Source organism: Vigna unguiculata, chromosome 3 (assembly GCF_037176805.1).
Source record: "Vigna unguiculata cultivar grain cowpea cultivar isolate G323 ecotype 2 chromosome 3, ASM3717680v1, whole genome shotgun sequence".
NCBI lineage: Eukaryota > Viridiplantae > Streptophyta > Magnoliopsida > Fabales > Fabaceae > Vigna > Vigna unguiculata.
The window spans coordinates 26,500,622-26,572,710 of record NC_140794.1 but is presented as its reverse complement, the minus strand read 5'-3'; the positions used below and the strand labels follow the sequence as shown (position 1 = coordinate 26,572,710).

Here is a 72,089-nt window from a genome sequence, read left to right as displayed (position 1 = left end):
ACCGGCGACATCTACTTTGCAACATGGTGGTTCGTCGGGGCGGCCTGGTTTCGCAATGCAGACAACCTCTGGTTTGGGTTTTGCAGGTCTCGCTTTGTGTTACAGCTTCTGATTCTAGTTTCATCTACAGGTAAAGGATTCGTAGCGGTGGTTGCATCTTCTCGTGACGGTGGAAGCGACAGTGGCTCAGGCGCGATGTGTAGTGTTCTTCACACGAGAGTTTCACACCTACATTTCGCTGGTTTTGGTTTTCTGCAGGTGGTGCACATTGTTCCTGACGATTTTGGTTGTGTGTTTACGGTGGTCGCCAATATGGTTGCCACTGATTTCGACGGTGGTGTCACAGTGACGAAAGGAACAGGTGGGACTATGTTGCTCTATGGCTTCGGTTCTAGAGACCCGAGGTAGAAAAATGAATCTATGGCTTCAGTTCTAGAGACTCAAGGCCAAAAGCCACCCCTTTTGGCCTCGCCCCAATATGCCTTGGTTTTGGAACTGAGGTAGAATACAAAAAACAACCAGAGCTAAAAACCCTTATTGCACTAGTGCTAATGTTTAAGGGTTGCCCCAATCTAACGGGCCTAATGGTTGGCCCATAAGGCGTACAAGGCCCATAAGGCAGCCAAACCCCTTCCATTCTTGTCATTCTTGCAAAACAGTGCTTGCTTACTCCTCTTTTCTCTCCACAGAGGTTCTGCTAGGGTTTAGTCCTTAGTCCAACTCAAGCCAGCTCAACCCCTACTCTACTTCACGTAAGTTAACTCTCAGCTCATTCTAGTTCCTTTCTAAATCCCCTTTTCGTACTTCCGCTAGAGGTCCACTGTGGTAACCTCGTTTTCTATGTGCCATTGTTCTAGTTCGTAAAATCTGCTCCTGGAGCTACTAGGTTCATTGGCGTAAGGCTCAAAGTCTGGTATTAGCCCCTTTCCAAGTAAAGGAAGTTAGGGTTTCGTGTTTTAAATCATGTTTAGCTTGTTCTTGTTGTTTTTTGTGTTTTAACATGCTTGGGTGAAGTTCTGATGGTATGAATGTGAATTGTGTGATTAATATGATTAAATGGCTGAACTGAGCATGCGCGAATAGTGGAGGGTTTTGGTCTTCTCGCCCAAGCGAGCGTGTCTCGCCTAGGCGAGATTAATAGTGACTCGCCCAAGATGTTTGCGCGAGCTGTTACTCAAGCGAGTAGCTCCTGTTTTAAGCAAGAGTCCATCTCGCTCAGGCGAGGAGGTCTCGCCTAAGCGAGAGAACGCGGAGGCTATTGTTCCCCTCTTTTAAGCCCTCACCTAGGCAAAAGGGGCTCGCTTGAGCGAGAGAAGCCTCTCGCCTGAGCGAGACCTCTCGGCCTGAGCGAGAGTTAGGCGAGATAGTCCTTGGGTCTTGTTTCTTTCTTTGTTTTTGGGTGTTTGATACATGTTTGGTTGGATTGCTATGTTAAAGCATGAGATGAATGAATATGCATGAGTAAGAGGATTTGTGAGTTGTGGATGATGAGCATGGCATGATCTTGGCATGTAATGAGTATGAAATGGTTAGTTATAAAAGTGACATGGAATTGGTATGAGCATGAATGTGATACTGATTAATGGATTATGTTATTGGTATGGTTAGGACGTAATTCCACGACGGTGTCGTAGTGGTGCCTCATTGGTTAGGGCGTAATTCCATGAGCCTCTAGGTGAGACTTCATGGTGGTGCCTCAGTTGGTCGGGATGTAATTCCATGACCCTTGTTAGTGGGAGTTCATGGTGGTGCCCCATCTATATAATTTAGTAAGGATTCAAGGTAAGGTTGCATCCTAACACTCTAAAGAGTCAGTTAGTCTCACATAAAGCGTACTGACTCTAGTGGTGAGAGTAGCATGAGGCCTGAAACTCATTAAGGGCTAACCTTATGTGTGGGGGATGAAACATTATAACACTTATCTCGGTAGAGCAGGGAAGTCCACCACAAGTGCAAGCATCCGTTGAATCCGACTAATTATATGTATCTAGATGAGTCGTGTTTGAGTCTTAGTGTATTGTTTGCAAGTCATAACATGATTAGTTGGCTTATGCATCTTGAACTATAAAATTGTATGTAACTGTATGATAAATCACTTTCTGCTCTAACTTACCCTTTTGTTTGTTGTATGTTCTGTCTGGTGTGGTTTTCCCTCTTTGTGATGATCATCAATTTATTGATGTGAGCAGATGCGGAACTCCCCGAGTCAACAGGAAAACGATGATTCCGCTCCTTAGCATCTCTGGGATGGACTCCAGTTTTCTTTTAGGGCTAAGGCCCATGTATTGTCTTACCTTGGGATTTATTTGATTTACTGCCAATCTCCTATTTCACTTTGTATCTAGCATCGTGGTGTGCCTTAAATCTTTTCTTGAATTTCTTTAGATATTAGTAATGAGTAAAGTTATACTCCATGACTTGTTTCTCGTTCTATCTGTGTAACATTTCATTTGAATTAAAGTTATTATTTAAATGGGGTGTTACATTATCTGATTTACAATGTAAGAAAACTTGGTATAATCTCTTAGTAAAAAAATTATGAATCCATTAAATAATTTGTAAATCTCATTCACGCTATAAGATATTTAAGAAATTTTACTTTAAAATTGAGTAAGAATGAATTGGTGAGCATTATATATAAAAAATATTACAAAATCTATTATTTTAAATTTTGGGTTAGAAATGATGCTAGATTTTTATTCTTTTTATGAATTCACTCATAACTTATTGTTATCAAATATTTATAATAGATATCCTTAAAAGATTGAATAATAATATTAGAGTTTTTAATTCTTCACCATAACCGATTTGAAAGAATAGATAATAAACTCTACTCTTATCTCATATGACATAAACCTAATAAAATATAATAACCAAAACTTCACTTATCTCATATGCAAATTTGTTCACAAGAAAATTCACTTTTTTAAATTATAAATTGCCGAGGGTTTGTGAGCACAACAATTTCATAAATATAATATGAACCAATAGGCATGAAAGAAAAATATAAAAGATAAACAAAATGAAGGAGTTTGTGTTCGACTATTTATTTGTGAACTAATAATATTAATACATTATTTAAAATAAATTCTTTAAAATCCACTATGAAGGTTCCAATCAATCGTAACACTTAACTAATTGACGGAATTAAAACTGAAGTTCTATTTCTTTTGGTTTAATTAATCGTATAGTACCCAATTTGGAGCTAGTGTGTCAAATAGGTACCCGGTTTTAAAAAAGTGTCAATTACATCCCAACTTTTGAAAATTGCTTCAATTAGGTCCCTTTCAGACAGAGTTGACTAACCGTTAGTCAACGTGCCACGTGTCAATCTGTGATTTTTTTGATTTTTTTTAAAAAAATTTTTTTTTTTTTTAATTTTAATTTTTTTAAAATTTTTTTAAAAAAAAATAAAAATGCCACGTGTCAAGTCCTTGTGTGTGACACGTGGCATTGTCAGTGTCATGTGGCATTGTAATGCCACGTGTCAGTGTCACTATCAGATGTCATTGTGTTGATTTCGATTTAGTCTCCATATATGTCTTTTTGTTTCAATTTAGTACCTAAGTAGGTGTATTTGATTCAATTTTATCCCATTTTTTTTTTAATAATTAAAATATTTTTGTAATCCATTTTTTATAAGATTAAAATTAATTAAGTATAAATATTTTTACAAAACTAAGTACTAATATTTATAATGTTTCTCTCAATTTCAGACCAAATTTATTATTTGTATAAATGTTATACTAATATTTTTTTATTAAAAACGACTTTTTAACATATTACTTTATTAATTACTTTTTTATTAAGTACTCATGTTTTGTTAATTTTTATTTTTTTTTTCAAAATAGAACAATATTGTCTCTTACTAATTTTAAATCAAAATTTTTATTGGTATGAATGTTATACTAATTTTTTTTTATTAAAAATGACTTAATAAAATGACTTTTACCACTAAATTTTAATATAAATATCAAATACTTAATTTTTGTAAAACTTTTATACTTAATTACTTTTAATTTTATAAAAAAATATTTTAATTATTAAAAATTATTAGGTCAAAATTGAATCAAATACACATAAGTAGGTACTAAATTGAAACGAAAAAACATAGATGGGGATTAAATCGAAATCAACACAATAACATCTGATAGTGACACTGACACATGGCATTACAATGCCACGTGGCACTGACAATACCACGTGGCACACACAGGGACTTGACACATAGCATTTTTAATTTTTTTTTTAAAAAAAATTTTAAAAAAAATTTTAAAATTTAAAAAAAATTAAAATTTTTTTTAAAAAAAATCAAAAAAACCACAGATTGACACGTGGCACGTTGACTAACGGCGTTAGTGAACTCTGTCTGAAAGGGATCTAATTGAAGCAATTTTCAAAAGTTGGGATGTAATTGACATTTTTTTAAAACCGGATACCTATTTGACACACTAGTACCAAACTGGGTATTATAAGATCGTTGTAAGTTGATTATCAAAAAGAGGGTAATCATTAACATATTGTTATTAGTTTCATCCGTACTTCTTAATGAATATTGAACAAAAATTATATCTTATCTATGTTATTTAGGTATACATTATACGCTCTTAACTTATCTTTCATTTATGACTATATAGATTGTGTTATATATATTTTATTTTTTACATACATTTTGATTCCTATATCCCCCATCCCATCCAAACACATTGAAGACTATTAGGATTAGGAAAAAGAATATAAATTTATGAATTAAACTTTAATCGTAGGTAGTAATATTTTATATTGAAGCATTTTAACCTTAAAATATGGTATGAGAAGTTCTTACTTCACACAAATGTTCTAATGTCAACTCAAATAGCACTGGTTGCAAAATCATTGTTTCAGTGGCTTTCTTTGTGGCTGTAAATTGAGAAGGTGGTTGGTGGTTGATGGTAACATATATAATATATCAAAAGTCGCATCTCATTGTTTACTTTTGAAAAAGCTTGGAGAAAAAAAATTATGTATGCCCTCTTTGGTTGAATTAAGTACCTTTGTTCGATTTTTCTTAATATATAATAATGTCACGCTCTTAAGAAGTGTATATACATATAATAAGAAGAAAGAGACCACTAGAAAAAGAAAGAAATGTGGACAAGGAAAATGAAAATAGGTATTGTGAAGTCTAATATTGCGTTGATATGTCACTGTCATTTTTAATGTTTAGCCAAATAAAATTAAGCAAATTTTAATTAGTGTTAGTTAAGAAATTGAAAGTAGAAACACTTTATTAAAAATATTTTTAACATTTTCAGACCCTGCTTAAGACTTATAAGAACTAATTGGAAAAACTACTTAAAATCTTAAAAATAGTAGATAATTTTTAAGATAATTTATTAAAGTGTAAGTATTTATTAAAATTATTTGGCAAGGTAATTAATAAAACATAAAATAAAATAAAAATTCAATATGATACTTTTTTATAAATTTTTTTATTACTTTGCTGATAAAAATGTATAAAATAAGACTATTCATATTTTTAATTAGACAGCCTAATTTCATTATGTTACTTATAGTAATGAAAAATAAAGTGTAATATAAAAACAAAATCATGTCTTAATATTTTGAAATAAAATTTACAAAAATTAAATACTATTAAAAAATATTTTTCCTGAAAGATATTTGTGATAATATTAAACGCATAACACACTATAATAATTTTGTGATGACATTGTTAAATTTATAATGAAATTTAAATAATAAAAATATTTATGATGGATTTTTGAGATGAAACAAATTTGTGACAAAGATCTTTGTTAAGAAAAGGTTAATGTTGTCCATTAAAAAATTTCCCTACAAAAATAATTAACTTTTTCAACAGATAAAATTTGTATGTAATGCATTGTAAATATATATATATATATATATATATATATATATATATATATATATATATATATATATATATATATATAACCTAAAGTAAAATTAAATATTATTTTAAGTCGTGAACTTGGATAAATGAAGGTTACCTATATGTTTTATTATTATTTTATATTATTGGTACCATTTGGATGGTGTATGAATTATTGTTGAAGGAAAATTACATATCTTGAAAGTCATTACATTTTGTAATCCTTAAAAATATCTAACAATATGTTTGTTCAAAAAGTGTCTTATGTTTAGTTCTAATGAGTTGAGATCAAACCGATGTAAGAGTGTTTGTGTTTGGAAAGTCATATTTTGGTATATTTCGGGAGGTAAGGCATGGATCATAGTGAGGTCTAAAGAAGTTTTTACCAAGTAGATGAATATGTTGATAATTTAAAATAACATTCTAGACTAGGATATTCATAGGCCAAACTTGAACTATTTAATACCTGTTTAACATCGCCAATGTTAGATAGTAGGTATTTATCTCTTTAATGAGCCAATAAATGATTGATATTCTTGATAAGTAAATAAGTATGATTGTACCAATGATTTTATGAGAAACACTAAACTACGTAATCACTTTCAATAGTAACTTTGATGTTCATAATGAATCATTAGTAGTGGAATATGGATCCATATATATGATAAAATTAGATTGAGTCTTTTGGTTTTAGGTCTAATTCAAGTCCCCCTAATGTGTGTATTGCTATTTGAGTCTTGTAGTTGTAGGTCCAATTTGAGGCTTCTAGTATTTGTATTGTTTGTTGAGTTTATCAAGATTGACTTTGAGGTTTACAAAGATCTAAGTCCTTTTATTTTTTCTTTTAGATATGTCTGTCGTACAAGTAGAAGAAAAACCTGGTTAGTATGAATTGTTTAAGAATTGTTAGGAAATCTTCTTTAAATTAACATATGAAGATTTTATATTAATATCTTTACGAGATATTAGATATATAAATCATCTTCTATTCTGATGTAGAACTTTAAATATTATGTCAAAAATATTTTTTTAGTAAATATATTTTATAATATTTTGTAAACAATTACAAAGATGTAATATATATATATATATATATATATATATATATATATATATATAATGTGTTATAATTAATGTTATCTAAAAAATCTTATTGCACACAAAAATATCAATTTTAATTTCTTTTTATGAAATGATAGTAATTTATATAATAGTCAGGACTTTAGACTACATCGAAAGAAAATAACTATACAATACTAACATCAAATTATATGTTATAATTTTCTCCAGATGATATTTTATAAATAAAAAATTAATAATTATTCTAAAAAATAGTATAAATTATTTTCAGAATTTACCAAAATTTTTAAAGCTGTAAGTGATTTTCGTACTTGTAAAAAAAGATAATTTATTACATATAATTAAATAACATACTTAAACGTAGTATAGTTATGTTGAATAATATTTTCTATTTTTAATATTAAATTAATTATAGTAAATAATAAAAACAAACACTAGCGGAATATTAAAAATTTTGAAAGCAACGATCATATAATATATTAAATTAAATTATTTATATTAATTTTAAATTATGAAAAGATAAAGAAAGAGTAATTATTACTTTTATATTACATATAGTTTTAACATATTTTGATTATTAATTCTATAAATTGAAAAATATTTTATTCAGTTTATCTTTAAAATATAATACCTTGTATTAAAAATAATATTTTATAATAATTTGATATTATGATATAAACATTAATATATAAATTAAATTATAAATTCTAGTTAACATATAATTATTTTTAAGAAAATACAGTATTTAAATTAAATTATTAAATAAATATTTAAAATAACTTATATTGTTAGATTGATAGCTAATATTTGCAACGATTCGTGTTGATCGTTGATATTTTGGAAAGATTACGTGATTGATGATAGATTGAGAATTTATGTGATTGGTTGAGAATCATGTAATTCATTTATGGAGTTAATATTCTTAAGCATATTTGTAAGTAGAAATAAATGAAAAAATGCACCCAATGTACATTCATACATATGTATATATACCGGTTTGAGATGAATGAATAAGTAAGATGATTTTCTCACTTATTTCTATAATGGCATCAGAGCCATGACAAAAGAAACCCTAAGGTTTCATTGTATGTCACCATGGTAGAAGCAGGCAACAAATAGAGCGATGTGAGTTCCGTAAGAAGAATGATTTATCTGCACGATATCACCTTTAATGATAATCTATGAAATCTTATAACTTAGGTGAAGCTGAGGAGAGAAATCTATGATGAATGAGCTTGATCCATAAAAACAGTTTTGTGAGCACAAAAGAAATTTGGCTTAGTTGATGGAATATCAGTTATAGTAGAATATGGTGATCTTGAAGATTGGTGGACCATTAATTCCTTGTTGGTCTCTTGGATCATGAACATTATTAAACTTTCACTGCTAACAATTATTTCATATATAGAGGTTATACAAGATCTTTGGAAGAATATTCAATAACATTTATCCATAGTGAACGGGCCACAAATTCAACAACTCAAGGATATTGACATCCGGTATTTCAAAAAAAATAAAAATAAAAAATAATTTGATAATATAAAAATTATTAATTTGTGAATTAAATACTTACAAAATTTTTAAAAATTTAAAATTTTTAAAAATTTTGTTTAAAAGTTTTATAAATTAAATTATAAAATTAATTTGACAAAGTCATGGATAGAACTGAGATTTGTTAACGTGCTTAAAGCCAGCAGTGGACCTTAGAAGGTCCGTAGGAGGGTCGTGGCTCCCAAAGATTTTTAAAAAATTTTAAATTAACAAAAAGCTGGTTTTGTTGGTCCTTTGGAGCACACATTTCAAGGCCTTTGTGTTTTAAAATATTTTAGATTGATTTTTATTTTTTATAAAATATAATATTAATAAATAATAAAATTAAAAATTAAACATAATAAAGAATAATAAAATTTATTGATATATTTTTTTTCTCTCATTTTAAGTTTCTCACATATTATATTCATTTATTACTTTTGCACTTTTTTTTTTGTTTTAGAAGAAAAAAATAGAAAGTTAAACGTAAATTCATTTTCTCGCTTTTAATTCTCACGAGTTCTCTTTTAAGATAAAAATGTATCTATATCCTTTCTCTTGATAAGAAAATATTAGTTTGATATATAATTTTTTTTCATCTTATGAGTTTTTTTGTATATTTATTTTTTTATGAATATAAAAAGAAAAATTATGTACTATATGTTTTTTCATAACCATTTCTTAAAAGTGACTTGATTATCATTTTTTTAGTAATTATGTCTCTCAATTGTTGATTAGATTTTGATAAATTATTTTTTAGTTATTTTTTTAAATAGGTATATTGATGAAAAATAAAATAATAGATTCATTATTTTAAATTGATAAAAGGGAGGATACCTTGAAGATGAAAACAATATAAATTTACTTCTTTATCTATTTTCAAGCATGATATTTGGAGTTCAATTGTTGACTTAGAGAACCATTTCTTAATGTAAGGCCCACTTCTTTTATATGCCTTTTTATCTTAAAAGTTGCCCCAAACCGTTGGGCCTTAGGGCTGGCCCAAAAGGGGAAAACAGACCCTAAGTCTGCCCTAACCACCCTTTCCATCACTTTGCTGAAACAGATCTCCCAAACCCTTGGAGCAGCCGCAGTCACCTCCGCTAGGGTTCAATCTTTGGTCTCCGCCGGGCTTGTTCGAGCCAGTTCCGTCCCGCGTAAGTTGTTCCCACCCCATACCTCTTTTGTTTAGCACTGTTATTTCGGATTTCCAACTAGGATCGTACTAGGTAGCTTCGTTTCATAATATTCATTTGTTTCCAGCTTGCTAAACTACTCTAGGAGCTGCTGTAGTCTCTGTTCGTGCCCAAGAACCCAGCTGTTAGCCCTTTTTCCAGGTACGGGAAGTTAGGGTTTCGGGTTTAAGTTGATTTTTGGTCCATTCTTGAGTTTGCTTGATGTTGTACGGTGAAATCATTATTTTTGGTGCGTGGAATACCCTGTTTGGTTGTTTGGATCGGAATGTGCATCTGTTGCAGGAGAAACCAGGGCGAGAACTGGTAATCTCGCCCAGGCGAGCCGGATTCGCCTAGGCGAGTCTGGCGGAGGCTCGCCCAAACCGTTTTCGCAAAGAGTCACTCAGGCGACCTGCTCGTCATTTTGAGCGAGCGAATCGCTCGCCCAGGCGAGAGGGGTCTCGCCTAAGCGAGATCCCGTAGTGGTTCCTGCTTCCTATTCTTGTGCCCTCACCTAGGCGGAGGGGGAACTCCTGAGCGAGACCCCTCAGCCTGAGCGAGGTGCTGGGCGAGACAGTGCTGTGATTTGATGTTTGTTGGTTCCTGAATGATCTGTTTTGGTTGAGTATGATTGTATGATGAGTGATATGTATATAATGGAGTATGAAGTATATTTGGCATGATTCATGAATTGTAGATGATGGGTTGGTATGAGAATTGACATGTGAATTAAATGAGACGGATAATATTAAAGTGGCATGATAACATGATGAGTTGGATCTTATTTACATGGATAAACTATGAGGTGTTGAAATGAGTGGGGCCTGGATCATGAAAGACATTGGCTTCAAAGGTTGGTACGAGTGATGTATATCTATGCGTGGTAATTATTATTTTGGTTATGTGAATGAGGTCGATCTGTGTCAGTGCATAATTCCTTGGAGTCTCTAGGTGAGACTTTTAGGGTTGCGCTTCAGTGGTCGAGACGTAATTCCATGGCCCCTGTTAGTGGGTGTCCATGGTGGTGCCCCATCTGTATAACTAGGTAAGGATTCAAGTTAAGGTTGCATCCTGACACTCTAAGGAGTCAGTTAGTCTCACTTAGAGCGGACTGACTCCTGTGGTAAGAGTAGCAGGAGGCATGAAATTCATTAAGGGCTAACCTTGTGGTGAGGGAAATTTGATCCATCGTAACACTTGTAACACATAGCTCGGAGATGAGCAGCTCGGGGTTGAGCAGAGGTATCCACCACAAGTGCAAGCATCCGCTGAATCCGACTAAGTTATACGTATCGGATGAGTCGAGTCGAGTCGTAGTGTATTGACTGAAGAATCATAACATGCTTGGTTGTTATATGGGTATGGGATGATGATAATGTACTGGATTGTGTGATGAATATGTGTTGGCTCTAGCTTACCCGTTTGTTTGTATGGTTGTATTGTATGTGGTTGTTCTTCTTGCGATGATCATCAATGTGATTGATGGGAGCAGATGGGCAAAGTTCTCGTGGTCAACAAGGGAATGGCGAGTCCGCTGCTTAGCCATCTGGGCTGGAGTTATTTTATTCACAATTTCATTAGGGCTACGACCTCTGTATCGTTTTATGCTTTCCCACTCTACAGTCTTTGTTAGAATTGTATTTGGTTTATGCTGGCACCGTGGTGTGCCCAGGTTGTAGGGGTTGTGTTAAGGACCCCAAGACTACGCTGTTATACTTTTATCGCGTGACGTTTCCTTTAATTTAGTTTAATAATTAAATGGGACCTTACACTTAATATTCAAAGAATTATAAGTAGGAAATCTCATTAATTATTTTGAATTATAGGCGGAATGTTTCTTATTAATTCTTTGAAACTTATTATAAGAAAACGTTCTCAAATATGAGAATATATAGAGAAAGAGATGAAATTAGAAAAACTTATTTAAAATGAGTTTCATATCAAATACAATGTCAAAACTATATTTTTTTAAAAAAATATATATACAAGAATTCAATACTAAATTATATATACTTTTGTTATATTAGTAATAATAATTAAATATATAAGATTTGAATATATTATTTTGACCCTTCAAACTTTTTTATCAGGATCTGTCACTATTTAAAGCAATACAATCTTTGTGTCAATCACTTATTATCTGATCATCGTGGGAATATTGTTGGTAAGTGAAGTCTCTGAAACTTGATGAGGCATATGGGTCCACATTATGAGGTTCAACCAACTATGGTTGAGAGGGAAGCAATGAAACATAAGGGGGTGCCGATCATAGGTGGTGGTGCATGCGAAACACCTCTTGAATTGGATTTTGAAATTATGCAAGGTGTGGAGCATGATTCTGGACTTGTGGATTACAAAGCTAGTTTTGTTGATCCTTTGGAGCACACATTTCAAGGCCTTAGTATTATTGTGAGGAGGAGAAGAGTGAAGAAGCAACCTTAAGGCTTTGTTCACTTGGGTGGATGGGTTTGAGGGAGAGGAAGTGGATGAGTTTGAGTGGATTTGAGAGTGAAATGTGTGTTGTTTTTTTAAGGGATTTAGAGGTGATTGTGAGTGAATTTGGAAGTAAAGTTTGTGAGAGTTTGTGAATTATTTTATTAATGTGATAAATTAAAAAAAATGTTTAAATAGATATAAAAGATAGATTACCATATTGTCCTTTGTGTAATAAGTAGTATAAATTAGTATTTGTATGAGTTATAATTATTTCTTTTACTACTACAATTGAAAGAAATAAATTATAAAAATTAATAAAATAATTTAATTTTTTCATAGCATTGTAAAAAATGTTACGCACACAAGGGATAAGATCCAGGAGTAAGGAATCGAATCCCACTCTCCAAGTCGACCATATCCATTACAAATAAGAGGGGATCAGATCTACCAAGTTGGGATTGGTTCCAAGCATACATGAGATTGATCCACTACACTATGAAACTTCCCGTATCCGTTCCAAACAACCATGGGATTGGATCCAACAATCCATGGATAGATCCTTGAGTGGATTGGCACATTACCGTGAAAGTCATGAACAACACGTGGATAAATCGTGACTTAAGATAAAATTGTCTTTGCTGTAGTGATCCCTTCAAATATGTTATACTCCCACGAGATTACAAAATATATACATCCCACAAATTGCTGTTGTCACTCGCCTTTAAATCATCTTAAACAAATGCCACAATAATCTGCTAATCCATCTTTCGATTTCTTTTCAAACAGAAAATATGTTCAAACATAAAAAATTTACAAATAAATGATAAATTAAAAAACGTAAGGGAAAAACTTACATAAAACTTAACGGATGTCGAAATCCGAAAGAAATGAAATACAAAATTCGAAATTAGTTTTTAACTTAAACTGAATATGCATTTTCTGTACCGGATGTCTAAATTAGAACCCGATATCGAAATCCGATTCACTTTTTATATACCGAATATGGAAACATCATGAAGAGTGTGTTTGGGAGAGCGTTGAAAAATTAATTTTGAAAGAATCAATTATTGGACGTAGAAGCTTATAACTATTTTTTGGATGTGAATTTTTTGGTTCAAAATCAATTTTAAAATCAAACAAAAGATGATTTTGTGTTGAAAAAACACTTACACGTTTGATTGAGGTGAAACCAAACATACTAGGAGTTTGTTGCGAAAATGAATTAGGGATCCAGAGATAATCACTTTAAAAGATGAAAGTAACACCCATCTCAGTAATTAAATTAATTATTGTCACCTACTTTACTTCAGGATTATTAATGTAATTAAAATAAAAATTTGAGGGTGTAGAAGAAACAGTTAGAGGTGCAGGGAGAAACTCTCAGTAAACAATGCTCTTCTTATATCTATTTTATGGAATTTTAATTGAATGGGCTTATGTCATATAAATTGAACCTAGTATAAGATTGATTAGGATATTGTTATCCTGAATGTTAATAACGTAATTACTCTAAAAGAGGGAGGTCGTTAATAAGGATGAAGATAATATATAGCCTTAAAGGAATAATATCATCTCGGTAGTGTAGACAAGTGTTTATAATAGAAAAAAAAAATAGAGATCAAACAAATCATTTTTCAATATAAAATTAAAAATATCAACTTTTCTATATTTTCTCAACAAATATTTGAAAACAGATTTCTTCGATACTTTTTGTGATACCATTTTAATTTGTTAGATAATTTAATTCGCAAATGTTTTATTTTGTTACTTGTAATCCATTCCACTACAGGAAACAGCCGTACAAAATACATGTGATGATGATAGACGCTACTTATTTAAAGGTCAAATGCACATTGTCTATTTTTAGATCTAGTTTTGTGCTAAATATACAAAACAAAATTGGAGTACAATTTATTAAAAGAATATATCAAAATTAATTTGATAAAATAATATAATTTATGTATGTAAATATGAGAAAAATGAAACAACTATTAAAAAATATTGCAATGAAATAATATTTTTGTCTTGCTTCATTATGGCATGATATGTTCTTAAACCTCATGCAGCCTCATGAAGACAAAAGAAACTTAGATGCAGAAATAGGTTTACGTTGACAGAGAAAGAGAAGGTTTGCAGAATGCAACGGAAAGGGGAGAGAGAAAAAACTGAACTGAATTTATTACTATGAAAGCTTATGTACAGAGTAACACTGAAAGGAGTTATATAGCAGAAAAAAGAAACTAACTATTGATTATGTTATAAACAAAATATTATTTAATTATGAATTTTCAGTTGCGGGGCAGTAGGATTTGAGGCTATTGCACGAGTTCTGTTGTATTCTGAGACCCCCCTCAAGCGGGCAGTAGATGTTGTGACTGCCAAGCTTGGAATTAAGCTTAGAAAATAACCCAGGTGGTAGAGCTTTGGTTAGGATATCAGCTAATTGTTGGTTGGTGCGGACAGGAAGTAATTTGAGTAATCCTTGTTGTATCTTTTTTTTGGTAGTGTGGCAGTCAATTTCCACGTGTTTGGTACGTTCGTGGAAGACTGGGTTTGTGGCAATTTTAATTGTTGAAGCATTGTCACAATAAATAGTAGCCGGTGATGTGTAGGTGATATGAATGGCTTGTAAGAGATGAGTTAACCACTGAATTTCACAGGATGTTTGAGCAAGAGCATGATATTCTGATTCTGAGGAGCTTCTGGAGATGGTTGCTTGCTTTTTGGATTTCCAACTAATTGGTGATTCTCCAAGATAAATAATTAAACCAATGACAAATCGTCTTGTATCTACACAATTCGCCCAATCAAAGTCGTTGTAGCCTCGTAGGTGGATGTCACTATGAGCAGGGAGAAAGATGCCTTGACCAATGGTTTGTTTGAGATATCTTATCACACGAAAGGCGGCTTGTAAATGATCCTTTGTGGGGGCAACAACATATTGACTAAGGTGACTAACAACATACGTTATGTCCGGCCTGGTGTTGGTTAAATAAACTAACTTTCCAATTAATCTTCTATAAGTGGTAGGGTCATCCAGAGGATCACCTACGGCCTGCATCTTGACAGAAAAGTTAAGAGGAGTGCTAACAGGAGAGCAATTGATCATACCAGTCTTAGTTAAAATATCAAGGGTATACTTTCTCTGGGATAAATTGATACCATGCTTATTTCTAGCAATTTCGAAACCAAGAAAATAAGTAAGGGTCCCTAGGTTTTTTATTTTAAAGTTCTTATCAAGCTGTGAAGTAATCTGATCTATGGAGGATTGATCATTACCAGTAAGGATGATATCATCCACGTAAACAAGCAAAATGGTGATGCGATTATCAACAAATTTAACAAAGAGAGAATGATCAGCAGCAGTTTGGGTAAAATTATGAGTGAAGAGAAAAGGGAAAGCTTCGTATACCACTGTCTGCTGGCCTGCTTTAATCCATATAAGGATTTGTGCAGAAGACAAACCTGTCCCTTTTCAATGGTAAGACCAGGAGGTGGGTCCATGTAGATAGTCTCCTCAAGATCCCCGTGGAGAAATGCGTTGTTCACGTCAAGCTGGGATAACTTCCATTCTTTAGAGGTTGCAATAGCTAGGATGAGACGAACTGTGGAGAGCTTGGCAACAGGAGCATATGTGTCATGGAAGTCCATGCCCTCAAGTTGTGTATATCCTTTAGCAACTAAACGAGCTTTGTGTCGCTAAATAGATCCATCTGCTTTGTGCTTCACCTTATAAACCCATTTACAGCCTACTGTGTTGGTGCCGAGCGGAAGATTAGTTAGCGTCCATGTGTGGTTCTGTTCCAAAGCTAAAAGTTTATCTTTCATAGCCTTCTGCCAGCTAGATTCTTTTGCAGCTTCATTATGGTTTTTGGGTTCAATGCCACCATCAATGTTCATAATTGTATGCTGAAAAGAGGAAGACAACCGAGACAAAGAAAGAAAAGATTGTATATAATATTTACTTTTCCTAGCAGTGTCAATGTTATTTACGTAATAATCTTGGAGATGTGTAGGCATCTTTGTGGCTCTCTTACTTCTTCTCACATTATCATTATTAATGGCATTATCTTGTGTATCTATATCATTATTGCATGGAATATTGTTGTCATCAAGCGTTTCATCATGCGTTACAGTATCATTATAATCAAATTGAATGCTGCAATTATGAGGAGTGGGTAAGCAAACTTGTTCAGTGGATTCATTATCTATGTTATGACAACTAGGGAAAACATCTTCATGAAAAACAACATTTCGTGAAATGATGATGTCATGTTTCTTTAGATCAAATATAACGTACCCTTTGGTGTGAGAGTTTAGGCCAAGAAAGATGCTAGCACGTGCCCGAGGATCAAACTTGGACCTTTTTGCAGACAAAGTTTGAGCAAAGCATAAACAACCAAAGACTTTAAAAGAGCTAATATCATACATCTTATTATGCAATTTTTCATAAGGGGTGGAATTCTTTAAAAGAGGTGTAGGAATATTATTGATTAAAAACGTTGCATGAATCAAAGCATAAGACCAAAACTGTTTTGATAATTTGGTTTGAAAAAGCAAGGATCTAGTGACATTTAAAAGATGTTAGTGTTTCCTTTCAACTATCCCATTCTGTTCAGGGGTTTCTACACATGTTGTTTGATGTATAATACCTTTAGAATTAAAGAAACTTGGCATGTTAAACTCAAATCCATTATCACTTCGTATGACTTTGATCTTAGTATCCAATTGGGTTTCAACATAAGAAATAAAGGTTTTAAGATGCTCTCTAGTTTCAGATTTTGTTTTCATAAGAAAAACCCATGTGAATCTACCGTGATCATCAATTATGGTCAAGAAATATTTGTGCCCATGCAGAGAGATAACAAGGGAAGGCCCCCAAATGTCAACATGCAAGAGATCAAACAAGTTAGCAGCATACGAATCACTATTTGGAAAAGATAATTTTCTTTGCTTAGCCATGTGGCAAATATCATAGTACATGTCTTTAGGACTAATGAAATCAAATCTTTGCCTTAAAATTTCTAATCTCTTATCAGAAGGATGCCCAAGTCTCTTATGCCAAAGATTGCTAATATACATGTTATTAACATTGTGTTTAGAACAAGTAAACACATATAATCCTGCTTGATGTTTAGCTGAACCAATCGTCCTTTTGGTCATCTGATCCTGTATGAAACAACCACATTCAGAGAAAACAACTTGCAATTGTGACTTTTCAATTAATTTGGATACAAATATCAGATTATGTTTAAAATCTGGGATAAACAAAACATCTTTTAAAATAATATCATCATGGAGTTGAACAATGCCTTTATGCGTGGCTATCACAAACAAGCCATTTGGCAAATTAACATTGAGATCTTTAATTCTGTTATGTGAAGAAAACATGGATAGATTTATACAGACATGATTAGTTGCACCTGAATCTAAAATCCAATTATGCGAATGAGAGTTGTAAAGATTAAGAAAGATATTACCTTGTCCCATGGAATTTGTAGAGAAATTACTGACTTGGCTATTCTTGTTTGATTCATTGGAATCATTCCCTGATTTTATGAGTGCCATAAGAGCTTGGTATTGTTTGCTTGTCAATCTAACCTCTTCATTATCCCCATCGTCCTTGACATCTACGTTCTTTGGCTTGTTGTTGACTGACTTATAACCTGGTGGGAAACCATGTTTCTTGTAACAAGTATCAACAAGATGACTAGATTTTCCACAATAATTGCACACACGTTTGCTGGTTTTGCTGGATGGGAAGCCGTTCTTTCGGTAGCATACTGCCTCAGTGTGTCCTGGTTTTCCACAGAAAGTGCAAGTAGTGGTGCTAGAAGCAGCAGCCAAATTCTTGGTCTCCAAATTTACAAAGGCATTGTTAGCCATTATTTGTCTTTCTTGCTGAACTACATAAGAAAAAAATCTTTGAAATAGGAGATAAGGGATCTAACAACAAGACATGCGATTTCACATTACTGTAACAATCATTCAATCCTCATAAAAATTGCATCGCGTGATCTTCTGCTCTTCTTTGCATATAGGTTTCAGAAGCCTTGCATGAACACCTAGGTTTGCATGTGCACCCCATATCTGGTCTGAAGTTCTCAAGCTCGTCCCAGATTACACGGAGTTTCGTAAAATATTCACTTACGCTTAAGTCGCTTTGCTTCAATTGGCCAGCCTCTGTTTGAAGATCTGATATGCGCAACAGATCTCCCTGGAAGAATCTTGCCTTCAAATCATTCCAGATGTCTTCTGCATTTTCCATCCAAAGGATGCTTTGCCTAATGTTAGAAGATACTGAATGAACGATCCATGACACAACCATATCATTGCATCGTTGCCATGCATTGAACAAAGAATTTTCCTTCTCTGGTTTCTTGGCCGAACCATTGACAAACTGGGATTTGTTCTTTGCACTTAAGGCAGTAAGCATTGATTTGCTCCAAGAGTGGTAATTTATAGAGTCAAGAACGGGAGAAACAAGAGCCACGGCTGGGCCTTCGCCAGGATGAAGATAAAGGTAGCTTTCACTGGTTAAGGTCGTCGATGCTTCTTCTTTAGCCATGTTGAAAAGAAACACGAAGATGAAAAACAAGAAACTGTGAAAAAATAGTTACAAGTGATAACAATCAAAGTAAAGAAAAACGCAAGAGCTCTGCTGCCATTTTAAACCCCATGCAGCCTCATGAAGACAAAAAGAACTTAGATGCAGAAACAGGTTTACGTTGACAGAGAAAAAGAAGGTTTGCAGAATGCAACAGAAAGGGGAGAGAGAAAAAACTGAACTGAATTTATTATTATGAAAGCTTATGTACAGAGTAACACTGAAAGGAGTTATATAGCAGAAAAAAGAAACTAACTATTGATTCTGTTATAAACAGAACATTATTTAATTATGAATTTTCAGTTGCTGGACAGTAGGATTTAAGGCTGTTACACGGGTTCTGTTGTATTCTGAGATATGTATGTAATTCGTGTGATATTTTTGTGTGGAAGCCTATGGTGGAGGACTCTTCTTGGCTCATTCTAAGCCCAAACTATAAATTTTAAATATTAAAAAGAACGTTTGGTTTGTTGAGATTTCTAACATTTAAATAAATGTAAAAACCATAATTAGTATTTTGTTATTAAAAATACACTTCAAGAGTTTGGTTTTGGTCCGTACAATATGTTGTTTTGCTTACAAGACCATTCCTTCGAAAAATAACAAAAGAAAAATTAAAATAGTCAAATTCTTGGTTCGTCTAAACCTAAGAATGAGGCTGTTCTGTAAGATATTTGAAGTATAAAATAATTAAATTTTTCAAAATAATTATTAAAAAACAATTATTTTAAAAATAAATTATATATAACAGGTCAAAACAATACTGACACAGTGAGACACGGACACTCTCTAGTACCAAACGCATGTTCCACGATAACAAATAATTTAGTTTTCCTTTTCATTTCAATATTATATGATAATATTAACATCTTAAAAAGTAAAAGGGCTTATCATCGCTGGCAAATTCTGCCGTACCACCACCGACACTCAGCCATAAAAATCCTGACCACTGTTGTTGGGCTAGCTGGTAAGGAAAAACATCTTTAAAATCCTCAAACTGTCATAAATGAACTCGTATCACACATGTGACAACTCTCAACAAAACTACTTACATGAATACCAGATCTTAACCATTATTATTAACATTTGTATAAAGTAGTTGTAAGAATTCATTCCAACTTTCAAAAACTACATCAGTGGAATAATAATTCAAACCCATATATTATATAGAAATAGGAAAAGAAATCCTGAGACTCAAATTAGGACCAGAAATAAAAGCCCTTTATTATCTGAGCCCGCCCCATTCAATTTTCGCCCTCCTTCCGCCTGCAACTTCAGATTTCACAACTTATTAATGGACCACACATAGTTATATTATATTAGTTTAGTTCAGTAGTATAATTTAAAATAATAAATTCAAAACACTCCATTTATATTCCTCGCCCTTTTTTGGGAGAAAAGCATGCCCTACATAAAATACCAACTTAAATTACACTTCCTTTCTTTTCAAATATATATATTTATAAAAAATACAGAAAAAGAAATAAAAAGAAAAAGAGCATTTTACAGATTCTCTAAAATTCCAAGATAATTCTAGTCCTCTTCATCGCCGACATCCTTTGACGACGGCAACGACGAAAACGAGGAACTCGAGTTTCTGCAAAACACGGCGCGTTCCGCGTCGTGAGCCTCACTCGCGACAAGAAAGTGACCCAACGAATCCACCAACTCAACCAAATTCTCTTGGCAGAGAAATTCGTCGCTGAAAACCCTCTCCACCTCTCTCCCGAAATCATGGACGAAGACGTGGGTCTTGCCGGCCTTCGCGCTCCGGGCGAGAACCGCCGCCGTGAAGATTGCCGACATCCGCCCGGGAGCCCCCGGAAAGTACCCCCTGGGCCCGTCGACGAGAATGACGTCCCACGCAACTTGGTAAATGTGGTTGGGCAGATCGTTGATGGCGAGCTTGCATTCGGAGAACAAGAGGTTCTGAACGGGCCGGCAGTCGGCCTGGGCGTGGGCGCGGGCCTGGGAGAGAAGTTTGGGGAAGTCGGAGACTTTGGTGGTGAACTGGACGTCGTAGGCTTCGACGCCGGGGTTGGACTGCTCGAACTTGGAGATGGCGTATTCGTTCTCGTCGAGGAAGACGGTGCGCCCCTGGTGGTTGAGTGCAGCCCAGAGGAAGGACTCGTGGGTGAGACCGAAGACGAGGAAGTTGGGGCGCGGCGTGAGGAGGAGGGCTTTGGAGAGGGCGGCGAGCTCCGCGGAGGACATGGGCTTGGCAGAGACGTTGGAGGCGGCGGCGTAATGGAGGAGCGCTTTGGAGACGGAGGGCGGGAGAGTGGAGAGGGCGGCGGCAGAGGTTGAGGCGGCGGTGGAGGAGATGGTTGTGGTGATGAGGGTGCAGGTGAAGAGTAGTGTGGAGAAGAGGAGGAAGAAGAAAAAAAGAGAGAGGCGGTGGGAAGAGAAGAGTGTTGTGGCGTTGGTTGGTAGAGGGGTTTGTTTGTGAAGAGAAGGGTGGAAGAGTATGAGCTTGGTGTTGTTGGAATTGGTCTTCATTTTGGAGGAGAAGAAGAAACAAATGTGTCTATGTTTGTTCAGTTGTGGGAGTGAAAACAGAGATGAGATGAGGAAGGTGCATTGAAGTTGGGGAGGGACAGAGGAATCGCGGAGTGGATTAAGAGGGTCACACGTATCCCCAGACTCCTGCCATAGGTTGTGGGAACTGTAAATGCCTTGGTCCACTCTCTGTTTAATGTAAACACTGCCAACAATATTTTCAAAATAGCTCAAAAAAAAAAAAAAAAATGTGAACAAGACAAGGTAACTTTCAAATGTGATCTGAAACTTTGAGTTAGTGAGACGCATATCGTGCTTAAGTGTGACAAAATTTAGCATTATCAACCTGATGCCGGCAAAGAAAGGAATAATTATCGTTAATGTTGGCAACATTAAACATAATCGGTATCTGTTGAAAATCATATGCACTACCTAACTGCTATGATTTTGATAACTACCGAGTGTCCCAAGTGAAGCGATGTTGATGGCATTGACCAAGAACTTCACGTTCACATCCCAAATCACGCGATCCTATCTATAGTTTGAGAGAATTAGGGTAATCCTGTTGAGTAGGAAATACACATTAATAAAGTCCAAATCCCCTGATTACGAATTGAATTTTGAATTTGATTATTGTTATGGCGGCAATCAAGGGGAGCTTTAACATATTCTCACTAGACCTTATAATGATTTTTTATTTGTTTTGTTCACGTTTATCCTAGCAACCTTTCTCCAAGCACTATGTCCTTTTTTACTCCTATGTTTGTTTTAGTTAAACTTTAATGGAAGGGTGCTCTTTATTTCTAAGTCACATATTTACTCCTTTTTCCACCGCTTCACCCTTTGTTTTCTTGTGCTTACTTTCCTTTTGTTTTCTGTTTCAAAGGATCTTACTTTAATTATTCATAATTGATTTTTTCTTTCATAGGGGTTAGTTAATTCAATAGTTTCTATCTTGGAATGTCGTCAGGTTTTTAGAGCCAAACTAACTAACCTATTGAAGTAACAACCTCCTTACCAGTTCACAGTTACATTATTATACTAGGTATTATTTTTTATCATCCTTATATAAAGTTAATTATGTTTTTCTTAAATGTTAAATATGCTTTTAGTTGTTAAATATTATATGAAATTGGAATTTATTTTTATTCATAAATTAAAAATATATGATATTTTTAATTAGGTTGACATTTGAGATGAAACATATAAACCGTATAAATAATTTAAATAATAGTTTAAAATATAATTTAATACATACAAAAATAGCGCAATTAGATTAAAAAAATTATATTTATTTATTTTTAAAGTTTGAGGACGAAATTTTAGAATATCGATGAATTCAAATTTAATCATTAATTATTTTTGTACTTACCCGATCCAATAATGTGGTCCAGTAAGGCCCATTAAGTCTTAATGGTATATTATAGAATATGCCCATGAAAGCAAATATTCACATATTAGTAACTATAACAAATCTTAATAGTTTTATTATGTTATGATATTCTTTAGTAACATATATTTACATAATATTTGATATACGAGGTATGTTTTCACATAATAATAATTATTATTATCATTATTTAATTGAGATAAGTCATTATTTTTTTTTATATTATTTATATTACTAGTTTTATCTCATGGACCTTAGGACTCAAAACCCCATAAATACAGCTAGTATTCCTTAGGGAAAAAAACACTCTCTTATACTTATTCTCTCTTACTTGAAAGATGTTATCTTTCTTATTAACTTGAACGTCGAAGAGTCTTTTGCAGGTGAGTTTTCTCTTGTGTTTCAATCCTTAGGAGCATCATATTAAGGTTTGTCAAAATCATAAAAATCTTGCCACTTGTCGAAAGGCTTGCCTCAAGTCCCCGGAAAAAACATTTGGTGTCCACCAAGAAAACGAACAACAACACAAAAACTATGACGAGGAGCTCGCTACCTTGCAAGCCCATCATCCTACCGATCTCCAAACGCCGAATCAAAAGCATAATACATGAGGTTAATTAATTACGTTCATTCATTACTAAAATTAATATTGTTTAACGCACTTGGCTGACTTGTTCATCAGAACGTCTTCTACAGGCACATCTCTCATTCGGCTTGGAGCGGACGAGTACCAAGATATCCTGGTCTAAGGAAGAGAATTGATTGTTTGGCACGAATGTAGAAAATCTCTTTTATACCAGTTAAAATGGACTTTTTAAACTGATTTTCGAACTGATGTAAAAACAAGGGCTATAGAAAGTATTGAATTTTTAAATCGATTCTGGAACCGATTTAAAAAAAAAATTTACTTTCTATACCTAGTTTGAAACAGATTTGAAAAGATTCACTTTTTGTATCTCTTGGTGAACAAACCGTTATAAAAAGTTAATTTTTCTTAATGACAGGTTTATATGTTCTCCCTACCACATACAAACATGCATACAATACAATCCAAAACAACCAGATAATATATAAGGTTTAGGGTTTAGGATTTAGGGTTTAGGATTTAAAATACAAGTAAAATCACTATGCATATAATAATCTAATAATATCACATAAATCCTAACCTTATCAAATAATGACTATACATCTAATATTTACATAAAAACTCTTAAAATACCAACATATTGGAAGCTTGAGCATCTTCTTCAATAGTTTGTGCATCTAGATACGTTGTCTGTAACCAATCAATCATTAAACATTTTATTTTGTTGATAGGCATATTATTAAAAGACTAAAATTGGTAACTCAAATTCATATACATGTAAAGGAAGTAAAAATTTAACCAATTTGAATTTCTAAAGTAAACGCAGAGATGGTTCAGCAACTCCGTAAGACAACATATAGTTCAATTAAATCCTAATTTTATTCTGAAATATAGAAAAAGCAAGACGAGTAGTGAGACTATAGAACTATAATTAATTTGATATCCAAAAATAAAACCTTATGAGAATTCGTGCAGCTAACTAATTTACTTTTTCCCGATGTAAAAAATAGTGCAACAAAAAAGGAGCATCTCTGTACAAAACGAGCAACACATACCACCATCATAAAATTTCAATTCATGTACCTTGTCCAACCAAGGTCATAAAATTTCTGATCGTAAAAACTGTTTTTTTTTTACTAAAAACATTTCAACATCAGCACCCAAGTGTGGAGTGAGTGTGAAGAGTTAAAGGCTGTCTTTGCGAATATTCAATTCCGACATTTCAACATCAGCACCCAAGCCGTAAAAACATGACATTTGTTATCTCATTTAACATTTCCCGTTATAAAAAAAGTAAAGAAAAGTAAAATGAAACCACTATAGCATGGGTTTGTGCACTCCCCTTAATTAAACATCTCACCCTTTTTCCCAGTCGTATGCAGGGAAGACATTTCTTATGTAACATGAACTCGCCATATAAAACATTTGAACCTTCCAACCTCATCACAAGATATACCAAAGCTGGAATAACTGGTGGGAGAAAAAGGGGAAACAAGCAAAGGTGAAGCAAGTACCAAAATAGAGATGTGGGAAAAAGACACGTTAGGTTGAAAAAGTGGGGAAATTACACGTGAAAGACTAAGGGGTGTGAGAAGGAAAATTTTGACTTTTAATTTTGTTATACAGTGGACAAATATTGTTCTTAGTTTGTGAGTAACAACTAATTTTATCCTGTGTTGTCTCTTGTAGATAATCAAAACAGCACATGTCTCGTATCTGGCCAAAGAAGTCCCTATTAAGACCAAGGAAATCCTCCACCATGAAATTTTTTACATTTCATTCGTCTCGTCGTCAACTTTCACATCCTATTTACCAAAGGTCTAAGCTAAAATCCAAAATTGGGCGATATATCATTTTTCAAAGTAAGAAAGAGGATGAACTTGTAACCTTAATTAGAGCAAAATTTACTACCTCAACACATCTACACATACACACGAAAAACAACAAATCTAAAATCCAAAATTTTTTACTGCACCTCCAAAATTTCTTCTATACCTCCAAAAAAAGTTTAAATCACAAAATACTCTTTAACCATTTAAGTGAAGCCATACACATCACACCCCCAAAATTACTTTCGGACGTCGACTTCCGGTGAAGAATATTTCTGAAAGTCAAAATATATAATCGGAAGTCGACTTCAGGAAGTCAAGATATATAACCGGAAGTCAACTTCCGGAAGTCAAGATATATTACCGGAAGTCGACTTCTGGAAGTCAAGATATATTACCGGAAGTCAACTTCTGAAAGTCAAGATATATTACCAGAAGTCGACTTCCGGAAGTCGAGATATATTATAGGAAGTCGACTTCCAGAAGTCACAATATATTACCAGAAGTCGACTTCCGGAAGTCAAGATATACTACCGCCCGAAGTCGACTTCCGATAATATATTTTGAGTTTCCGAAGTCGACTTCTAGTAATATATTTTGACTTCCGGAAGTCGACATCCGGTAATATATTTTTACTTCTGAAAGTTGACTTTCGGTAATATATTTTGACTTCTGAAAGTCGACTTCCAGTTATATATTTTGGGATGGTGATGTTTGTGATTTTACTTATATAGTCAAAGAGTATTTTTAGAATTTTAAAAATATTTGGAGGTGTAGAAAAAATTTTGAAGGTACAGGAAGAAATAATGAGAGAATGCAGTAGGGTATAATGTGTGACCATAAAGGCTATAATATAAGGCCTAATAGTATAATCGATCAATAATGCTAACCTATTTACTATCTTACGGTGAAAATAGGTTACTCGGTAAGTGCGATAATGATTAACTTTGTAATTCAGAACAATTATCCGCATACTTTATTTCTTGGAGTTGATCTATTTTTCTTTTGCGATTTTCTTGATAAAAGAGAAGGAAAATTTTTAAAACAAAAAAATAAAAATTGATAAAATAAAGTAATTTAAAATAATTAATTCAAAGTTGAGATTAATTTTAATTTGGCCTGGGAAAAATAACAAAATGAAAAATAATTTTAGAGTAGATAAATTTTAGAAAAAGTTACCTCAGTTGCAATTTATATTTTATAATATAATTGAAAATAAGTTTTTTATCCTTATAATAATTTGTACAGGAAATTTAATGAAAAATAGAAAAATATATAATTTTATATCATTATGATGGAAACATCAAATATATTATTACGATTAATTAAATTATTTATCAATCTTCTTATAATGAACTGGAAAAATATAAATTAAAAATGATATAAAATCAACTAATGCATTTTGTAACGTCCCAATTAATTAATGAGCGTAATTAAGAGAAATGTCACACGATTATAATATAACGGTGCAGTCCTGGAGTTCAAACGTAAAACCTTACAACCAAGGCACACTATGGTGCCACCAAAAATTAAAAGAACATGATAAACAGTATGCTGGAACCACGAAGATATGTAAAGACTGACAAAAATACATAGGCCGTAGCCCTAAAGATATCCCAAGAAAACTAAGCTGTAGAGTCGCCTCTTCCGGATACATATAACCTGGTCGGATTCAGCGGATGCTTGCACTTGTGGTGGATACATCTGCTCACCCCCGAGCTGCTCACCCCCGAGCTATGTGTTACAAGTGTTATAATGAATCAATTTTCCCTCACCACAAGGTTAACCCTTAATGAATTTTGGGCCTCCTACTACTCTCACCACAGGAGTCAGTCCGCTCTAAGTGAGACTAACTGACTTCTTAGAGTGTCAGGATGCAACCTTACCTTGAATCCTTACCAGACCATATAGATGGGGCACCACCATGGACACCCACTATCAAGGGCCATGAAATTACGTCCCGACCACTAAAGCGCGACCCTGGAGATCTCACCTAGAGATCCCAAGGAATTATGCACTGACACGGACCAATAATATCCAAACAACCAACTAACATTTCTCATACAACATATATATATAAAGTATCAACCTTTATAGCCAATTCCTTGCGTGTTCCAGACCAAACCCATTCCAATTCCTCATAATCCATACTTGTATATAGTCACATCAATTCCCCTCATCATCGTGCCATTTTCATAACCAATCATTCCATATTCATCACATGTCAAGAGTCATTCAAGTTCACCACTCATAACTCATACATCCTCCCCCACACGCATAACCCTTTCCCTCATATCATCATACAATAAACAAATTTAATGTAAGCCATACGTTCAAGAATAAAGAAATTGCCAAACCAACATGCAGTCTCGCCCAGCTCGTCGCTCAGGCTAAAGGGCCTCGCCCAGGCGAGAACGACTCTCGCTCAAACGAGCTCTCTTCGCCTAGGCAAGAGCTCGACACACAAAACAGGGGCCCTTCACGCATTCTCGCTTAGGCGAGACTTCCCTCGCCTGAGCGAGACGTTCACTCGCTTAAAACCTGAGCGGGTCGCCTGGGCGACCCTTCGCGCAAAAAGTTTGGGCGAACCTAAGCTGATCTCGCCTAGGCGAGATGGACTCGCTTGGGCGAGATTATCAGACCTCGCCGCTGTTTCCCTGTGACAGCCAGTCAAACCAAACCAAAACCACACACTAGAACCAACCAAACATCCAGAACATCATATCAACCATAAGTTCACAACACAAGGGCGAAAACAGTCATAAAACGCATTACACGAGTGGGTTCTAGCTTCCCTTACCTGGAAAGGGGTTAAAAGGGGCTTGGCAGCCAAGCGAGGAGAACACAACAGCTCAAGGAACGAACGGAGGAGCTGAAAGGATAAAGAAGCAGAAGCACGAGATGGGTTACTTGGAAACCCTAACTGGAAAAAGCGAAAAGGAACAATGGAGACGAGTATGGGCTAGCAACAGTACTTATATGGAGTAGGAATCAACTTCGAGCTAGCTTGAAGATGGTAGGAACCTAACCCTAGCAGAGCTTTCTGTGAGAGGGAAAAGAGGTGACGGCTGAATCTGTGAGAATGTGAGAGTGGAAGCGTTAGGGCAACTACGGACCAGCTTTATCCTTTGGGCCAGCTCTTTGGCCCATCAGATTTTGGGGCAGCCCTTTTTATTAAGGGTTATAAAAGAATAGGGCCTTACATTCTCCCCAACAAAAAAAATTTTCGACCTCGAAAACGAAAGCTTACCAGGTAAAAGGATGTGGATGTGATTTTCTCATATCCTCCTCTAACTCCTAAGTCGAGTCACCTGTCCTCCGGTCCCAAATGACTTTAACAAGGCTAACAACTTTTCCTCGGTGCTCCTCAACCTTGTTGTCCTCTAAAGCGATGGGTGGTACTTCCATCGTGAGATCTTCCCTAATCTGTATATCCTCGGCTTCCAACACATGAGCCGGGTCAAACACATACTTCCTCAACTGCGAGACATGAAACACTAGGTGAAGATTTGCCAACTGCGGGGGTAAGGCTATCTCGTAAGCCACCGGCCCAATCCTTCTCGTGATCTGATAGGGGCCAAGGAATTTAGAAGAAAGTTTCCTTGAGCGGAGAGCCCTTCCCACTCTAGTGGTTCGGGTCACCCTCAAGAACACATGATCGCCAGCTGCGAATTCCAAAGGCCTCCTCCTATGGTCTACATAAGCCTTATGCCTACTCTGAGAAGCCTGCATCTTGTTCCTCACCATCCTCACTTTCTCAATGGTCTGCTCTAACAATTCCGGTCCGACAAGTACTGCTTCCCCATCCTGATACCAACACAGGAGAGTCCTACACTTCCTACCGTAAAGAGCCTCGTACGGAGCCATGCTGATGCTCGCATGAAAACTGTTGTTGTAGGTGAACTATATCAAAGGCAGTACCTCATCCCAAGCACCCAAGTGGTCCAATATACATGTCCGCAATAAGTCCTCCAGTGACTGAATGGTCCTCTCTGATTGGCCATCAATCTGGGGATGGTAGGCTGAGTTCATAGTCAACTTGGTCCCCAAAGCCTCCTATAAGGTTTGCCAGAACCGGGATGTAAACCGTGGGTCTCTATCAGAAACTATGCTCGAAGGTACTCCATGCAACCTCACGATCTCCTTAATGTACAGTTGAGCTAACTTGGCCATGGACATCCTCAAGTTCATCGCCAAGAAGTGGGCACTCTTGGTCAACCAATCCACTATCACCCAGATGGTGTCATGTCCTTTAAAAGTCTGTGGCAAATGGGTTACAAAATCCATGAAGATGCTGTCCCATTTCCACACTGGTATTTCCAAGGGCTGTAGATTCCCACCGGGCCTCTGGTGCTCCACATTCGCCTTCTGGCAAGTTAAACATGCTGATACGAACTGAGCAACATCCCTCTTCATTCCCTGCCACCAAAAGGTTTCCTTAAGATCCTGGTACATCTTAGTCATGCCAGGATGCAGACTAAGACGACTCTTGTGTCTTTCCTTCAGAATTAACTTCTTCACCTCAACATCACCAGGTACGCATACCCTACCCTGAAATTGCAGTATACCATCATCACCCAAAGCAAAATCTCTAGTGTGAAGGTTGAAAAGCCTTGGGGATTAAGGTCTGGGCCAAGAATTAACTAGAATAAAATAGATGGGTGTATCTTGATTTTTTTTATTAACTTATATGTTAATTATTTATGAGCTCACCCTATCTGCTTGTGTTTGGCGATGATCGTGTAATGCGTTACACGGGAGCAGATGATGTTGCAGGTGGTGCTGATGAGGCATAGCATCGGAGAGAGGGTTAACTGGGAAAAGCTTTTACTGGAGTTTTACCGTTATTATTTTTATGAAATTTGTAAATAGTGTCTTACTGATTTGTGAATTTGGATACTGTATTGGAGTTTCATAACGTATGGATTTTTGGATAACATTCGATTAATAAATGTTTTAAAATTTCCCGCGTTTTGGGAAGCGAAGTATAATAAATAATGTTTTCATCATATTTCTTAATTTTTATTACTTAAATTAGTAATATCCGACCGGGATGTTACACTTAGCGTCTAGTTCCAACGCTAAGCGTCGTTCGTCTCGCAAATTTCACCACTTAGCCTCATATCCAGCGCTAAGCCTTGGGATTTACTTTTCGTTCCAGACCTGTAGAGGTCCCAACGCTGGGGCACCGCTCGGCTGGCGCTCAGTGCCATTCTTCTCACATTTTTCAACGCTAGGCACCGCTGGGCTGGCGCTCAGTGCTGATCCTCTAGCATTTTTCAACGCTCAGCCTTGAATTCTGAGGCTTAGCCTCACCAGAAAAAAACATAGATTTGGTTTCTCTTGAGGACTTTGTTACCTACTTTCATGACTATAATTGGCAGGTCCTTTGCAGAGTTGTTAGGTTTTCAAATTAGTTTTTAATTGAGGAATCTAATGCCAATTAGAGTTATGACTCAAGTATTCATCATTCTCAATTCAATCTCAATTCATACAATGCATACACATCTCAACATATATCAACACCAATCAGTTCAAATTCTAACAACAATCAAACAAGCAGTTCTAATCATACACAATTACACTCACTGAATTCCTTTAAGCACAATCAATTATTAGCTTCCCTTACCTGATTAACTCGCACAATTTATTGCCAAAAACCTAAAATTTCCCCTTCTCCTTCTGATGCTCACAAATCAACCTAGAATTATCAGAAATACGATCAGAGGACATCATGAGAGCCATTGATCAACATGGATTCTTACAATATGCAAATCTCACATGTGATACGAATTACATCACATGTAGGGTTTTCAAGAGAAGAACAAGAAAAGAGTAGAATTATGACTTACTCAATTCAAGGTTCTGATCGGATAAACTTAAAGATCTTGCCGTAGTGATCACTCTGACGGTCTCTGATCTTAAAAAGGATGAGAGAATGGTGATATATTTTAGAGAGAAGTCAGAGAGAATTTAGAGAACGGAGTTTTAGAGAGATAGTGTTTTCTAAATAATGAAATCCTTTTATGAAATTTCTATTTATATATAAGCGGTTTATTATTAAAATAATAATAATAATAATAGGATCTCTTTATTTTAAACACAATCACTTTTTTAATGTGATTTTCTAGATTCTCACAAATTCAGTGTGAATAAAATAGTTGAGTGTTTTTAACTTTAAATATCATTTTGAAGGAAATTTGTAAAATTAAAATATTGGAAGGAAAACATAAACTTTATAATCTATTAAGTGTGATTTTATTACATGTAATCAAAATCTTTTAATTTCATATATTATTGAAGATAAATGGTTATTTTAAATATAAGACTTTGGCCTTGGTAGAAACTCTTGGATAGTTAACATCTCATTCACTCCAACTTACGACTAATTCTTAGGTTCAACAACTATTTTCCTTGGTCAGATGCTTATCGGTCCTCTGAGTCGATACATCCTCAATCATATAAACAAGTGTAACAGATTCGGCTGAAGTTGTCAACCATCTATAAGTAGTTGGGCTCTAGAAGATCTTGGTGATGACTAGGGGAGCCACGACTTCCCTAAAGCTTTTTTTTTAATTTTAATTTTTATACATATTTATATATTTTTAAAATTATATTTATATATTATTATATTATTTCAATTAATTTTATGTTATGAAAAATTATAATAAAAAGATAAAGATAAAATAAAAAGTAACTTGCTAAAGTCCTTTGTTAATAAAAGAAATTAGTGTTCTTTCTAGCTATAAGGTAAACCACCAAGAAAGTGTAAGAGGAAAAAAAGAGAAAGAGATAAATTGAGAAACGTATATTGAAGAACAAAGATATTAAAAAATGCACTCCCACATTATCCCTCATAGAAAGATTGAACAACGCACTCTCACATTATCCCTCACAGATAGATTGAATAGCACACTCTCACATGATTTCACCCAAATTAAGTTTTTTCCAAATTAGTATGAATCTCAATTATGATTTTAGAAATTCTTTTATGAAAAACCTTAATTATATTTTTTCCAAATTAGTATAATCCTAAATTTTGAAATTTAGGGATTTTTGTGTTTATTTTATGGTTATTTCATGATATAATAGTGAATGATAGTCATATTTTTTTTATTATACTATTATGTGTGATTGTTTTGAGTAGAGAAAATGAAAAGTTTTTTAATTACAAATAATAATTTATATATAAAAAATATAATTTGGCACCATTGAACATTTTGTCCAAGTTTCGCCATTGTAGTTGGGCCTCCTCGCTTAAGCCCATCTAGGTAATTGGGCCTCCTAGCTAAGGTCTATCCAGGTAAGACTCATAAATATTATTATAAATAACATATGGGTCAAAGTAAATAGATTACATTTTTCATTAATTAATGTATTGATTACTTGTTGAAATGTTTCACTGACTTGAGTGTCTGAGTGTCTGAGTGTCTTCTATAAACATAATATGTATCTAACTAGAGGAAAATAAGTATTTGAAAGAGAAGATGACAAGTGCATAGTGAAACAAATAATTTGGAGTGACTATAACCATTTGCATAATATTACTTTGACTATGATAATATTACTTTGACTATGAAAGAACATTCCTAAGTACTCTATAACAAGTAATAACATATTGTATTTTTAGGACACTAAAAGAAACCAATTTGAACAACTTGATTATGTTAGTTTTATTTGAACTAGTTAGTATATTTAAGCACGTATTTAATAACTGTGACGTGTTTATTAAAACAATTAATATTAAATAGTTTCTAAAAATTTTAAAATTATAAAAAAAAAAACCAAAAAGTAAAAGAATTTTCTTAAAAATAAATAAAATATTAATATTAATATTAATTTTTAACACATATGACAATTATTAATAAAGACAAAATTTTCAATTACCTTAATTATTAAATGAGTTAAAAAAATTAATTAAATTAAATATTTTCTTTTTAGAAATATAATTTATTTATTATATTAAAAACGAATATTTTAAAAGTTTCTTTCAAATATTTCTCGTTACCAAAAAATGAATTATCACATGGTAACTACAAAAGTTATTTAGTTAATAAGAATTTATATGTCACGTTTATTTACACAATCTAAACTAATATTATTTTTATTTTGACAAATTTACCATTACAATTTTATTTTTATTATAAATTAATTTTTTTAAGTGTTTTCCTCATTTATTAAAAAAATTATTAAATTCTTTTTAGGTTAGAATTCTTCGAAAACTAAATTCTTTTTTTTTTATCTTTTTGGAAAATCACTCACAATTGAAATAGGTCTAGTGCGACACATAAAGTGTGCGGATTCAGATTTTTTTTCTATTTGATTAATTTTAGTCAGTCTAGTGTGATAACTAGTATACATGTACTATTGGGCCTTCCTTGTGTAATATATGTCAATGAAAATTAAACAGTTTTCAATGATACAAACATTTTAGGAATGTCACAACCTAAAATAAGATAAGGATTCTTGGTCGTTTGTGACGACTATTTGGTTTAGGAATTACAAACGTATTCCAAGACCTCAAAATTGTTGTCAACTATATTTGTGTTAAATTTTAATCTTCAATAAGAAAATAGAAGTCTTCTTGGCCAAGGCAAGGTGGATGCTCCTTCTAGATGTTTCTAGACTTCTTGGTGGCCAAGGCATGTGGTCATCCTTTCTAGATGTTTCCAGAAAGCTTTGCCCTTTCTTTCCTCCACATGTCCTCTCCAAAAGCCATCTAAATGTGCCACTTGTCCTTCCTTGTCCCACCTCTTAATGATCCTACAAAACAAGTTATTTTTGAATTATCATGTTAGCTTTAGGTTAAGCTAATTCTTTGAGTCAACAAGTCAACCCAAAGTCAAGGTCAACAAGTCAACTTAAAAATAGTCAACCAAGCCAACTTAATGGAATTTTAAACTAAAGAAAATAAAAGCAAAGGAAGGAATCAAGGAACTCCCTTTCTTCTAAGCATGGGCCATGGGCCTGGGTTTTTTTGGATTCTCATAGGGGAGGAATTATGGAGTTCTGCATCTGATATCTGATGCATCGCCTGGCGACAGGTATGCATTGCCTGGTAGCAGGTATGCACCGTCATGCGACGCCTACTACGTAGTAGAAAATATATGTTTGGGTGCGTGTTGGTGCGAATTGAATTGCTATGTGAGTCCATCTTTTGGAATGCATGTTATATTGACATAAAATGGACCTAAGTTATCTTTGATGAGTCTACTGTGTAAGAATATAGGACTTTGTGATTATGACTTTGCATGAATTGTATGTAGTATTTGGTTTTTGGAGTTATCTATGATCATGTTTGAATCCTTGTTAAAGCCAAGTGTTGGCATGGCCTTAATTGGTGAATTCCTATATATATATATATATATATATATATATATATATATATATATATATATATAATGCATATGAAGTATGGTAGTGTAATTTTTAGTCACATTGAAATATATGAACATGTATTTAGTATTCTAGATGTGTGCCTTGGATGGTTGGATGTTAGAATTTGCTTTGAGGTGCAAAATACGCAGTTTCACACTACTGGTATAACGTCTGGCGGTGCTGTGGGACCGCCAACCGATAAATAAACCAAGGAAGTCCCTGCAGCGAGCGGTGCCCGGCGGCACGTTGAGACCGCTAGGTGGTCTACGTTGGTATCGCCTGACATCGCTTAGGTAGCGCCAGGCGATAGCGCAACAGGCAATGTGCTATTTATTTATTTTTTTTTTGCGTTTTGTGTCTTTTAAGATGTGAGACCTAAGCCAGGGTATGCTTGATAATATCATGAGCATGTAGGTTCGTGATTTAGTGATGTAACACATGATTAATATGAGGAGGGAGGTTTATATTAATGATACTCTCGTGTGAGGATACGAGCGGGGAGGTTTGTATGTTCTATGCTCACACTTGAGAGTTGCTACGAGTGGGAAGGTTCGTAGTGGAATGGATCACGCGTATTGGACTACGGGTGGGGAGGTCCGTAGGGTTGGACTACGAGTGGGGAGGTTCGTAGAGTTGAACCACGAGCGGGCAGGTTTGTGGAAGCATATGGAATCCTTAAGACCCATGATGTGTGTGTACTGATCTTGTATAGGTCAAATTAATGAGATTGAGAGTTTTACATGACTTGTGATGATGACTTTGAGTATGAAACTTGTTAAGGCCCATTCACGAGTTATGGCTCGGAATGGATGGTAAACATGTGGGATCCTAGGTAGTGGCCTGGTGATATTGGAAATCTGGTATGAGCAAGCGAGTTGTGGCTCGTATTGGTTGGCTCCATTGATTATCAATTATGGGTAGTGGCCTGTGATGTAGGGAATATTGTGTTTAGAATATGGATTGTTGTTCGTATTGGGGAGCTCCACCTGACATTATGGATGGTGGTTCGTAACATGATATTTCTGAACGTGTGATCTACGAGTGGGTGCTTGTGTCAGCCAGTGTTATCTTAAGGTCATTATCAAAGTGTGTAGAAGCTGGATGAACATGGTGGAAGGCCATGATTTCTTGTGCATAATTAAAGGTTCTCAGAAGAGGTTGTCGAATAAATTATTATGCATTGGGTGAGGGTTTATAATTCTTTATGCATGGTTAATTATATTGAGTTCACCCTTTTTGTATGTGTTTGGCGATGATCGTGTAATTTGTTACACGGGAATAGATGATGTTTCAGGTGGTGCTAGTGGCGCATAGAGCCAGAGTGAAGGCTAGCATAGGGATGATTTTAATTAGGCATGTTTTTTTGACATTTCCTTAAGAAGGAGGTCTACACTTTTGTAACTTGTAATAGTTCAATTTTAAATTCTGAATTTTGGAACTACGCGAGTTAGTAAAGATTTAAATTTCCCGCATTTTGGAAAAGAGAGGTTTGTTAATTGAAGAGTAATTATTATTTATACTTTTATTTTTATTTAAATTAGTAATATCTGGCCAGGATGTTACATAGATTCAACACTAAAAGGTGGGTTTCAGTAGAAAGAGCCTAGACTTATCCAGTTCTCACGATACACAATTTTCATTTTGCATAATTAAGCTTTTTATTCATTTATTTTTTTTTCTTACTATATCAGCCTTAATTCAGCATTTTCCTCCATTACATCACTGCACCCCCACACATTGAATTTCACACACTCTTTTAACGTTGTTCCACTACCTTACACTCTTAGACAAGGTGAATTTCATGGTTTTTCAGGTTATTGGTTGATCAAAAGTTTATTAGAATAAAGAAAAGGCATAAAGGCTCAAATAATGGGTGCAATGGAGTATGAATGTAGGTAAGTTGTATTAGGCTAGTGATTATCATAAAAAATGGCATATATCACGTTAAAAGTGTGTTCAAAACATATGGTATCAACAAGAGTCATCACAAGTTATGGAATGTATAAAAACACAAGTGAATCACACTAACAATAAAATATTTATGCTCTAGTCTCTCAAGGTATTTATGTTACAACTTTAATGTCTTTCAAAAGTAAATATATTGTAATAAGTACATTCATTCAAAAATATAGATAAACATCTTATTTAGTACTAAGTTATATGATAGATCTTTAGTGACATGCCCCAGCTCTTGAACTACTGACACCATTTGTTCCTACCTTTGCTCACATATTAATGTATGATCATCGCAGGAAGAAAAAAAAAACATAAGGGTAAGCTAATGCATTTAAATTGAAGGGAACTAAGACATAAATCAAGGTAAAATAAAAATTCAATTATTAACTTATGATGTAGCAAAAACACTTCTCAGATTTACTAGCCATCGTTAACATAATATTCTTCTCAATCATTAACTTAGTGAACATTCCATGTAAGTCAACGCACAACTCATACACTACTTATGTATCCCAATCAACTATTCACAAGGCACTATCCATTCATCTCAGAATAAATCAACCCATATGGCTCATATTATAACCATACCCTTAGGCTAGTGTATTGAATGGACTCCTAAGTCTCTACTCTTGTCATACTTACTCACTATCCATGAGACCATGATTAAAAATGGTATTAAGGTGAAACTAGTTTGATTCAACAAGTCATGATAAGGTTAACTTCACTAGCTCCCTAAGTATGATCCTCTTTAATATCATATTGTTTTCCATGTGAAACCTCCTTCAACTCTCACCACCTAGTTATCATACCTTGTGAGGTAGATAATATAGTAGAGTCAAAATATTCTCACTCTTGGAATCTCCTTTCAATACATTTTGACACCCTAATCAGTAGTATTTTCCCTTGCAAATAGCCATTGGGACTCAACTTGACATTTTCAAGCCAAACAAGGTTTACAAAATATACATTCATATAACATGAATAAAAATTTTCCATCTACCGAAACGTCCCCATCGCTTTGCTCCCTTGAACAAGGAGCTATCTGTAAAATAATTTGCCAACTGTACAAACAAGTCACAAAGCTCAACTTAGACAATGGCTTATTGTCAAAAATCACGCCTAACGCCATCCACACATCGCCTAGTGTCAATTTTCATTGGAGCCCTCTATAAATAAATTATTTGTTTCGCTGAGTGCTTAGTTTTCATCACTTAATGCCTACACCCCTACAACTATAGCACCCAATGGTATACAAGGCTTGCTCAGTGGTAGAAAGTCAGTGGTTGTTTCCTCAAAAATATTTTTATCCTGAAACCCATCAGTAAGGCTTGTGCACCCTGTGGTATCCCAATAAACACGAACAAAACACCTGTACAAACTTTAACTATCATTTATCCAACAATACTACATTCAATCTTATCAATAAACTCCAAATCACATTCACAACCACATCAATTCAAGACTTTCCTTTACTATTTATTTCCATTTATCTATTACATACCATAAGAAACATAACAACTCATAACATTTCAGCATATCAGATATCAATCAAACATTCAGTCTCCACTTCAATTTCTATAGGGCAATATCAATTTCAAACCTTTCTTTACCAAAATTTCATCCCAAAGCCCTAACCCTCTCAATACCATATCTATTTTACATTGACCTATTACTTATGGTTCATAACACAATTTCTTACTAAAATTCTTCACCAAAATGATGCAGATCTTTAATTTTTGAACTTTTATTTATCATTCAGCACCTCAACAAATAAAAGTTTTGCTACATCTAAAATTTTAACACAGTGCATAAATCTCAAATATACATTTCCTGTGCTCTTTTCCTAAATTTTTCATTTTCTCCAAGCAACATGAATACTAAAAAAACAACTTAAATGATTAGCTTCCTTTATTTTAAAGAAGACGCCTATCATTACTCTCCCCTTACACAACTTCACCACTTACGACTGTTTTATCTATACAACCAAAAACCCAATCAGCTATCAGAGCATGATTTTAGGATCACAACTAGATGAGGTTGACCTAGCAGTCAAAATGCAACCAAAGAAAAGGTTATGCACAAGAAATCATATTTGCACTTTGAAAAGTGTTGATTTGAACTAACTTAAAGTTAAAAATGATTGGGATATATGGTAAAACTCTTTGCAAGGATTGCTTTTACGACTTTAGATCTTCAAAAGGAAGAAAATTGAAAGAGTGAATCTAGCTTTGAGAGAAATAATAAAGTTTTTCTTTTATAAAAGAAACTCTACACTTTCCATAATATTTAATATTTAAAAACAATGTCTAAAAATACGTTACTCTTTAAAAGTTATTTTCTTTTTCTCGCACTACTTACTTATTGATGAACTAATAAAAAACTAATAACTAACATTTGTTGATAAAAAGTAATTTTTAATATTTTAACATCGATAGTACTACTCAATATCGCATTCTTTAGTGTAGTTCAAATACTAACAATATCAAATTCTCCACCTTATATATGCTCAGATTTTGTAGATAAACTCTTATTTGTTACGAGTAATTTTCATAAATGAGTATGAGAATTGTTTTAATTTCTTATAAGTATTTTTCAAAATAAATGTGGATAAGAATTTTTTAATCTCTTATAAATATTTTTCATAATAATTAATGTTGACAATTGTTTTTAATTTATTATAAGCATTTTCCAAACTAAATGTGGATAAAAATTTCTTAATATCTCATCAGTATTTTTCATAATAAATAAGGATAAGATTTTTTTTTTTGAGAGAAGATAATATGTTTTATAGAGTATGATCATTGGGAAGTGAAAAAGTTTAGTAGTGTGTTTGGATATGGTAATTTAGTGAGTCAATTCATTTTTTTAAGGAATTTAAATTTCCTTGTGATGAAATGTGTTGTTTGGACAAAGAAATTAAAAAAAAAACATTTGAAATGCAAATATGTGTTTAAAGAATTTTAATTAACTAAAACAGTAGTAATTGAAATGCTCTCAAAATAGTTGGAATTTAAAATTCTTCATCCCACACTTTGGACTCTCCTTGCTCACGAGACCATCCTGGTGCTCTCTCTAGCTCAGCCTCTCACTGCTCCTCTCTCACTAGCTCAACCCATTCTACTCCTCTGTAGGTACACACCATTCTTCCTCTTCCACCACATTTTTATTTCCTTCACACCATCACAACTTGTTCTTCCCCTTTTCTTCTCTACTCTTTGTTTTATCTTCATTGTTCTTCCTTTTTTGGTTGTTGCTTTTGGGATTTAGGTTTCAATGTTAGTTTAATTATTTTATGTTTATCATTTTTCCCATTTGCCTACTACATGTTTGGTGAAATGTTCGAGTCACAAATTGTTGTAACGAGAAAGAATTGTGAAACCATTTTAATAATAGCTATAACTTATTGCTTTTTCTCCTTCTCTTTCATCAAAATTTGTGGACTGTGTGCATAATGTAATAGAATAGAATTGTGAAACCATTTCAATGTTATTTATTAATTGATAGGTTTGATACTGTAGGAATGTCTACGTATAATTGGTAGGACTCACCCTCAATATATATATATATATATATATATATATAGAATTTTATGCATTACAAAAATTATTAAATGTCTATTTAATATAGAAAGTATCTATGCACCATTTCTGTTGTTTTTGAAATATTAATTTAGTAAAATGGTATACTTGAAAAAGGATTTATCAGTGTTTATATATGATGTCGACAATGACCTAAAGCCTCAAGTAACGAGTTAGTAGTTATTTATCTCTATAATTTTACTTAGTTAAAAAAATGTCATATATATGTTCACTATTTCCTGACGCTAAATATATATATATATATATATATATATATATATATATATTTGGTTTACTTAAAGTTTGTTTCTTGTTGCATTTGCCAAATATGGTCTTTTTTCAAAAATAAAAAATAAAAAAACTTAACAACTGTTTAAAGTTAGACCCATATCCCATTTGGTTTCTTTTTAGTATAAAAGACAAAAGAGATATAGAAGCAGTCAATTGACTATAATAATTTGGTGTAATAGCACTCTTTCTTCCAACTTTTAGCAATGGGGTTGAATTTAAGATCTTGAATTAGAGACCACCAAATTTGTATGATAGTCCCTGTTGGTTTATATTAGATATATGTGGTCCTTCACCCATGACTAGTTCAAATGGCTCTAGATACTATATCATTTTTTTCCTCTATTTTTTCTCTACTTCAGCTCATACCAAACAATCGTCCAAATTTATGGCATATTCAGTATGGATTTTGTTATTTAATTAGTATTTCCTAAAATGTTCCCATCTACATTCATTCAACCCAACTTCCACTTTATGATTGACTGAATTTTGCTATTGTCACGTAGTTAATGTCCAAGTGCTCTCATGAGTCAGGTTCCACGAGTACATACTTAACTAATTGTTGTTTCTTTTTACCCTTATAGTGCCAACATATTGTTAAGAAATGGATACTACTATAAATGATGGTGCAATTATTTCAAGGAAACGTAAAAGAGAGGAATTTAAGAAAATCATTATGATTGTTGCTGCTTATGTCGTCTATATGTTTATGAGTGTAGCAGTATGGTATCACAATAATTACTTAGATAAGGAACCTGCTCGTAATTGGGAATTGGAACGACATAATTTCCTTAATCGTTTTTATAGAGGGACAAAAAGAGATTGTATTGAACAACTAAGAGTTAGTAAAAGTGCATTTATCAAACTTTGTAAAATTTTACAATAGAGAGGTGGATTGGTAAGAACGAAAAATGTTCCAATAACTGAGGCAATGGCGATGTTTTTACATATCCTGGCTCACAATCTTAAGTACAGGGTGATATAATTTAGTTATTATAGATCAAAAGAAACAATAAGTAGACAATTCAATAATGTCTTAAGAGCAATAATGAAAGTGAGCAAGGATTATTTGAAGTTTCATACTTATAATCTGGAAGGTCTTGATGCAAGTAGATGGAGATGGTTTGAGGTATGTTTATTAATAATTATACTAGATTAATTAACTTTACACATTTTTGTAGACATTATATATTACTAAATGTATGTTGCTTGTAGAAATGTGTTGGAGTACTTGATGAAACTCATATTCCAATAACAGTTTCTCTTGAAGATAGGCCTAAATATCGTAATAGAAAGGGTAATTTTTCTACAAATGTGTTGGCAATTTGTGGTCTAGATTTAAGGTTGATTTACCTGTTACCTGGGTGGGAAGGTTCTGCAGGAGATTCTTGAGTATTACAAGATGTTTTACATCGTCAAAATAAACTTAAGATCCCAACTGGTAATATCTATTAAAAATAATACTTAATTTAATTTTAATTGAAGCCTACTTTAAACTGTTGTAGGTAAGTAATTTCTTATGGATGCGAGATATATTAATGGTCTAGGATTTTTAGCACCATATTATGGGACTAGATATCATCTCAATGAGTGGTTTAGGAACACCCCTCAAACTTATAAGGAGTTGTTTAATCTTCGTCATGCAAGTGCACAAAATAAAATAGAAAGGTCATTTGGGATATTGAAAAAAATGGTGGAGCATATTAAGAACTCCTTCAGTTTTTTATATAAAGACACAAATAAAGATTATCAATGCTTGTTTTATGTTACACAACTTCATCAGAAATGAGGGACTAACTGACAAAGTTTTAGAAGTTTAAGACCTAGAGCTTTTAGCTAATGTAGATGAAGAGTTAACCCAATCAAGGGAAAGGGTTCAAAACAATATCACAGATGAAGTTGCAACTATTCAAGTCACCAAAGAATGGACAAGATTTCGAGGCACATTAGCAATGAATATGTTTGCTAGTTATCAGAGATGAAGTCACGTTTTATGTCATTAGTTGGCTTATTTCATCATATGATTATTTCATTAGGTTGTCTTGTGGCTTATTTCATTAGGTGATTACTAAACATGCCATTTCTTTATCTAAGACTAAGACTAGAGTTTTTAATAAGAATTTATTAATTTTAGGATATGATTCTTTCTTTGAGTTACATAAATGTTATGCTAATATGATTTTTTGATTATAACAATTGTCGTGGTTTATATAACATTATTATGATTGATGGATTACCTTTAATAATTATTGTTGTAAGAAAAATATACTGGTTTGTTTGAAATTAAACCAGATTTGTATGAAGGCTTCTTAGCCCTTAGCCAACAACTATTTGACCAAGCTAAGCTTTCTTAGAATTATGCTTATATAGGAAGAGTTAATAGGGCAACAATTATTGTAAACTTCAAATCTGAAGGATACTTTATTACATTTAAAGGACATATGGTTGGACCAACTATTCAAAAATATTTCAGTTCTTGAAATTGCTACACAAGTGGCATATGTGATATTAGTCTAAGAATCTTGTACATTTGAGCATTGATAAGTAATTGTAGATTATCTTGCTTATCTTTTAGAATCACTTCTGTAAGTTATTTGTTTAGATGTAGTGTGTTGAATATGACATGTAGTAATGTGTTGTATATGGTATTTGTTATGTGTATGCTGAGAAAATATGAAGGGTAAAAAGAACATGACAAAAAGAAGCAATGATGAAACAAGAAGTTATTTTTCATGAAATTTGGAGATGGAACATGTGTTAGCTGAAGTATTAAAAGATCAAAGAAACATGGGCAATAAGAGCGACGAGCTTGGAAAAGGGTTGCATATAATGTTGTAGTTGTAGTGTTATCCAACAACTTCAAAGTCCAAGTCACTTGGGAGAATGTTAAAAATCGAATCAAACTTTGGAGATCATGGTATGAAGTTGTTAGTGACATCCTTTGTTAGAGTGGATTTGATTGGGATGGAACCAAACACATGATTACAGTTGGTGATGAAAATGTATGGAAGGAATATGTCAATGTAAGTACTCTTTTACATGCAATCCTGTAGCAATTACTTTTTTTTATATGGCATTATATCTTTGAGTAAGCAATGATTGTACAGTCTAATTCCTTTGTATGGAATTGTAGTTGTGTTCTTATTGTACTTCTTCCTTTTATTCAAGTTGTATAAGGAGACTAGACATTTTTTATTCAAAGAAATTCCAAATTGGGATGATATAGTGGATTTATGTGCTAAAGATAGAGCTACTGGTCATGGAGCTGAAACTGCTATGGATGCTGATGAAGTCATGAGTAGAAAGGTAAATGAAGTAAATTTTGTGGGTTTAGAGGACTTGAATGCTACTATAGATTTGGAGGAACCAAACTCTAACTTAAAAAGAAAAGCACAATCTACTTCAAGTTCTACTAGTACACAATCTCAAAGGAAAAATATTAAGGAAAAAGAGCTAATGACTGCTTCAATGAAAGATGTAGCTAAGTCTTTTAAGCGATTGACACATGTATATGGTGAAAAGGTTTATGAAAAAGAAATCAAAGAAGTGTTAGATGAGGTGCGTTTACTGCCAAATCTTACTAAGGAACAATGGGCTAAATCTATTAAATAGTTAGCTGACATGCCAAACTAATTAACTATTGTAAAGCCCTTCCAATTGAGCAGAATGAAGATTATGTTTTAATAAATATTTCTAAAACTTAAATCATGGTATGTAATATATATTTTCTTATGATTGATTAATTTTATGGTATTTGGTTAAGTCTGTTGTATATTCGCATTAATTGTACAACACTATGATTGATAAATTTTGTTGCACTTTTGTAGGTCAAGCAGATGTTGAAGAGGACTAAAACAAGATGTTGAATGGAACTAAAAGAGGGTGTTGAAGGACTTGCTAGTTAGATGTGGAAAAATTATAAAACAAATATATTAAATAAGAAAACACTTGTTTTAACAAGTTATTTAGTTTTCATTTTTAATGGTAAAATGCTTAACATCATAACTTTGGATAATAAGTTTGGTTAATTGTGATATCAATTTATGGATTTATGTTATATTTGTGGTTAATTATATCACATTAATGCTATTGTGTTTTTATGTTATATATTATGATTTTTAGACTTATTATTTTATTGTTGGTAAATGAAGTAATTAGTAATTAATATTATATTTCTTTGATAAAGTGAATCGATATTGATATAAAAGTATATTATTGTTGATCCAGAATTTTTAATATTAATTAATATTAGAAAGTTGGCTAATATTGTTAAATTGAATTATTAAATATTATTTAAATATTTTAAGTTCACTAATATTTTTTAAATTTAATTTAAAAATTTTATACATTAAAATAAATATTGTTAAAATAAATTTTATCTTATCCAAATAAGAAATTCAAATGTAAGGTATTTTAATTACACTATCTAAACAAATTATTTAGAAAATGATGAAAATTCAATTGAAAGAATTTTAAATGCTATACATTACAATTTTTTAAAATTGTTAAAATCTTCATCAAACACGAGGTCGAGTTATTAGGTTCAACTTTTAAAATATTTAATACAATCAAATATTTTAATTTAAGCTAAAAATTACTAATTTATATAAGTTTCAATAATCTAGTTTTAATATGTAAGGCCCACTATTTATTTTGCCCTAATATTTAAGGGCGGCCCCAAAATTTGTTGGGTCTAAGGGTTGGCCTATAGGGTGCTCAGGCCCTTAAAGCAACCTAACCCCTCTCATTTCAATTCACTTTCAGAAAATCAGTACTCTCACACTATCCCATTTCTCTCTACAAAGCCTCTGCTAAGGTTTGAACCTCCATCATCTTCAAGCGAGCCCAGTCCCGTCCTCTAAGTCACGTAAGTTGCTTCTTGGCTCATATTGGTTCTTTCCTAGTCATTTTTTTCGTAATTCTAGTTAGGGTTTTGTGGTAACCCCGTCCCTGTTCTGTTCCACTGTTTGTTTTCCAACTTCGTGACCTGTTCTTAGAACTGTTGTGCTCGCTGCTTGGTGTAGAAGTCTTGTACTAGCATTTTTCAGGTAAGGGAAGCTAGGGTTTTCATATTTTGGTTGTATGTTGGTTGTTTTACCTCTGTTTTATGATTAATCTGCCTGGATGATGTTTGGGTTTGGATGAATATGAACTGAACCTTGTTTGGAGTTGGTGTGCTGCCACTATTACGTGAAATAAAGGACCAGAACTACTATTTTCGCCAAAGCGAGCTCATCGCGCCTAGGCGAGAGTAGCAGAAACTCACCCAACGGTTTTGCTCGAGTACTCGCTCAGGTGATCGAATTGAGTTTTGAGCGAAAGATCATCTTGCTCAGGCGAGATGGCCTTGCCTAAGCGAGCATTCGTAAAACCTCCAGGGCCTCTGTCACGGTCTCGCCTAAGCGAGAGTCTGCAGCTTGAGCAAGAGCACTCCTCTCGCCTGAGCGAGGGCTCCTGGCTTGAGCGAGATTCGCTACAGACCACATTGTTTCCTCTCCTGGTTGTTATTAATTGAATGATTGTTATGAGATTTCTGATGTTATGGACTGGAATTGTTAAGTTTGACAAGACCTTGGCATGTGACATGTATGGTATGGTTGATTATAAAAGTGACATGGAGTTGGTATGAGCATGAATGTTATATTGATTAATGGAACAAGTTAGGACGTAATTCCACGATAGTTTCATGGTGGTGCCTCATTGGTCAGGGCGTAATTCCATGAGTCTCTAGGTGAGACCTCATGGTGGTGCCTCAGTTGGTCAGGATGTAATTCCATGACCCCTGTTAGTGGGAGTTCATGGTGGTGCCTCATTTATATAATTTAGTAAGGATTCAAGGTAAGGATTGCATCCTAACACTCTAAAGAGTCAGTTAGTCTCAAATAGAGTGTACTGACTCGAGTGGTGAGAGTAGCAGAGGCCTGAAACACTTTAAGGATTAGCCTTGTGTGAGGAGGGGGGGGGGGGGGGAAGAAACACTGTAACAATTAGCTCGGTAGAGCAGGAAAAACCACCACAAGTGCAAACATCCACTAAATTTGACTAATTATATGTATCCGGATGAGTCGTGTCTTGAGTCTTAGTGTATTGTTTGCAAGTCATAACATAATTGGTTGACATATGCATCGAGCTATGAAATTGTATGTAACTGTATGATAAATCATTTTCTACTTTAACTTACCCTTTACTTGTTTGATTGTTGTGTGTGTGATTTTCTCCCTTTGCGATGATCATCCATTTATTGATGTGAGCAGATGTGAGAAATCCTCGTGGTCAACAGGAAAATGGTGATTCCACTGCATAGCCTGCTTGGGCTGGATTCCTTTTGCTTGGGCTTTTATTTTAGGGCTATGGCCCGTGTATTGTCTTGCCTCTGGGTTTTATTTTGTACTATTGTTGATCTATTTACTATACTTTGTATTGCCATCATGGTGTGTCTTGTCTTCTCTTTTATATCTTAGATACTTGTGGAAGTGACATTATACTCTAAAACTTTGCTCTTCATATTATAATATGTGACGTATCGTTTAAGTAAGTTTATTTATTAAATGAGATACTACATAATACATTAAAGCATTTTTTTATTTATTTGTTTTTGCAATTAATCAAGTTATGGCCTCGCTTTCCCCGAGGTCGGACACCAGAGTGGAATACTTGGTCTCCGAGCAGAGTTCCTCGCTGGAACTTCCTCTACCAGTAGATTCTTCACACACCTCGAACATTCTGTACTACGCCATTTTTCATCCATATTCCGGTTTGGTGCAAAGCATTTTTAAGAAATTTGTATAACCAACACGCAGTGGAGGGAAAGATGGGTAGTAGTGAACATCACCCTCTTCACATCTTCTTCTTCCCCTTCTTGGCTCCTGGCCATATGATACCGACAGTTGATATGGCAAAATCATTTGCTGAAAAGGGTGTGAAGGCCACTATAATCACCACACCCCTCAATGCTCCTTTCATCTTCAAGGCCATTGGAAAATCCAAAACTAACGGCAACGGGGTTCACATCCAAACCATTCACTTCCCTTCTGCGGAGGCTGGTTTACCTGATGCCTGTGAAAACTTGGACTCAATTCCTTCTCCAGATCTGATTGAAGCCTTCTTTTTTGCCACAGCTTTGCTTCAAGAGCAGCTTGAGCAACTGTTACTCAAACAACGTCCCAATTGCATTGTCGCTGATTTTTTCTTCCCATGGACTGCTGATTCTGCCGCCAAGTTTGGAATACCTAGGCTCGTCTTCCATGGAAGTGGTTTCTTCTTCTTGTGTGCTTCCACGTGTTTGAAACTGTACGAGCCTTACAAGGATGTTTCATCTGATTCTGAGTTGTTCCTCGTTCCTAATCTTCCGGGAGAGATTAAAATCTCAAGGATGGAGCTGCCACCATTTGTCACGAGTAAGGAGAAGACAGCCTTCGCCAAATTGCTGGAAGAGGCAAAGGAATCAGAGGAGAGGAGTTATGGGGTTGTTGTTAATAGCTTCTACGAACTTGAGAAGGTCTATGCAGATCATTTCAGGAAGGTGTTTGGAAGAAAGGCATGGCATATTGGTCCCTTGTCTCTTTGCAACAAAGATGCAGAAGAGAAAGCACATAGAGGAAAGGAGGCATGTATTGATGAGCATGAGTGTCTGAAATGGCTTGAGATAAAGAAACCAAATTCAGTTGTTTACGTGTGCTTTGGAAGTATATCAATGTTCTCTGATTCTCAACTTAGAGAGATTGCTATTGGTCTGGAGGCTTCAGGGCAACCATTCATGTGGGTGGTGAGGAAAAGCAAAGAAGATGGAGTTGAATGGTTACCTGATGGATTTGAGAAAAGAATGAAAGGTAAGGGACTAATCATAAGAGGGTGGGCACCTCAAGTGCTAATTCTTGAACATGAGGCAATTGGAGCGTTTGTGACTCATTGTGGATGGAATTCAACTTTGGAAGCAGTGTCTGCAGGGGTTCCTATGGTCACTTGGCCTATTGCTGCAGAGCAATTTTTCAATGAGAAGTTGGTGATTGAGGTCCTGAAAATAGGGGTGCCTGTTGGTGCTAAAAAATGGTCACAATTAGAGGTGGATAGTATTAGATGTGATGCGGTGGAGGAGGCAGTGAAGAGGATACTCACCGGGGAAGAAGCCATTGATATGAAAAACAAAGCGCAGAGGCTTTCGCACTTGGCCAAGCAGGCTGTGCTTGAAGGAGGATCATCATACTCAGATTTGAATGCTTTAATTGGGGAGTTGAGTTCATTGAGCCTCTAATATACATCACCACAACACAATCCAAATGTGAAGTTCATTTCCTCTCATGATGTTATTTTGCTATTTTAAATTACTTTTCTATGATTGAACTAGAATAGTTTGAAGTCCTATAAACTTATATTTAAATATGCTTTATTCAACATAACCCTGTTAAAACGTTCTGTCTCATTCTTCTTTTAAAGTTTCCCTGCAAACTGATATAATGTGTTACAAAATTGGTGGAAGGTGGGGGAAGTGTTCATACTTAGTCTTATATTATTATACAATCAGTTATTTGGCTCGATTCGTTCAGATATTCCTTCGCTTCTGAAAAAGGTTTTGCTAGTTTAAAAAGTTTATTTGTTCATGACTGAGAGTTACGAATTAATGAAAAGGTTGTTTATAATTTATTAATCATGAAACTTTGTAACTCTTAAATGTCTTCTCCTAATTGTCTCTGAAACTGAGAGTTACATTGTTTACTGAACCAATACATTAGTATCTTGTTCTTTTTATATTAGTTAGTTGTCAATATGTATTTTAACTATCTTGTAACTCTTTCAATAACTGCTGAGGTACCGAGACAAATATATCAAAAGACAAAGGTACCGAGAAGTAGAGGAAAAGAAGGATGTGAAGAACAAGAGTAAAAGAGAAGTCGCGACACAGGATTTTATTTTTATTTTGAACTATCTCTTTATGATTTTATAACCTATAATTATTTCTTTTATCTTACCTTCACCTTATTCATAATTCAAATATAATAAATTTATTTTGATATTTAATTGTATGTATTTCAAAATAATAAATTAGAGATATAGCAAAATTTGGCAGTGTTTAATGTATGAGTTACTTAAGTGTTAATAAAAATCTAAATAAAAGAGAGTTTAGAAAAAAAAACCAAAACAAGTAGAAAGTATTTAATTTTATAATTCTTTAATTTAGTTTATGTTTCTCCCTTTAATACTTTTAAAGTAGAAAAATTAGAAATACGTTTATTGTATGGGTTGCTTAAGTGATAATACAAATCTAAATATAAGAAAAGAGAGTTTAGTAGAAAAAAAAGAGAGTAGAAAGTATTTAATTTTTTCATTCTTTAATTTAGTTTATATTTCTCCCTTGAATACTTTTCAATTGGTGTGACATCTTGATGTTTAAGATGTAGAAATTAGAGTTCTCATTTATAAGAGTTTGAAAATTTATTGAAGACTTGATATTTTTTTCTTTTAGTTTTAATTATTCTTCTTTATCAATACATATATATTAGAGTTATTTAATGATCATGAATCAGCATAAAATTTTCATAACTAAAATAATGGCGATCTTGATATAGACACTAACATCACGAGAAAAAATAATTAAGCTTAAATACCTTTTTTTTTTCAATATTTGTGACTTTGTTTTGTTTGTTCCTCGTTCTTTCAAAATGTTCAAAATGGTTCTAATTTTTGTAATTTATGGTCAATTTGGTCCTTTTTGCAGACGCCATTTAAATTGTTAATGGGAGGTGAACAATAACTGCTACGTGTCACTTTGTAGTTTTTTAATTTTTAAAAAAAATTTAAATATTTTTTAATTTTAAAAATGTTGTCCACGTGTCAAGTCAACATTGTGGCATGTGGTAGTATCTTGTGGCTTATATTTAATTTGGTCCTGATTTTCGTTAATTTAGTTCCATTTAGTCCCAATCTTCGTTAATTTTGTTCAAATGAGTCCCAATTTTGCTCCTCTCCAAATTGACCAAATTTAATTTCTATATAAATGTTGTACTGAATCATTTAAAAAATAATGAAGAATTTTCTTTCTAATTATAAAAACAATGAAGAATTTTTTCTCTAATTTTAAACTAACTTTAACCCTATTTTTTACATGTACCAAAAATCAAACATATATAATAATTTCCCTCCAATATTATAGTTAGGTTTGGTATAAAAATAATGAAAGAAATATTTAAAATAAATTTTAATAAAAATAAAAATAAAATTTTCAATATAACATTTATATAAAAAATAAATTTGGTCATTTTGGATAGAGAGACAAAATTGGGATTGAATTGAACAAAATTAACGAAAATTGGGACTAAATTGAACAAAATTAATGAAAATTGGTACCAAATTGAATACAAGCCACGAGATACTGCCACGTGTCACAATGTTGATTTAACACGTGGACAACATTTTTAAAATTAAAAAAATATTTTTTTAAAATAAAAATAAAATAAAAAAACCACGGAATGACACGTGGCAGTTACTGTTCACCTTCTGTTAACAATTTAAACGACGTCTACAAAAAAGAACCAAATTGACCACAAATTACAAAAATTAGGATCATTTTGAACATTTCGAAAAAATGAGGACCAAACGAAACAAAGCTCACGAAAATTGGAACCAAAATGATATTTAAGCCAAATAATTATGTCTTTTTTTGCATTTTAAATCGGAAAATGGTATAGTGACTACCCATTTTGACTACCCATTTACTACCTTACGTGGAAAATAATATTTAATTTATTTTTAATTGCATCAAATGGAGTGGCACGTGACTAAAGGCAAATGAAATTAAGTTACCGTTTTTCATCCTGCCGTCAATTAACATCCTTTCCGTGAAATTGAAAAAAGAAGCTAAAAGTGAAATTTCAGAAAAAAATTCGCAGTCGCATATCACTGTGCCTCCAAACCAAAAGTTTTCTTCTCCATCGTGTGTCTGAACTCCACCACACCTTCGAAGTCCACCCCGTAGGCACGAATTCCACCGTCTGTTTCGAAAATCCACCACCACGACGAAGTCCACCGGTATGATTTGCATCTGAAGAATATTTATTTTTTTACTGTTTCAATTTCGTCTCATATTTTTTCGTGTTTCATTTCTAGATATGTAATATTTACTTTTGTAATTTTATCTATGTTTGTAATCAACCAAAAATGAACAATTTTTTTTTGAAACCATAATTTGACATCTTTGGCTGTTGTAACAGTGTATATAACTCTTTTGGAATTGAGATCAATTTTTCATTTGTTGTCATCCAGTTACACAAGGCATATCATGTAGTCTTTTTTTATTTTTTGGTACAACTTTGATCCTCGAGATCGATGCTTTTGTGTAAGGAGCTAAGGAGGTAAACTAAACTCTTTTGATATTTTTATAGTTTTGACGTTTTTTCCATTTGACTATTTGAATTGCTATATTCATAAAGGATTCTGAGTCTGAAGTTTGTACTCTTGGGATGTTGTTGCAGTGCATAATAAATTTTTATTCTTTGGTGGCTTTGTTTTCCTTTGCCTAACATTATCATATTTGGTGATACAATCTGCTTCAAACATTAATTTGCAAATCATTTTCCTTTTTAAAACTCATCACAGGATAAAGGTAGTTGTCTCTAAAGAATACATATGTGAACGAGTCGTTGTAATCCTTTATTGATTTCATGGAATTCAATAAACTTTGTTTGTGATTTAGGAATTGTTATAATATTGATTAGATAGACAGTTGAATAATTAAATTTGAGGTATGTTGGTTGGAACATTGATTTAAGCTTTGACATGGGTACAAAAGTTGTTGCTTTAAGCTTATTAGACGTATGTCTTGGTCTTGGTTTGAGGGTAGTTGGTCAGAACATTGATTTAACCCGAGAAGGCTTAGATAGTCATTGCAATAAGTTATTTGGACCTAACAAAGTTGTTGATTTTGAAATGGTATATGACTACCTATTAAAACATAGTAAACATCTAGAAGTTAATGATTTTTGTAAGTTTTATCTTTTGTTAGGAATTTCTGAGTTTTTGTTGGCCAATCTAATGGCAGAGTCTTTTTTATTTTGTTCAACATTGTTGCTGACGTTTGTAGTATTGGGAAATATAATTGGGGTGGTGTGGTGTATAGGTATTTGGTTGGAAGCATTTGTAAAGCTAAAATGTTGATGAGAGATAAACCAGGTTCCAAAAAACTTCCATGTTATGGGATGTGTTTACTTGTTACAGGTACCGTATCTTTAATTTGGTTGATTTTCCATTTCATGAGATAAAACTAAGTGGTGAAGAGTTGTGACTAATTTTCCTTTAAAATGTTCTAGTTATGGTTGTTCGACCATTTTCTGATGTCCAACTCAAAGGAACGACGTCCAACCACCAAGTTCCCCAGAATCTTGCATTGGATGGAAGTGAAAGTAGGGGACTATGTAATTAAAAGGAGTGTGCATAGAAACATGGTAGGCTGTTTAACATGATTAATATTAAGCTTTTCTTAATTATGTCATTAGTACTTGTTGAGAGTTTTTCTGAATTCTTGCAGGTTGTTTCAGATGTTGCTGCCTCTGTAGAAGAGCTCAGCAATACCTTTGTCAAAGAAGGTTTTGAGGAATTTGGACGTGGAAGTAAGGCTTGCAGAAAAGATAAACTAATGGAAGTTGTTGAAATGCGAAATACGAAAAAAACTTTATGAGTTGAAAGCAAATATGAGTGACAGGAAGAAGCAAGGCTGTGATGAGGTTGAAGATAATTATTATCAATGGGATGAATCTAGTGTTGCTGACATAGGTGAAGAAAAATTTAGCGAGATTGCTCAACATAAATCTGGGGATATTGATGAAGGTACAACTTTGTTGAAATTGTCATTGATTTCTAGACTTGTTACTAATATTCAATTATTTTGTTTAGGATACATATTTTGGTTTATAAAATTATATTGAAGTGAATACAACATATTGTATTTTATAATTGTTTGCCATGGAACCCAAACAGTAGACCCCACTTCATATTTTTGTGCAAAATGTTATGAGCAGGTCACCAAGTATTACATCATGGGTCAACAGATTATTCAGTCAATGTTAGGTTGTGTGTGCTGAAGCACTTGTGGGCTAATTATTCCTCACCATTTTTTGTACGAGTAGATATACCTATTATAGTTGTCATTGAGGTATTCCCTGACAACATGAAGGTTTTAGTTATGGACATCCTTACAACAAAGCAGGGGTAAATAAGTTGTGCAAAAAGTTCAGGGAAGGTCACTAGTTATGAATCGTGTGGTCACCAGATATTTCGTGCAAACTTCATTTATGTGTGGTGAATTTTTTGGACCAATTATGTGGCATCAATATTTATTAGGTTCAACATACTTTGCACACATGCTTTGAGGGTCATTTTTGTCACTAAATGTGGGGAAGAATTTTACTGGCCATACACCAGACCCCAATTAATATTTTTGTGCAAAATGTTATGGGCAGGTCACCAGATAATACATCTAGTGTCAACAGATTATTCAGTCAATGTTAGGTTGTGTGTGCTCAAGAACTTGTGGGCTAATTATTCCTCACCATTTTTTGTACGAGTAGATATACCTATTATAGTTGTCATTGAGGTATTCCCTGACAACATGAAGGATTTAGTTGTGGACATCCTTGCAACATAGTAGGGGTGAATAAGTTGTGCAAAAAGTTCAGTGAAGGTCACTAGTTATGAATTGTGTGGTCACCAGATGTTTTGTGCAGACTTCACTTATGTGGTGAATTTTTTGGACCAATTATGTGCCATCAATATTTATTAGGTTCAACATGCCTTGCACACATGCTTTGAGGGTCATTCTCTTCACTGTATATGGGGAAGAAGTTTACTAGCCATACACCAGACTCCAATTAATATTTTTGTGCAAAATGTTATGGGCAGGTCACTAGATAACAGATTATTCAGTCAATGTTAGGTGGTGTGTGCTCAAACACTTGTGGGCTAATTATTCCTCACCATTTTTTGTACGAGTAGATATACCTATTATAGTTGTCATTGAGGTTTTCCCTGACAGTATGAAGGTTTTAGTTGTGGACATCCTAACAACATAGCATAGGGGAATAAGCTGTGGAAAAAGTTCAGGGAAGGTCACCACTTATGAATTGTGTGGTCACCAGATATTTCGTGCAGATTTCATTTATATGTGGTGGTTTTTGTGGGCCAATTATGTGGCACCAATATTTATTAGTTTCAACATACCTTGCACACATACTTTGAGGGTCATTCTTGTCATTGTAAGTGGGGAACAAGTGTACTGGCCATACACCAGACCCCAATTAATATTTTTGTGCAAAATGTTATGGGTAGGTCACAAGATAATACATCAGGGGTCAACAGATTATTCAGTCAAAGTTAGGTTGTGTGTGCTCAAGCACTTGTGGTCTAATTATTCCTCACCCATTTTTGTAGGAGTAGATATACCTATTATAGTTGTCATTGAGGTTTTCCCTGACAGCATGAAGGTATTAGTTGTGGACATCCTTACAACATAGCATGGGTGAATAAGTTGTGCAAAAAGTCGAGGGAAGGTCACCAGTTATGAATTGTGTGGTCACCAGATATTTCGTCCAGACTTTATTTATGTGTGGTGAATTTTTTGGACCAATTATGTTGCATCAATATTTATTAGGTTCAACATACCTTGCACACATGCTTTGAGGGTCATTTTTGTCACTGTATGTGGGGAAGAAGTTTACTGGCCATACACCAGACCCCAATTAATATTTTTGTGCAAAATGTTATGGGCAAGTCACCAGGTAATAGATCCGGGGTCAACAAATTATTTAGTCAGTGTGTGCAGAAATATCATATGCAGTACGATTTTATTAGTGAATGTTGCTTAGATGAATAAAAAGGTCTGCATAATAACAACAATGTCAGACATTTACTACATTTCTTTAACCAAATATTGTTTGATATTTCAAAGTACAAACAACAAACTTCAATACTTAATCAAAATTTAAATAGCATAGAAATAAAACACATCAAATACTTTTTAGCTAACTAAGTGAAATATTATCCAAAGCAGATGATTCATCCTTGGAGGTCTCCCTAAGTTCATAAGAAGGACTTTGAGTTGAGGGAGGAACCATCTTCTATAGTATTTTGTCCACATTGACCGACACAGCTGGTGGGTTGTTGGTGTCCACATTTGCCCCCACATTATGATCCATATTTATGTTTTGATTTACGTTTAAATCAGAATGCACATTTGTCTCCATATTGTCATGGACAGTTTGTTTTGGAACATAGTTAAGTCGCACTACAGGCAAAGAAGCCTTCACTTCTTTTTCAGTTGGAGGGCTAATGTCATATTTGAAAACCTATTAAACAGAAAAATGAGGAAAGTGTATCAAATTCAACCACCAGTACAAGTAAAGAAAATAGATAATTATGTGTTGTTATTTTATTTGTCTGTACAATGTTCCTTAGAGTGATATTTAGGTATTGAATCCGTCGATCAACCTTGAAGACGACAACCTACACATTCAATATGCACGCACTTTTAGCAAGAGTAGTTTATGATGATGACGAATAATATTTTAAAAAATGAGTGCTCTGTTTTTGTACTTCTTTCAATAGCAGAACAGATCCAACAACAACGTCTGAACCAAATTCAGCATCCTTAAGCACTTTATTGTGGATGCTAGCTTTCGCGATATCATATGGGTCCTAATATAGTCATTTTCAACATAAGTGATATCATAATGAATGAGTACATCACAATCGCTTAAAATAAACTAACCTTCATAGTGATAAGCATGTCACCAAGCCCGTTTGGCTTACATTCTTTCACTACACAAGCCATAAAGGGCATTCTTTTCAATGATTTCCTTTGTGACAATGGAGTTATATTTTTAATGTCTCCATCCTCAACCAAAGCTACGGGATAAATGATGAAATCACTCATTAAAGTAATATCATTGATATATATTTTGAGAACTCATTTAGTAGTACGACAAGGAGGCTAACCATGGTGTTTGATGAACTGCTCTACCCATTTCCAGGCATTTGAGTAAAAATCACGTGCATGACTCGCAACAACCATTTTGTTCATAAACTCCTGTGTATTATGTGCTTCATCTAACTGCCTGTTCAGGATAACAGATTGGGCGTTTCTAGCTGGTCTAGTGATGAAAGTTGTGGCTGAGTTCGACCTTTCCAGAAATTCTTTGAGAACCTCATCATCTACCGCCAATGCCTCCCACGGATCCATTATTGAAACAAAATGGACTTCCCTTTAGAAGTGGGTTGAGAAAACTCCAAAGTATACCTTGACACTGCGAGATGTACTTACGGACTTGTGAGATACTTGGTCAGGTCATCTTACTTTTATACATGGACAAATATAAGGTATAATTACTACTTTTCCCTTCACTTGCTTTTTGAACACGCCAGACTTAATGCATTCCATTCAAGCTGCTCTATTTCATTGCATTTACGTGTCCCCCCACCCACCACCCTAAAATCATTTACGTAGCATTAAATGGGTTTTATTGCATTGCATTGAACTACCGTCTTAAAAAATAGGGTTTCATTGAAGCAAAATAGAACCATGGAAATGAGCAATAAATGTTAAAGGCCTACTTCCCAACTGCACAAACAAGTTTGCTGCAAACCATCAAACAATGTAAGTGTTTCCTTTTCATTTATTTATTTCAAATGCCATTTCGTACCAAAGCTTATTTAATGAACACTGCACCACTGATGCGAGGGTTTTTATATAATGAACACTTCAATGGACGTCACATGAAAGAACTTTTTCACACTTATGAATAAACTATTAATGCTCATCGTTATAAATATCAAATTTTTATCTTTAAAAGGAAGGATTCCTTTGAATACATTAAGTTTTAAGCAACTTCTATGGTCATGTTTTATATGATAACTTACGTACCTGGGCTTTCATCATGATATTCGATCTTTTAATAACAGATGGAGGACGATGAACAAAACAACATTATGGGCTTGGATGACATAACTTTATTAGACATAGATGGGGCCACAGGAAGTGTTATTCAGAAGCACTGAAATGATGACTACCATCATTCAAAGCACTTTGATGAAGTTCTCTGTCCATATGTTGGGATGATTTTTGAAAGTGTTGATGAAGTGAAGATTTATTACAGAGAGTACGCAATTAAATCTGGTTTTGGAATTAGAATAAGAACATCTAAAAAGGACGTTGACAACCAAATGTGTTACTTAAAGTTAGTTTGTTCTCATGAGGGGAAGGGTGTCTTCCATTCCACCTGAAATGAAGACTCTTCCAACACAAAGAAAACAATGTCCAGCACGCATGATAGCGGTTAGAAAGCAAGATATGTCGATGATTAGTATTGTGGTAGATGAACATAACCATGACGTTAGTCCAACAAAATCCAGGCTTATTCGTGGGAATAGAAAGCTGAATATGCAAGTCAAGAGAACCTTTGACCTAAATGACCAAGTCGGTGTTCGCATTAACAAGAGCTTTTGGTCCTTGGGGTGTGATGCAGGGGGATTTGAAAATTTACAATTTGTGGAACGAGATGCTAAAAACTACATTGGTAAGCAAAGACGTGCATTAGGGAAGGAAGGTGACGGACAAACTTTGTTAAACCACTTTTCAGCTATGAGGGAATTGAACAAAGATTTCTTTTTTGAAATTGATATGGATTCAGATAATCAAATAAGCAATGTATTTTGGGCTGATGTTAGGAGTAGGGCTACCTTTATAGAGTTTGAGGATGTTGTATCGTTTGATACAACGTACTTAACCAATAAGTGCGACATGCCATTTGCACCATTTGTTGGGGTTAATCACCATGGTCATTCAATCTTACTAGGATGTGGACTTCTATCTGTAGAAGACAGTAGTACATTTGTGTGGCTATTTTGATGTTGGTTGCGATGCATGAGAAATAAATCCCTGGAAGACATTGTCACTGATCAGTGCAAGGCTATGCAAAATGCAAACCAAATGGTCTTCCCCAACACACGACACCGTTGGTGCCTTTGGCACATAATGAAGAAACTTCTCGAAAAATTGATTGGATATAGAAACTACAAGGAAATCAAGCATACCATGAAGCAATTGGTGTATGAATTATCTATTGCTGAGGATTTTGAGAGTGGATGGAATAATTTCATTGAAATGTATGAGCTACAACTAAATGAATGGTTGTACACCCTATTTGAAGAAAGGCATCGATGGGTGCCATGTTATTTGAAATGTGATTTTTGGGCTGACATGTCGACAACACAAAGAAGTGAGGGGATGAACGCCTTCTTTGATGGGTTCATCAACTCTACAACCACACTAAAACAATTTGTGGTTCAATATGACAACGCCCTCCATTCCAAGGCAGAGAAGGAGTATGATGCGGACTTCAGTTCTCTTAATACTACCTTTCCTTGTGGATCTCAATCATTTATCGAGAGGCAATTTTAGGAGGAATACACTCATATAAAATTTGGGGAAGTGCAAAACGAATTTCGGTGCAAAATGAATTGTAACGTGAAAAATGTTGCATTTGATGGGATTAGGACAAAATATTTTGTCAAAGAAGCTTTGATATGGAAAGACAAAAGTGCAGACAAGATGCATGAAGTTTTATTTGATCCTTCAACAAAAGACATTGAATGCTCTTGTAGGCTGTTTGAGTTTAGAGGTATTCTTTGTCGACACAGCCTAATGATCCTTGCACAAGAAGATGTGAAATGTGTTTCACAAAAGTATATTCTGGGTCGGTGGAGCAAACGAATACAAGAAGGCATACTTTGATAAGAGCATCATAAAACACTAAGAAAGGCGAACCTAATGTTAAGAGTTATGACTTATTGTGTAAGAAATTTTATGACATTGTTGAGGTTGCATGTGAAAGTCAAAGTGGAACAGACTTCCTTGTTGACCAACTAGAGTTGTTGTAAAAAAATGCATCCATAAGAGGGTCCAATGTGGGGGCAACTTCATTGGGGACTGAAAAAGACATTTCTTTTACACCTAATACTGCGATTGAACACAACAATATACTAAGCCCATCCCATGTGAAAAGAAAGGGTCGACCACGAGGATTAAGAATGCAATCAACCGTTGAAAAGGTTTGCAAAAAAAAAATGTAAGGCTGCAAGGAACAAAGCATGTAGGGATGGAACCTCAGTCCATGACAGTGACCTTGGAACTTCTACTAAACATCCTACTCATGAAGAAATGCATGGAAGAGATACAAACAACATGGTAAGTTTTATTGTAATAAGTAGGTTTGCTAAGTTATACAAAGTCATTAATTATTTTAAATTATGCGTTTGCCAAGTTTGTGATGTGTAGTGCACAGGCTTTGTATCCTTGTTGACATCAGTAGAAAGCACACAAATTCTTCATGAAAGTCAACACATTAAGGTCAAATTCAGATATGAGATATTTAATTATAATTACACTTCATCACTTCTACCTATTATGACCATAAGTTTTGTGTTATGTGCAAGAACTAGTTTGCAAAGAACATCTACTTTTGGATTGGTTGATGTGTTTGTGAATGACATGTTTAGTTATCGACATAATTATTTTGCTTCAAATTTTAATGTGGGTGAACTTCATTGCAGTGTATCCTTGTACAAAAATATTGTATGGGTCACCACTTATTTTGTTAAGACTCATCACATTTCGTAAAGGCTGATAAATGTTATTAAAATAATTTACCCTACAAACATTTTGATGGATGTATTTTATTGCATTTAAAATGCATGTGGAAGTAATGGTAGTTTTCGAGTGGATATGTGGTGATAGCTTCCCTCATTCATCTCACTTGCACAACAAACAAATTCCTATTCTAATCATTTCAGTTGAGGTTTTAAATACCCAATTTTAATAGCATATTCAATTAACAACAATTCCTATGAAGGAGTTCATTTATGCCATTGCATAACTGATTCAAAATGATGTAACTTCAATTTACTTAAAATGAGTATGTCGAATTGATTGTATGGTTGGTTTCATTTATTTGGTTAACTAAATTAACTATCTCTTTGGTGAGAACTTTCTTTTAAACAAAAGAAAATAATTAATTTTTACTCGATCACTTAAGTAAGTTAAAGGTGATGTCAATTTAATCATTGTACATGAAATAAATCATTCAATTCAAAACAGGAGTGCAAACTACCTTGTTAACTGAACATTTTGTCATTTTAATCATTGTACATGAAACAGACATTCTTTTCAATTCTGGAGACAACATATTATTTATCAAACAATCCAATATTGAGATAGAAAGTTGTACTTCCATTTAACATGGCCACAAAATTACATAAATAATTGTTGTCAAATGTATTTTAAATTTTTGATGTCAATATTTAAAAGCGTAATCAATCTACAAAATATTCAAAAGACCACTACACACCCATATATGGACAAACTCCCAGTGACTCCCATATAATACTAATTCCTAAGGTATGGTTGAAATCTTTGAAGAACATTCTCTCTATGCAAATTTTCTGGTCAAGCAACCATTCACAAATGTAATGTTGTCTCAAAATGTTGCAGCTCCTCCTGTAATTCAGAAAATAATTAGAAAATTCCTATTTAAATATCATAATTTAAGGAAATGAAAGTTGAAGGCAAGCACTTAAAAGGTTTTGGTACTTACACAAGAGTATGAAGACATGTTCTTTCCATCAAATCTTTTAAGTCCATCCCACATTTAAAGATACTTTAAGACCAGAATGCCACAGTAATGCCTGAAATCACCAAAAATTAAATGTAATCAAATATACACAAATTTTTACAATGGCATTGCCGATATAGAAGATCGACGTCCATACAAATTTGGTTGATGAGGAAGGTCGTCAATGACTAGTTCAAATGTTGGTTTCATTTGGTTCTTATCATTAATTAGAAGCCAAAAAAGGTTCTCCACATTCTACATCTCACCAGTGTAATAAGGGCTTTTGGCCCCGGTTATTTTCGTCATTCTGCCTCGATTTTAGAATCGAGGCATATTGGGGTGAGGCCAAAAGGGGGTGCCTTTTGACCTCGGTTATAACCCGAGGCCATAAAAACACTTTTCTGCTTCGGTTGCAAAGGGACCGGAGCCATAGATTCACAATATTTTTTTAATTAAAAATTTTGCAGAGCCTTTGGCCTCGGTTATGGTAAGAATTGAGGCCATATAGTCACATCTTCAACCCCGTCAATACCCATCAACTCAGTTCGATGATGATAACCATTCTGACCAGCCCTGGCAACAGTGAAAGAAACACGGGTAGGGTGCCAAGCACCAATACAAGCAACCTTCCTCAGACCTCTGTGAGTCTTGCGAGGGAGTCGAGTAACACCCCAACGAGTCACAACACCTTCATAACCCTTACCCTTAGTCACACCAATGATATCAATCATCTCATCTTTCTGAAAAACTACATCCATTGGGATTTGCTTCTCAAAGAAGCTGTATGCGTAGTCCATCTTCTGTGCTACTGTTCCACCATTAACTTGGATCTCCATCAAATGTGCTTTCTTCTATTTCAGACCCCTCAACATAAAAACTAACCAAACTCAGACAACCTAAACACTTCCTCTACCTGAGTATGAGCAAGAACACGAATGACAGTTGAATACTTCTTCAGTTTCTCAAGCTGAGATTCAACATCTTTGAGTGGTGGGTGGCTGGAGCAGAGGTTGTAGAGAGAGAGAGGAGAAATGCAGTGCAGGGACCTCCAAGGGTTTCTTCTCCTCCATATGCTCGGACCACAACATCTCCCTCCATTCACGGCCACGACTTTCTCACTCAACCAAGGACCCTCTCACTCGTTGTTGTCTATTAGAACACCACCTCCCTCACACGGTAGGCCATGACATGCGTTGACAACGCCGACCACCATTGAAGGTCACGACCTTGCAAGCTTCCCGGTCCACCAGAGCCACCGGTGACAGCTCGCGGAGACGGTGGCCAGAGTAGGGCAGTGGCAGCACAACGTGGTTGCAGAGCTTCACGTGGTGGTGGGTGGCTGAAGCAGCAGGTTGTAGAGAGAGAGAGAGAAAGAGGAGAAATGCAGCGCGGGGAAGAATAATGGTTCGCCAATTTTGAACCCTAATTAAACTATATGGCCTTAGTTCAATTAATAACCGAGGCATATAGCCCTATTTGGCCCCAGTTCAGTGACACCCGAGGCCAAAGATGTAATGGCTAGTGGCATTTTTGAAATATCCAGCCACATTTTTGGCTTCGGGTCTATGGAACCGAAGCATATAACCCTCTTTTGGCACCGGTTTTTTTGAACAAAAGCATATAACCCTCTTTTGCTTCGAGTTTTCGTTGAACCGAGGCATAAAAGTTGCCTAGAATTGCAAAAATGCCACCGCGCCATTATATGCTTTGGTTCCTGACCAACCGAGGCATATAAGGCGAGGTAAAAAGCAAAATTTGCACTAGTGTCTGAAAACACAAATATGTTACAATTCAATTGTGCAAATTAAGTAAGCAAACAAACTTATAATTATCCAAATGCTATAACATACTTACAACATGATTATCTATTTGTTTTTTGCGACGAAAATTGTGGGGAAAAGAATCCAATATAATAAACTTCTTGTTGTGAAATTGGATAGCATAACACCACCAGTGTCCATCGTAAACCACTGGTGCAAATAACTAAACGGAACAACCATTAATTAAAGTAAAATTCAATTTTATAAATTCATTACTTTATCACATGACATTGGATACTAACCAGATCTGCTCTTAAAATTTCTTGAATAGAACACAAATCAGGCGGAAGGTAATGCCTATACTCGTCCACACGCCAGACACGTCTATTAATCTTTCTATTGTTACAATCGATGATCACCGCATTCTGCAGCACAAAAAACTCTTTAAATTATTTCAACTATTTAAATCACAAATATTAAGCATATATACTTACTGTATACAAATGGATTAAATATAACTCTATTTATGCTCCCAGTCTGACTTTTCTCTTTGTACATGAAGTAACTTGCAGCAAACAAAAAAGACTACACATACACAATTAATCATCATTATATTCCATTCATTTCAAAAAGTACATAAATCTGTAAAAAATTTAAGTGGCAGAGAATACCATGTTATCAATCCAACCCCGAGGACGAAAGCCATGGCACTCATTGCTTCTTAATAATTGCCCTTTGACTTTAGCGTAAACAATGCTAACAAGTGAATTTAAACAAGTCAAAATAAATTCTATTCAATTTAACTATATTTGTATAAAGTAACTGAATTCCATACCTACAACTAACGGTAGCTGTCACATCCTTGTACAATTTACCCATATCAATTCTTGATTGATCACACTCTTTTTGCGGTGAAGGGGAAGCCTCAGCTTTGTCACACTCTCCCTGCTGTTTTGGAGAACCATGAACTGAATTCAAAACATTACCTTCAGTAACACAATCCTGAGGTCCAGACTTCTGCTGCTTAGAAGGGGGACAATGATCTTCATTTAACACATTTGCTTCACCACCACAAGTGTCAGTTGCAGTCCTTCCAAGGTATTCAGAACACATCTTTTTAAATTCTGCCTTCATCTCCTAGTTAGCATTTCATGCTTTTGTATTTTCTCTTCCAATTCCACTTCAGCTTTAGAACGACCACAACATTCGTTATCATCGTCTTTTGCAGTGCCTTCATGCAAAACACTAAGTGTAGTTTGAACAATTGGGTTGTTATTGTCATAATCACTAAGAGACCAATCAAAAACAACCTACACAAAAATTAGTATATTTTCAAAAAATTTAAACCAAAAAAAAAACAAAATTACATAAGACTAAGTTAAAAATCTCAATTTTGTATACCTTACTCTTTTCAAAAAGGGACTCAATGTTAACTGTCCTAATCTTAACCAATGGCCAGTGCAAAATTCTTGGGAATTGATTTTCAGTTTGTACATCTTCTAACCCAAGTCAACGGGCAACCCAAATCTATATAAATGAATAATCAATTAATATATCAAAATTCATAAAAAAATTACAACACAACTATTGAAATTATTAATTACCTGTATAACTGTAACACAACTGGCTATGTTAAGGCTACTTGAATTTTGGTTTTCTAGTAGAACCTTACATCCACGATTCATACCACCAATAAAAAAGGTATGAACAGAATCAACCCAATTAAAGTCACAAAGTTGTCCAGATTGTCTAAGATTTTGAAAGGCATATTGTTCACAGTTCTAGATGTCCTAGGAAAATAAAAGACAAAGAAACAGAGTAACAAGTACAATCTACAAACACTCTGTACATCATCATCATCATCACTACTAACATAGTTCTTAATCTTGTTACTTATATCTCGGACTGAAATAGGTTTGTTCTCAAAAAGTTAACCTACTAACCCACTAACTTCAAAAATGGAACAGATTTACCAACCATACTAAGACCTAAGCATATACAAACATCATATATTGATAAGCGAACTAAGTGCGGGCCAACACGAATGAATCCCCATTTATAACCCACCGATTCAAAACTTCCCTAATCAAAGGGCAATTTATTTCCAACATCTTGTCCAAAGACAAACACCATCTCAATGGTGTTCCTTCAATCCGCTTATGGTGGGTTGCTTTGACTACATTGTTTACTTAAACAATGTATTTCGTATCACAACGATGCAGGATCCTCACCTATAATACACGACAATACAATTTAGTTGAACAATTAGTAAACATAATTTCATTTAAATGGTCCTAAAGAGTGAAAATTGACCTGGGCATCCTTCTCCATCTTGGTCTTCTTACCCTTATTCCATGATTGCGGAGAAGATTTCACTTCCCTTTTCCCTACCATATAACTAATTCAACTATTAATCAATTGTAATAACTAAGACCAAAATAAATAAGTAAGCAAGAAAAAATGTTACATAATACTTTTAATTATCAATAATATCCATTCTACTGAATTCATTCAAGTAAATTCATGGTATCAAAGACTTATAATCTAAAGTGAAAACCCACAAACATTACAATCTAAAGTAGAAAGAAAATTCCTTTAAAGTCAACAAGAGTGGAAAGCCAAAAACATTATAATTTAAAGCAACCAAGTAATAAAGCAAGAAAGATGGACAACGGTATACTTATACAACACTAACAATTGAGATTTTGTATCAAAGTTAAAATTAGACTATCTTCTTTATAAAAGGTACTGCATTATGAATGACTAAATTAGATTAAGTGCAAGGTACTTCATTATGAATGAATAAATAATAGTTTTAAACTAGTTCTATTTGGGAGAATTAAAATCAATATTTTCTTTTTGATTCAAAACTACATATATCAAGTGATGGCTTACATATGGATTTCAATTCTCTAATGATTCATGAACTCGTATGATTTCCTATCGCTGACAATGCTTTAAGGCTTAGAACAACAGAAAATGAGTATATTACTTGCTAGTCACAGCTCCTACTATTTATTCTATTACAGATTTGTCAACTGCATGAATTATGAAGGTATTAGGATAAGCATGCTAACCCAACAGTTTTGGAAAGGACTAAGAGAGACTTCGACCAAATAGAGCCAACATGTATGCTTACCTTTACTCTTAATTGTCTTTATTTTACATTATATGCAATGCAACAATTCCTCAATTATTTTGAACAATTAGAAGGAGGTATTAACATCAGTAAAATACTTGTCAAGACAAATGCACTGGTCAAAATTACTACAAATCATCCACTCAATATTACAATTTAATGACACACTACTAATCAAAACCTAGATTCAACACAACTATTATCATGCAAATCTTAAAAAAGTAAGTAAATAATGATATTAGAGATACATTTTTTATAAAATCCACCATTATAGACATACATTTTTCAATGCCAAACCAAAACGATACAACCACGACGTCAATGCTTCGGAGAAAACAAAAAAATCTTACCTTTAAATGGAGAACACTGTGATGTTAAAAATCTTACCTTTAAATGGAAGAATACCCTACAAATGGAGAACACTGTGATGTTAAAAACCCCCTTTCAATGGAAAACCCTAAACACTTACCATTCACACAACGGCACAAAGAAGGTACCTTTCGGTGTTTCGGGGTGGTGGATTTTCGAAGGAGACTATCAACACGATGGACTTCGCAAGGACGGGGGACTTCGCAGGGACAGGAGACTTCGCAGGCACGGTGGTCTTCAGGAGGACGGTGGACTTCGTCGTGGTGGTGGATTTTCAAAACGGATGGTGGACTTCGTGCCTGTGCGGTGGACTTCGAAGGTATAGTGGAGTTCAGACGCATGGTGGAGAAGAAAACTTTTGGTCTGGAGGCACAATGATATGCGACTGCGAAGTTTTTTTCTAAAATTTCCCTTTTTACTTCTTTTTTCAATTTCACAGGAAGGATGTTAATTAACGACAGGATGGAAAATGGTAACATAATTTCAGCTTTCCCTTCCGTCACGTGCCACTCCATTTGATGCAATTAAAAAAATATTAAATATTATTTTCCACGTAATTAAGGTAGTAAATGGGTAGTCAAAATGGATAGTCAAAATGGGTAGTCACTATACCATTTTCCTTTTAAATCAACATGAGACACTCTAAATTTTTGTGCATTAATTTATTGTTAAAATGTACTTTTAATATCTCATTTTGTGATTAAAATTAGGAAACTTTAGAAGATAAATTTATTTATTTATTTAGTTTTTAATTTTTCAATTTAGTTATTACTTATATAAATTTAATTATTAATTATGTAAAGTTTGCTGTCTAGTTTTATCTTTACATGTTATACCGTAAAGTAATTCTTCTCTTTAATCATATATTTTAAATTTTTACTAAGTGCCACAATTGAATTTAATTTCTTACGTTTGGTCGTCCATGTTGGCAATGTTTGACAGCAATTCAATACAATTAACTAACCTAGACATGACTTAGAAAAGATAATTAGAAATCTAACTAAATAAACAATATTAAAGCATGTTTGGGTCGTAATTAGATTGATGGTAAGTAAAAGCTCATTATGAATAGTATAAATAAAAGATTAATGTAAGATAGTTGTGTTTAATAATTACAGCATTCAATATAACCTCTACTTTGACAAATACTAACTTAAACATTAGAGTATCTTTTACAAGTACACCTCGAGCAAGAGCAATTTGGACGATATGGAACCATTTGTAGTGGAGAGTTGAAGATAGAAGTGATATGAAGACCAAAGCATTTAGGAGTGTTCGAACGAAGCATGTGAGAATTAGGTCATTGTTCAAATATATCTAGACACCACTTTTGAACTTGAGTTGAGCTTGAATCTAAAAACAAAATTTTTCTACCTTAAATGCATAATTGGTCGAGTGCTTCTAAGGCCATTTGGAACTTAAATATTGTTTAGAAAATTTGTGTGGTATGATTCTAGCTTGCATTGCTTTGAGTGCTTGATGTATATGACAGATTAGTTTCATCATTAGTAGGACCTAGTCTTTGGGTATATGCAAGTTGGTTGGGAACTTTGTTGATGCATGATTAAGTGCTTTCTCGGTTGTTGTGATTTTACGATGTAGATGGTGTGGTGTTTGGGTGCTCTCAAGAGGGGTTGAGTCAACTCTTAAAGAAAAGTCGTTAGATGAAACCTAGAAGGGGTATTCTAGTCTTAGTAACCTAAGTTAAATAGTATGAGACAAAATTCACAGAATAATTTTACTCAAATTAAAGGTGATTGTTACATGGGGAGAAACCTCTATTTATAAGCTTTGTTAACCCGAAAGGTAACTCCAAATTGTATAAGAAAAACCCTAATACTCTAACTTGGAGGCCAAGAAAAATCCCTCTCCATTAAGAGTATGACACATGACCACTACTAAGGAGAAATCCTCTGGATTAGGAGCATGAGACATGACCACTACTAAGATTACTTGACCCATTATACAAGGCGTAAAGGAAAACCCTAAACCCTAAATCCCAATACTAAAAAAATCATAAATTTATTTTATTATTTTGTTAAAATTAAAGTTTGAAATAACAAATTTTCATTAATTAAAAATTACTTGAAGTAATTATAATTTCATAACTTACATAGTATTTAAACTGGATTATTATTTGACCTAAAAACATCGAAAATATTTTCCAGGACATCCATTTCAAGTTGATGATAACTTTTTGTTACAAATACTATGTTGATATCATTATTCACAAATAACTTCCATTTGACAATTGTTTTTCTCAATAAAATATTATGCTATAATCAAAATATTAATTTACCTTCCATATATACTTTTATACGTCGAGAAGGAAACAAGAATCCAAATCCAACGACGAAAACAATATTTTGACTCTGTTTTCTTACTCAATTTTACACTGTTTACGTGTCATTTTCAAATTACATTTTTCAATATTTTATTTGCATTGGTCACAGGTGTGGTATTGGGACAAAAAAATTTCAACTTTCGTTGAGAAAACATTTTTCAAAACGACACTAATATTTTAACATCGTTTTTTACTTATTTTTGACACCACATATGTGTCATTTTAAAATTTCATTTTTCATTTTTTTTTTTGCATTGGTAACATGTGCTATGGGGCCAAAACTTTTCCACAGTAGGAACAACATATTTGAAATTGGTGAAAACTGAGGCATCCATTTTTCTCTACATTGGCACATTGTTAGAGTGAGCATCGTGTCTTCATTCAGAAATTGCAACCATTATTGCCGCCTTCTTTCATTGTGGTTCATTGTACTGGCTTTGTGTTTGTTCAGAAATTGCAATGTAATTCGGAATCGGTGGAAAGTAGAATATCTTATTCGTTCGTGTTTTGTTTGTATTGACGCGAATACAAAAATACGCATCATGTGCAAAGTAACAAAGACATTACTACACTCAAACATACGCTAATGCAGATAAAACACGAACCAAGAGGATATTCTACTTTCCATCAATTTCAAATAATATTGTAATTTTTAAATGAATACGAACTCCAAGACAGCATAACAAACCACAATGAAAAAAAGTGGCAATGTTGCAAAAAAAAATTGAAAAATGAAATTTTAAAAGGACAGTATGTTGTGTAAAAAATGATGTTAAAATATCATTTTCGTAAAGTTAAAATAATTTTCATGTAGAATATACTGTATAATATTTTAAAATAATTGAAAAATTTGTATATAATATATGAAGAGTGCCATCGAATATTTTTGTAATTTAAAAGGAATTAGTTTAAACCAAAGGTAGATAACAAAATCAATGAAATTTCAGAGTAATTAATATTTTATTATTATTAATTAGCCAAGAAGAAGACTTGTACAAACAACAGAGATCACAAACGGTTTTAGCACTTGTTCTTGCATAAGCACATGATAATTCAATCACTTGTTAACAAGTCTCTCTAATATCACTCTTATTTATCATAAATTCTTATTAAGAACACACAACTTAATTAAGCAGCTCTATGAGATGCTCTAAAATAATAAATCCATCCTCTCTTTTTTCAATAGGATAAGATAGGAAACTATAAAATTACTTTATATTAGATGGTGAGTGAACTCAACTCAGCGATTAAAGCATTCAAATCTGAGTTTGAAGATCCTCCTTCTGCTATAGCTTCCCTAGCTAGATGCGACAGCACCTTAACTTTGTTCCTCATTTCATTTGCTTCTTCCCCACTCATTATCGTTTTCACAGCCTTCTCTACAGCCTCCCATTTAACAGTATCTCCCACTCCTGCAGCCCATTTTTTAGCTCCACTAGGCACCCCAATTTTAAGAATCTCACACACCAATTTCTCATTGAAAAACTGCTCATAAGCAATAGGCCAAGTTACCATAGGTACCCCAGCAACCACTCCTTCCAAAATTGAATTCCATCCACAATGAGTCACAAATGCTCCAATCGCTTCATGCTCAAGAATCAATACTTGAGGTGCCCACCCTCTTATGATTAGTCCCTTACCTTCAATCTTTTTCTCAAATTCCTCAGGTAGCCATTCAACTCCATCTTCTTCGCTTTTCCTCACCACCCAAATGAATTGTTCCCCTGAAGCCTCAAGACCCGTAGCAATGTCCTTAAGTTGAGAAGTTGTCATCTTTGTGGTAGTTCCAAAGCATACATAAACAACTGAGTTAGGTTTCTTTGTGTCAAGCCATTTTAGACACTCATGCTCATCTTCTCCATGTGCCTTTTCTTCTTTAACCCTGTTGGAAAGAAACATTGGGCCTATGTGCCATGCTTTTCTTCCAAGAACATTCCTTAAATGATCTGCATATACCTTCTCAAGCTCATAGAAGCTATTAACAACCATCCCATAGCTTTTCAACTCTGATTCTCTTACTTCCTCCAACAACTTTGTCACGCCTGGGCTTTCATTGCTCATGACATGAGGTGACACCTGCATCCTTGTGATTGTAATCTCCCCGGGAAGGTTGGGAATGAGAAAGGGTTCAGAATCCGAAGAAACATTCTTGTAGGGCTCGTAGAGTCCCATGCACTCGTTAGCACATATAGAAAAGAAGCTTGTCCCGTCGTACACAAGGCTAGGAACTCCAAATTTGGCTGCTGAATTAGTTGCCCATGGGAACATAACATCCGCAACGACACAATTAGGACGCTGCTCAAGCAACAGTTGCTCAAACTGGTCTTGAAGTAACCCACAAGCCCTAAAGAATGCAGGAAATAAGGCCCCGGAAGTGATGGAGTTAGTGTTTTCACACCCATTAGGTAGACCAGCCTCGGCACATGGGAGCTCGATTGTTCGGACATGAATCGTGGTGCTGCTGGTTTTGGGTTTTCCTGTGGTTTTGGTGATGAAAGGTGCGTTGAGGGGTGTGGTGATGATAGTGGCCTTCACACCCTTTTCAGCAAATAATTTGGCCATGTCAACGGTGGGAATGATATGGCCATAAGCCAAGAAAGGGATGAAGAATACATGTAAAGAATGAACTTCATTGCTCATCTTTTTTAGTAGTAAACAAAGGGGGAATTTCAGAATGGATATTTTTCCTTTTGGTTCTACAGTGTGAAGTTTTTATAGTAGCACTTCAAAACAAGTGTTGACTTTCCAGTTGTGATTATGGAAAGTCTATGGGGAAGCGGGGGATTAGAAACGTGAAGTAGAATGGGCGTTGCATGCAGCAATTGTTTCCGGAGTTTTTATCATAGAATTTAAATCTACAAAAGGGAAAAGAAAATTGAGAGCAGACATTTATAACTCCAAATTGTCATAAATAAATTGATGAGACTATAAGAAAAAAAGAGTAAATTCAAGTTTGAAACAGTAGAGACAGAACTCATTTTAGAAAACATATAACATGAATAATGTACCACATAAGATAGCGAGAAATTAGCATTATATATGATAAATCAACTTTCTTTTTCTTTTTTTCTATTTTTGACGTGTTAAACTTAGTTTCATAACTTCATTGTCATCTCAAAAACTATAGATTAAGTAGATTAGTTGTCGAGTTGTGTAAGTAGTGCTTTGGTTTGCGGACAACATCAGTACAACCTCAATAATAATGTTTACTATTTTATTTGAATACTATATTTTATGCAATATTTAGTTACATTGAATTGCCACAAAAATAAAACAGTTAATTGTTACTCGATCGTTGCTGGGGGAAAATAGTAGAATGCTAGTTGCTGATGGGAAGCACGTGAGAATTATTTCTCAACACCCATTTGAAGATATTTTGCCTGACCAAAGGATGCAGGCAATTATGATATACTATGTAATATTTTTTTTCTTGTCAAGTAAAGAAAAAAGTTCTCTTGTTTGCTTTGCATGCATTTTATCTAAGTTGAGAAGGCAAATAGAAATAAAAGAAATATTAATATGATGTTTTTTTTTTATTTAGTTAAAACAAAAATAAAGAAAGATTATTTAGGTTTGTTCATTTCCTCTTTAATTTGTTCTTTTT

At 34.1% G+C, this 72,089-nt stretch overlaps 4 protein-coding genes and 4 pseudogenes across 5 annotated transcripts; 5 read left to right on the top strand and 3 right to left on the bottom strand.

Annotated features, from left to right (window-relative positions):
- Positions 1 to 16,698: 16,698 nt before the first annotated feature.
- LOC146887649 (uncharacterized) lies at positions 16,699 to 18,682 on the bottom strand (annotated as a pseudogene).
- Positions 18,683 to 20,062: 1,380 nt separating this feature from the next.
- LOC114176135 (protein IRX15-LIKE pseudogene) lies at positions 20,063 to 21,678 on the bottom strand (annotated as a pseudogene). Its single transcript, XR_014993433.1, has one exon. The product of XR_014993433.1 is annotated as a protein IRX15-LIKE pseudogene (transcript).
- Positions 21,679 to 41,162: 19,484 nt separating this feature from the next.
- LOC146887648 (uncharacterized) lies at positions 41,163 to 42,207 on the top strand (annotated as a pseudogene).
- Positions 42,208 to 42,901: 694 nt separating this feature from the next.
- LOC146887647 (uncharacterized) lies at positions 42,902 to 43,837 on the top strand (annotated as a pseudogene).
- Positions 43,838 to 46,830: 2,993 nt separating this feature from the next.
- LOC114177431 (scopoletin glucosyltransferase-like) lies at positions 46,831 to 48,632 on the top strand. The gene has a single exon (XM_028062763.2). The coding sequence runs from the start codon at positions 47,037 to 47,039 to the stop codon at positions 48,474 to 48,476; it is 1,440 nt and encodes a 479-aa protein (XP_027918564.1). The 5' UTR covers positions 46,831 to 47,036; the 3' UTR covers positions 48,477 to 48,632.
- An 8,898-nt stretch (positions 48,633 to 57,530) lies between these two features.
- LOC114175225 (protein FAR-RED IMPAIRED RESPONSE 1-like) lies at positions 57,531 to 58,112 on the top strand. The gene has a single exon (XM_028059989.2). It carries the CDS (start codon positions 57,531 to 57,533, stop codon positions 58,110 to 58,112), a length of 582 nt encoding a protein of 193 aa, XP_027915790.1.
- A 15-nt stretch (positions 58,113 to 58,127) lies between these two features.
- Positions 58,128 to 58,664, top strand: LOC146887646 (protein FAR1-RELATED SEQUENCE 5-like). The gene has a single exon (XM_085670322.1). The coding sequence runs from the start codon at positions 58,128 to 58,130 to the stop codon at positions 58,662 to 58,664; it is 537 nt and encodes a 178-aa protein (XP_085526448.1).
- Positions 58,665 to 69,546: 10,882 nt separating this feature from the next.
- Positions 69,547 to 71,150, bottom strand: LOC114174988 (putative UDP-glucosyl transferase 73B6). The gene has a single exon (XM_028059732.2). It carries the CDS (start codon positions 71,123 to 71,125, stop codon positions 69,704 to 69,706), a length of 1,422 nt encoding a protein of 473 aa, XP_027915533.2. The 5' UTR covers positions 71,126 to 71,150; the 3' UTR covers positions 69,547 to 69,703.
- Between the last annotated feature and the right edge of the window lie 939 nt (positions 71,151 to 72,089).

Bases quoted from the DNA above. Each gene is read 5' to 3' on its own strand.
- LOC114177431 (XM_028062763.2), top strand. From the start codon at position 47,037: ATGGGTAGTAGTGAACATCACCCTCTTCACATCTTCTTCTTCCCCTTC.
- LOC114175225 (XM_028059989.2), top strand. From the start codon at position 57,531: ATGATAGCGGTTAGAAAGCAAGATATGTCGATGATTAGTATTGTGGTA.
- LOC146887646 (XM_085670322.1), top strand. From the start codon at position 58,128: ATGAGAAATAAATCCCTGGAAGACATTGTCACTGATCAGTGCAAGGCT.
- LOC114174988 (XM_028059732.2), bottom strand. From the start codon at position 71,125: ATGAGCAATGAAGTTCATTCTTTACATGTATTCTTCATCCCTTTCTTG.